This window comes from Urocitellus parryii, chromosome 2 (assembly GCF_045843805.1).
Source record: "Urocitellus parryii isolate mUroPar1 chromosome 2, mUroPar1.hap1, whole genome shotgun sequence".
NCBI lineage: Eukaryota > Metazoa > Chordata > Mammalia > Rodentia > Sciuridae > Urocitellus > Urocitellus parryii.
In genome coordinates, this window is record NC_135532.1 from 81109990 (window position 1) to 81182078 (window position 72089).

At 37.9% G+C, this 72089-nt stretch overlaps 1 protein-coding gene and 1 non-coding gene across 2 annotated transcripts; both read left to right on the plus strand.

The window, feature by feature from the left end:
* Window positions 1-22039: 22039 nt before the first annotated feature.
* Fgf9 (fibroblast growth factor 9) lies at window positions 22040-55902 on the plus strand. Its single transcript, XM_026394948.2, has 3 exons — window positions 22040-22676; window positions 31602-31705; window positions 55186-55902. Exons 1-3 carry the CDS (start codon window positions 22400-22402, stop codon window positions 55429-55431), a joined length of 627 nt encoding a protein of 208 aa, XP_026250733.1. The 5' UTR covers window positions 22040-22399; the 3' UTR covers window positions 55432-55902.
* Trnaa-ugc (transfer RNA alanine (anticodon UGC)) lies at window positions 35021-35093 on the plus strand. Its single transcript has one exon. It is a non-coding gene; the product is annotated as a tRNA-Ala (tRNA).
* Window positions 55903-72089: the final 16187 nt, after the last annotated feature.

A 72089-nucleotide genomic window follows, 5' to 3' on the forward strand; every position in this document is an offset into this window, starting at 1 on the left:
AAATAATTGTAGGTGCCAAAAGGGAAGCTACCTTTTAAGCAACTGGCCTTAGGTATGCTGGCATAAGAATGCCCAGTCAAGTTGGATCCTGTAACAAGTGCTTTCTGCTCTGGCTGGAGTCCTTTCACTGTGTAGCTTTAAAGAGGAGGAGGTGCAAAAGAAAACAGCAGCCCTCATTTGCTTTAAGAAAAGAGCTTTCTATTGACTGCATTTTACTCTTCTCTTTGCAGAACTTAAGAGATAGCAAGCAGTTCATAAAGTACCTGTTTGAAATGCGAGTTGTGGTTCTCATTAAATATTTGTTATTTTGTTAAGACACTTTGCCTAAGAGCTGGTAAAGTGCTTATAAAATAATGGTTGTTGGGGGAGTTCTAAAATTCTCTGAGAAACTACGTTTTGTTGTTCTCGAAATAGAATGGGAGTTTGCTTTAAGATGGTAGTCATTATCTGTGTTGCTTTTTAAATCATGGTAGATGTAGGGAGATGTGTGTAAATCTTTGGGTTAAAAAGCAAATTCTTCACAGGGGAACCTCAACCAAGTCCTTTGTTTTTAAAGATTATAATCCATTTTTATTTTAGCTGATACAAAAAAACATAAAAGTTAACATACTAATAGGGTACCATGTAATGTTTGATATATGTATACATTGCATAATGTTTAAATCAGGTTAAACATATTTATCTCATCATATGTCTATCAATTGTGTGTGGCAAAAACTTTCAGAATTCTTTCCTCTAGCTTTTGGAAAACTCTGGTACATAATTATTATCTATAGTTACCATACTATGCAATAGTACTCCAGAGTCTTTTGGAGAAATAGAAAAAAGCTCAAAGGGCTTGGTAAACATTCTTTTCCCACATTGACTAAATCTTTAGAACGGAACTTGATCCATAATTTAATGGTACTGATGTGAGGAGCAGTCCTTGGGCCACAGAAAACCTGCATGGGAGCAGGATGGTGACTCTTGACAGCCATCAGACTATGAGGACAACATGCCAATTACTGGGGCAAACAAACAGCCCACAGTTTCTACACACCCATCAGGAGATATGAAAAACATTTTCTAATTTAGTGCATTTTTGCTGTGCAATAAATGTATAATAATAATCATCATCACATTTTTATTAGACACTCTGCATTTATGAGCAAGCTTGGTGGTCTCTTTGGGCCTCTGCCAAGGTCTAATGGAGGCTTCATAGTTGTTCATATTCCTCTTTTAGGTTTTTCTTTCTCTCCCTCTTTTTGCATAATTTAAGGAACAGCAGCAAATCTATGAAGAATAAAGAAAGAGTAAAAGAGGTAACTTTTATTGTATCTGACAATCGACCCCAGTTTCTCCAAGCCCAGGACTTTCTTCTGGAAACCACAGTGCTCTATAACGAAAGTTGAACAGAATATAATTACTCACAAAGGAAAATAAAAACATTAGCATTAGCCTTTAGTTCAAAAATTGGTTTCTGATCCAAGTCTCAATATTCATTGACCTGTAATGCCAAATAGTACACTTACTCATCAATAATGGCACAGCTGGGACTTGGCATGAAAACACTGCATAGGTTTTTAGAAACCAGAAATGAAACATGGTTGAAGGCAGAGTTATTGCCATAACATCAAGGCTCATGAATATAAAATGCCTTAAGTGAGTAAGAAAAATTTGGAAAGTAGCCACACACATTGTTTTATAGAACCTGAAAACTTCTCCCCTTGTATTTGAGCAGATAACTTTAAGGTGTAATCAAACATTTTTATAATCTGCACAATCATCGTTATATCCTTCATCAGTACACTGTTCAGGTAATCAGACCTAGAACAGAAAGATGAGACAGGGACATTCATTCATTCATTTATCCATTCAACAAATGTTTATTGAGCACTTAATTCAGACCAGTCCCCACATCTCCTTCTTGAGACTTGAACATATCGGTGAAAAGGACAAAGAGTGGAGCTCTGCCAAAGCTTGACATGATACTTGGGTCATGTCAGGGAGCATAACCTACAGAATAAAAAGGTCTAAGGAATTTGAAATACAGTGTAAGGTTTAAAGGTGAGGAAAATGAAAACAAAAATAAGAAAATCAGTGTCTCTTTGCTTGGAAAGACATAATTGAAGTGAGATTTACTGATGGTATTCAAATGCATGAAGAATTGCTACCCTGGGGACCAACTTCACTTGAAGATAGTACAAAATGAACCACACCAAGTCCTAGGAAGGAAATCTAAACTCAAGCACGTGGAAAGACGACAACAAGAACTAGAATGCAAGGTCAATGGAAGGAAAACCAAAAATCCATTAGATGAATTATGTATAGTCTTTCCTGAAACTTGCAGAAGTCTGACTTCTCCAGAGGAACAGAAACACAGGTTGAGTGTCTCTTATCTGAAATGCTTGGGTTCAGAAGTCTTTTGGATTTCAGATTTTGGAATATCTACATATACCATAATGAGATACCTTAGGAACAGGGCAGTTTGTAGACAAAATTCATTTATTTATGTTCCATATATACTTTACACAAATAGCTTGAAGGTATTTTTAAACAATAGTATAAATAATTTTATGTATGAAATAACAAGGTATAGAATTTTCCACTTGTGCATCTTAATGGTACTCAAAAATTTTCAGATTTTGGAGCATTTTGGATTTCAGATTATCAGATTAAGGCTTCTCTCTCTCTCTCTCTCTCTCTCTCTCTCTCTCCCTCCCCCCCCTCCCTCCCTCTCTCCTTTCTCTCCCTTCGCTCCCTCCCTAGTAAAATATATATTTTACTAGAATTTTTCCCCCTATACATGTGATCAATGTATCTTCTAGGGGAGATCTTTTTGAAATGTTCTTAGAGGGATTTCATCTCTTGAAAGTTAGGCAGGTACTGAGATAGCAGCTAAATTAGTCCAGGGGCAAAATTAGAAAAGGTTTAAGCACAGGTTTGTATCAGGGCTTGATGAAGCCATTCCACCCACCTCTGTTCTGTTATTCCTTTATACTCTTGCTTTTATTACTAGATTGGCATTTGACAGATAGCTCCTTGAGGGCTGGGAGTATTTCCCATGCAACATTGGGATCCTTGGCATCTAGTACAGGGCTGAGCATGGAGTTGGCATCGATCCATATTTATTGGTCTGAACTGAATATCAGAAACAGTCATGGAAAGCCTTCTCAGGAATAAGTATAAGAACAATAGCTATGCTAAAATAGCCACTGATTCTGGCAGTTTTTTGGGCTCAACTCCAGAACCAATCTTTTGCCATCTTGGAGCCCTGCTGCCTGCAGTTGTGCAGAGGGGGTACTGACTTCCGGCGAGTGCTACACCTGGTTATAAAGGATATTCATCATGGCATTGTCCAGCAGAGTGAAAAAATATTGACCATCCAGACAGTCACAGATAGGGAAAAATTCTTCAATTGCAGTGCCTGGGTATATTCACACCTTGGAAACTGAAATGGCCATTTACTAAGAATGAAGCAAATCGGTGTGTTCTGACAGAGGTGGATATCCAGGGTATAGAACTGAGTTTTAAAAAGTGGGCTGCATATCAATTTGTATACTTTGTTCCCATTTAAAAGGAACAACCTTGTGCATGTATGTGGCACTTAGAAAAAGATTTGGAAGGATACACAGCAAGTACTAGTTCGTGCCCAATTTTGGAGGATGGGAGAGCTTGTTTATTTTTTACTTCCCACACTTCTGAATTAGTTGAATATTTTACAACAAATACCCTATGCATTATGTACATATACATATATGTTACTACAAAAAAAGGATTCCTTTCCCTCAAGAGAACTCTTCTGGTTTTAATAATCAAAAATAAATACATAACTGCACTAAGTATTCACCGACTAAATGTTTATTTAGTATCTATGAATTCATTAACTATTTGTTTACTTATTTTTGGCCAGTTAAAGCAGAGCGTTTCTCATGAAGGAGTGGGAACCTACTTTGCTGGTGGGAAAATCCCATATTCTATGACTAAACCTTCTCTCATTTCATTGGGCTTGGATCTGTTTTGGTGGGGAGTAACAGACAGTCCCCAAAGAAGCTCTCTGGGACTGCATCCAGGATGGGAGGCTTCAGTTCAGAAGGACCTCTTTCTTCTTGGTATGAAAGTCCTTCATCTTCATGACTTTATTGTCTCCCCTGGAGTAGGAGTCCTGGCTGTGGGCACCAAAACAAGTGGTTTGCTAAGGTACTCAGAGCTGGGTGATGAAATGACTAAGTGGGCTAGAGGGACACTTAGAGCCAGTTTGCAGACCACTGACTACATCCTCAAACTAGACTGTAACTTGGGGTTCTTTAAAAAAAACTGCATGGAAGTGAGTTGGCTCTGGACCAATTTCCATAGAATCTTTGAGGGTGGTGCCCAGCTCCCAGATGGCTTCAATGCTCAGCCAAGTTTGCAAAGCTCTGGATTGAGAAGGAAACCAGATAAGAGAAGGCAAATCAACCAGCAAAAGTCATAATAGGTAAAAACAAGTCAAAGGCCACACCATATGGCAGAGTCTCCCCAAATGTGTTTTCTGATGATCACTCAGAATGACTTGGGTGTACATATGAAAAATATAGGTGTTTGGGTCCCCTCTCCACAGACATGGTGATTGGAATCTCTATGAGGTTGATCTCAAGGATCAGTATTACAAAAATTCTAATTGACACATAATTATGGATATTTATGGGCTACAGTGTGATAATTCAATATATGTACACGATATTTCATGATCAGATCAAGATAATTAACATAAACATTGCCTCAAACATTCATCATTTGTTTGTGTTGGAACCTTGGAATTCCTGTCTTCAAGTTCTTTATAAAATATATAATGAAATTATTGTGAACTGTAGTTTCCTTACTGTGCTGGGGAATGTGCATTTTTTAATTTATCCTTTTTAGTTATATATAACAGTAGGATATAGTTTGACATAATCACAGAAGCATGGAACACAATTCGCTCTAATTCAGTTCCCAGCATTTTTCTCCTCCCCCTTCCTCTCTTGCTCTGCTCCCCTTTGTCTACGGATCTTTCTGCAATTTATTGTAGTTTTTTTTTAAAATAGCATCTTGTGAATATACTTGGTGTTGGGATTCACTGTGCTATATTCATATGTGTACATATGAAAGTTTGGTTGAATTCATGGGGAATATGCATTTTAAATAAGGATCCCATGAGAATTCTGGTAAAGTTCCAGAACTCCTTGTCCATGGACAGTGTGTTCATCTGCAGCATCTTTACTCAGCAGACAGTCATGGGACAGTGTTTATAGAAGGAAGGAGAGTCCTTTGATAAATTATTTTAGGTTTAAGGAGAATTAATTCAAATGCCTTCCCAATAGAGGTAATGCCTTTCAGTAACCAATTCTGCATAACCAAAGAAAACTTTTCTGATTGTGTGGATTGTTGTAGCTATAATGATACTGTAGCTTCAGTGTTTGTGTTTGTATGTAACTTTTATTTAAGGATCTCAGTGTACTTCACAGGCATTCTTCTCATAATGGTTCTGACTTCTATTGTCCTGAATTTTCAGTACAAGAGGAACAGATTCATAATCAAAGGTTACATCCTGGAAATAAGAACCAGTGTTTCTTTAGACTTTGTTGCAGTTCACACATATACAACATTGTACAAGAAGTATATTTGGTCATTAAGATTAGAGTGTTAAGCTCAAATGAGGCAGCATTTACACATTTAAGTATTATTAACAGTTTGGTTTGTAAATTTATAAATTCTGAAAGGCTGGTCCCAGACAATGATGTTAAAATCAATACTTTATATTTTTTTCTTGATGATTAATGTCAGAAATAAATTTAGAAAGTCTTTCTTTGATCCAAAACTTTATTTCACAGATAGAGAAAAGTAGCCATTTCTGAAATTATTGCTTGTCTGCCTGCCTGCCCTTCTTCTCCAGCCCCCTCCCTTTTTATTACTTAATTTATTTTGACACAGAGTCCGGCTAAATTGACCAGGCTGGTCTTGAACTTGTGATCCTCTTGCCTCAGCCTCTTGAGTAGCTGGGATTATAGGTGTGTGCCACTATGCCCAATTTAGAATTTTTAAAAATCATAATTCACATGTCTGGAACTGTTTTTTTTTTTTGAGTATCCAGGGTTTCCTTTGATGGTGAGGATACTCTTTAGAGTATCAACCAATCTCTCATATGCAATCTTGATTTTCAGCAAAAATAGCAATTGTGAAATATTATTTTGCAAACACCTTTTTTACTTTCTCCATTTTATCAATTGGCACTAAATCCTAGTTTGTAATTTAAATGCTTATTATTTAAAAAGTCTCTGAAATTAAGTCTCTATCAATAGATTAAGACAAATCTAAATCATTGTCTAATTTTTCTTTCTCTTTTTTAAAAGGTCATATTTTATTTGGGATTGTTAAATCTCTCACGAATTAGTTGAGTTGCCTCCCTCTGTTCTTCCACATATTGGAGATCAAATCCAGGGCCTCATGTATGCTTGGCAAATGCTCTGCCCCTGAGATACATCGCCAAACATGTTTTATTTTCTTTAAGTTATTTGTAGGGATTTGAGTGGAGGATCACAATTTCCTTCTAACCACATAATTCTATTTTCTGCTTCTGGGAAGGGAGGACCTGAGAGCACTAAATGGATTCATATTTCTGGGCCAGAATGAGTTATAGCTCAAGGTTTTAGAAGAATTCAAGTATATGATAGCAGAGTCCAGGTCAATGACATGTAAGGAATCTTTTCATGGCACTAACTGACCTTCTACCATACTAGAAAAACATAGTTGATAGCATATTGGTGTGTGTCTGAATTAGTTGATTTAACGGATTCCCTATTATTAAACATTAATTTCCAATTTTCCTTCTCTTTATGGTACTTTTATCCCATAGGGTTAATTTTATAATTCAACTTGAGTGCCATGGGGTGCCCAGATATTTGGTCATATGTTATTCTGGGAATTTCTAGATATTTTTGGATGAAATTAACATTTAAATCTGTAACCAAGTAAAGGAGATTGCCCTCCCTCATGTGGGTGGGCCTCACCCAAACAATTTAAGGCTTAAACAGATTCAAAAGTTTGATCTTTCCCAGAGGAAGAATTTTTCTGCCTGATGGCCTTTGGATTTGGATATGAGTTCTTCCTGGCTCTTCAGCAGCTCCTGATCTTCAGACTTTAACTGGGACATTAACCCTGTGGACTTTGGACTTGCCAGCCTCTGTGATTATGAGCCATTTCCTTATTATAAATTTCCTTGTCTCTGGTTCTGTGTGTGTGTGTGTGTGTGTGTGTGTGTGTATACACACAGATATACATAAAATCAGAGATAAGCTCTGGATAAAGTTGGAATGGATACACACACACACACACACACACACAATCTTCTGTATATTGGTTTTCTGCCTTTAAAATTGTTCTTGTCAGGTCTTTTGGTCATAGTGACAAAAAAATCTGACTAAAACATTTATCTGTTTCTTTACATATGTATCTCATTTTGATTCTGTTTCAGTGGAGAATCAGAATGAAAAAAAAAGATTTTTAATCTTTCTTTTTATTATTAGCTTCTTCACAGATTTAGTTTTTGAGGAAGTTGATTAAAATTTAATTTTAAATTTTAATCTAGATGATCTAGACTGGGGTGTCTGAACCTTGGCATTACTGACATTTTGGATTGATAACTCCCTGTCTTATGCACTGTAGGATGTTTAGAATCACCTCTGTCCTATGCTCCCTTGGTGCTCTCCCATTGTAATGACCAAACTTGCCTCTAGACACCACCTAACGGTCTCTAGGAACATACCTACCCTGCTTAAGAACTAGTGTTGTACACATATGGCATGAATAAGACCAATTATGTAAATTAGTAAGGGACTACAGCCTAAATATATTAAATAATTTTTCAATTAAAGTAAAGTTTAATAAAGGTCAGTCATAGCAAAATATTTGTGGAGTCTACAGTGTAGCAATCACAGCTGGTCTCTACTCTGTGCCTCTCTAAATTTGACATTAGTGTTAATAGGGAGCAAATTTTGCTTTTCCTTGACTTCTAATGCCTCCCTACCATGGTTTTTACCATGATTAAAGCAAAAGCCCACCCAGAATAAGAATACTGTCCTTACTTGTTAAGGCATTCTCCAGTGAGAGACTGCTTGCTTGTTTGTGTTTTTAATGATGGAGTATTGTATCAAGTTGGCCTTGGGAAGGAAGGCAGGGATAAGCAACAGTGTTTTATTTCTTGAGAGGACTGTATTTGGTGGGGTTTGGAATGAGCTGACGTACTGGTGTCTTTAAATAAACTAGGAAGTAGGATAAAATAAAGAAATATTGAGACACGTGAGTCCACCTGGCAAGATTTACAGCCCTCCGCTACGCAATCCAGTTGTCATCTAGGTAGATGGGCTTGATGGCTACAATCAGTTTAGGTAAAGGGAAATTGTCTTAGCAATCTATATGGGCTTCATCACAGGCTTCAGGCCTTACAAGCAGAACTGAGTTTGCTCTGAGGAAGAAGAAATTCCACTTGTGGACTGCAGGGCGACTGCCTGCCTCAGAACTGCCAGCCTGCAGGGCTGCCCTACAGATTTCAGATTTGCCAACCAGGCCTCACAGTGGAGTAAGCTGATTCCTTGCAATCAATCTTTCTCCCTCTTCCCTCACTCCCTCTCCCTCTTTCTGTTTCCCTGGTGGTATGGGGCTGATACAGTAACCCCTAATGCTCAAACTGATTTACAATGGGAGAACTACCATCATTGTTATTACCAAGAGACATAATGAGGACAGGACCCTATCTCATTTATTTTGTTTTCTCCTAGAAGCTGTCACATGGCTCTCAATAAATGATGAACTGAATGAAATCATTGTTAGCAGTTATTTCAAACAGCTCTGAAGGATATAAAACAATATCTTGAATGTCTTTGCTAGGAAGTAGGTAATTTATTATGAGAAACACATCATTTAGCTTTTAAAATAAAAAATATTGTTCATTACAAAAGTAATACAACCACACTACTGAAAATCTGGGAAATACAGAACAAAAACAAATCAGTGCGTGACCCTACTATAACTAATGCCAGTATTTTGGTGTATTTCAATCAGGTTTCCTTCCTGGTTTCTGTATAGAGCTATTCATAGTATATTTAAATTATTTCCCACCTGCTTTCCTTCTTGTTATTATTTAGTCTTCATAAAAACATAAACACTGAGTTTATTCTTTCTCACTGCCCCTCCTTATTGAAAATAGATTTACTGTTAAGGAAAAATTAATTTATGCTTTTTAATAAGATATACCTTTATTGAGCCTTTTTGGGGCTAACAGGCACTAACCTATGCATTTCTTTTTATGCTCAAAACAAGCATGTGACAAATATTATTCTCATCCACACCAGACAGTGAGGACATTGGTCTTGGGATTATTATTATTTTTTTTTTAAGAATTTTGCAGTGCTGGGGTCCGAACCCAAGGATATGCATATGCTATCCAACTGCTCTGTCCCTGAGCTATGTCCTCAGCTTTGGTCTGCCAGACAGGAGAACTTCTGAAGAACATCTCTATCTACTTTGCTATCCGGTCTCTGTTTTTGTTTATTTTACCTGATATTATCTTTCATGGATGAAGGATCTGTGGATCATGTAAGAGCATTCCTTTTCAACTTGTTTTGAGAAAAGAATATGCAAAAAGTGTCAACATCTGGCTCCATATTTTACCATCTCTAGTGTAAGTGTTTTTCTTAAACTCAGCACAGTGAAGCATACCTTTTTACTTTTAGATGTATTACTATTGATGTCTTACTCTTGTTTATGTTTTCAAATTTAGTTCACATTCCAGTGATTTTTACTGAGGAAAAAATCATGGAGGTTTTAGATCTGGGATTGTCTTTGTTTAGTATATCATTTAAAATCCACGTAATCAGACACATACTTGAGGTGTACAGAAAAATTGCCACATGGCTATCCAACCTAAGTGGACATATGCAGCGAAAAAGAAATAAATAAGTTTTAGTTACTGTTAAAGAAATGTTTGAGGGTTAATAATGAGCATTGTTAGTTGTATTTCTTAGCTTTTTAGGTGAGGTGACTCAAAATGCAGAATTCTCTTCATATTTGAATGTACTCAGAAGTATGAAGAATTTTTTATTGTGCTTTCATGGCGTGTCCGACACTTTGAAATAAACAGCCCATTAAATAAGTAATCCTAAATATGACCAGTTAAAACACGGGCATGATCAAAGTACAGCACGAGGAAGCACCACCATTTTTGGCATTTTAAAACACGATTTCACTTCCTTAGCCTTGAAGTAGCTCCTGTATATTGCAAATAAGAACATCATACCCACAGTGTAGTTATATAATGTGATGTGGTATGCTGGGTGTGACCATATTTTCCTTCTTTTCTTTGAGCCCGGGCTATTCAGTTATTCCTGAGTAAATGCTTATGTACAACTGTACAACTTGATATTAACTGTGTGTCTTCTGGATCTGACTAGTTCATGAATGGGAGTCCCTTGCCTTTCATCTTGTAGGTTTGAAAAAAAAAATGTGTCAAAGCTGGGGGGGAAGTTTTGGACAAATGAACTTTCTTTCAAGGGTTACCTCATTGCTGACCACAATGTGAGAGACCAGTTCAGCTAGATAGCAATTACCCTTCCAAGCAAAAAGGGCTTATTGGATTAACAAAAGCCAGTTAGAAGAAGATTCTTAAATTTGTCACACGTTCCCTTTGCTGAAAGACTAGCTTGGTAAAGCTATCTAGAATACTGAGAAGCGGGGATAGTTATCTAGAGGTTAATCTATATACCAGCGCAATTCATAGAATTAATATGAGAGTAGGTTTACTTAGGGTACAATTTTGCTGCTGTATGACTTTTGTAAAGTTTATAATGTTATTTTTAATTTTATGTTTTCTCCAATCTGCAATCTGGTAGGAAATGGTGCCTGAGGCGATTGCTTCATGAATATTGTAAACTCACCTTTATCAACATATAGAAAGATGGTTCAGTAATAACTTTGAGTCTGCATTCATTCAGTCTTATAAATAAAGACTAATAAAATAAAGACTAATAAGTGTAAGACTGTGGAGGATAATGTTGTTTGATCTGGTGAATACAATCTATTTACTTTTATGTCTTTAAATTGAAGAGAGTATAGAAAAGCTAGATCTCAGAACTCAGAAAAACCCTTCTGGCCTTTCACTTGACAGTTGTACTCAGGTGGTATGACTTCATGAATTCCCTGCTGACTTGGGTACCCTGGTTTACCTACATGGTAAAAGGTCCAGTTGAGATAAGTGAATGTGTAAAACCTTTAAAACGATAAACACTACAAAATACACGGAGGGTGACTATAGATAACAATGATGTACTGTACATTTCAAGAAGTTAGAAGAAAGGATTTTTAAGTTTTTTTTGTCTTTTTTCCAGTACTGGTGTGGAACCCAAGACTTCATGCATGCTAAGCAAGCTCTCTACTATTTAGCTATACCTCCAGGCCTAAGGATTTTGAAGTTTTACTATAAAGAAATGATGAATATTTGAAGAGATATATATTTTAACCTGATTTAAACACTACACAAGGTATTCATGTATAGTTACACCATGTTATGCCATTAATATGTACAATTTTATGTCTGCGTATCAGTTAAAAATAAATTACCTTAAAAACACTATGAAGTTAGGCACAGTAGCACACGCCTACAATCCTAGTGGCTTAGGAGACTGAGGCAGGAGGATCACAAGTTCAAAGCCTGCCTCAGTAACTTAGTGAGACCCTGTCCCAAAATAAAAACTAAAAAAGGGCTGGGATGTGGCTCAGTGGTTAAGCATACCTGGGTTCAATCCCTGGAACCAAAAACCAACCAAACAAAAAACCAAAACAAAACAATAACAATAAACACTATGAAATAAAAGGTAGACTCCTTGGTAGAATAATTATCCCATTTTCAAAAATAAAATATTAAATTACTACATTTGGACAGAATGCAGCTGGTTGAATTAGGCCAATAGACCCACTGTAGCAGCTAGGAAAGACTAGAGAAATTACAAAAATTATATTTTTAAAAGCATCAGAAAGTTGTGAAACACATAGCTACTCGATGAACTAAAATTACAAAGAAAACTGTCTTAAGGTAAGCTGATGATTGGCAGCTTCATTTTGACTGTGAGACATTTATTGATTCTGGACACAGGTTGAGGATTGGACTTGGTTCACGCAGAGGTGCATATGGAGGAAAACGATACCAGCAAAGCTTTAACCCGCATAGTGTTAGGGTGATGAATTAGAAACTTTGGGTGTTTCAAATTCAGAACTGGATTTCTCTACTAGATATTTGCTGAATCTCTGGGCTTCACAGAATACTGAGGAGTGAGTCTGAAATTTTCTAAAGGCAAATGAAACTTCCACCGTCTTCTGTTCTTAAGAATCAAAGAGCCTCCAGGGGACAAAACCTGCTTCAAGCATACATCTATTTCCCCTTTCAACACATTCGCTAGATTTTGAAGCTTTGTGGGGCAAAGAGGATATAGAGCTTGAAAACCTCTGAAGGATAGAGATTGATTTCCCATTGTCTTTTAGAATTGAGAAACCTTATGTTCACTAGGATGTGTCGGAGGGGATATATGCCCAAGGAACAGGTACGAACCAAAGGTCTGCTGAGTCTTACTAAAACAGACCTAGTCCTAACCCAATTCAGCTCTTGATTGGATTCAGGTTATTGGCCTCTCATCCAATCTATCTAAAAGAAAAAGAATACATTCTCTGATAGAATATATCATTATTTGGAGCCTCCACTTTTTAAAATTATCAATTTTCTGTATTATAAACTTCGAACAGTTAAGAAAAAAGGCAATCAGCTTTTTTTTATTATAGAGTATAAGTGTGAAATGGTATTATTGTTACAAGTGCTAATAGCATCATTCCTTGTAAACCTGTAGAAACACAGTTTTATTCCAATTCTTCTGAGACTAAACATGTATATTGCATTTAGGTTATCTAAATACTGCTAGACTACACTTGTACAAATGTAATAAATGTTAATAATTTTTCTATATAGATAATGAGGAAAACCCAGACAGGTTTTAAAAATGTATTTAGAATCTTATGTTCATTGTCTTTTATTTTTGAGCCTCTACTTCTATATATAGTATCTGGCATATAATCAGCAATATCTAGAATGCAAAGGGGCAAGGGATGAATGAAAATAAAGAGACAACAACAAAAACAACAATGTAAAATAAACAAACACCAGAAGCACACCATGATAAAACTATTGGGATCAGAACATAGGAACATTAAAGTGATGTTCAAGAAAAGAGAGATGGAAACAACTGATGGAAATATGGAAAATTCTTCCAGAGACTGTCAATCTATTAAAAAAATTGCATGGACTGTCTAGAATTAGAAAAATCAATACCAGGATCTAGTAACCACTATTCTACTCTTCACTTCTTTGAAATCTACTTCAGTTCCTGGCTTGTCACATATACCCAACTCCTTAGAAATGTACAAGGTTCCACAGGATCTGAAGTGTCTCTTACTTGTTCCAAATGATCCATCTCTTCACTTACTCTGCTCTTACCCCTGGCCTCCTTTTTATTCTTCAGTTATTTGAAGTTCATTCCAATTTCTGGTCTTTTTGCTTGCTAATCCCTCCACCTGGAATTTCCTTAGCAAGTTCAGCTCCTTTTTATCTTTTCAAGTGTTGTCATCACAGATAGCCCTAGAACCAGAGCTTCTGGTCATTTCCACAGGACTCCATTTCATTTTTCTCATGGCATTTACTCCTGTCTAGGATCATCTTGTTTCCTTGCTTATTGTCTGTTTCCCTCCATGGAATGTAAGCTCCATGACAACAAGCAGCTTGGCAGGCAGGAAAAGTTAAAATAGGTTATGTTGGAGAGATCAAAAGAAGGGTGAAGAGAGATGGAAGGAAAGAGGCAAACAAAGACACGGAGGTCACATCCGGAAGCCAGGCAGCTTTACTGGCCATGAGCATGATAAACACAGAGTGGGAGATGGGGTATTTTGAACCAGCAATGTGATACAGTATTGGGACAGTTGTAGGTGAAGAAAATTCCAGGGCTTTGTCAGTCACAATAGGCAGGAAAGTAAAGTGGACTGGGGGGGGGGGGCTGGATATGGCTAAGGAAAGATAAGAGCGTACAGTGGAATAGATCAGAAGTCACTGCATCTTAAGGGACTCCCCAAAAGCCTAAATTTCACATTGTCAGAGCTATATCAATTCATGTACCTGGAGTGCATGGGAAAAATGGTCCATAATTTCTGCAACTGCTCACAAGATCTTTGTATCAGACACTGTCCTTACATGCCTTTCACATAGGAGTATGTAATTATTAAAAATTTAAATGTTTATTTTTTTTGCAAAATAATAATACATTCAAGACAATTAGTGAAAATTTAAAAATTCCCTCCTAGCCCTTGTCACACAGCCATACAACTTTTTTTCCCCCAAAGGCAACCAATGTTAATGTATTTACATCTTGAGTGATTTCTAGAGCTATTACCTATATGTATGAATATAAAAGGTTTCTGTAAGACACAAATAATGGCATATCATATACACTGGATTTTATTTTTTTCTTAACTATATTCTTTGGAGATTAGTCCATATCAGTATTCAAAAGCAACCTTATTGTTTTCCTTTTAACAAGCTTAGTAAGATTGTATTTTATGAATTATAATAATTTGCTTAGCAGGTCATTCTCATGGATATGTGGATTATTTCCAATCTTTGGTAATACAAAGAGAGCCAAAGTGTGGAATCTTCTGCAAACCTGAGTTTGCACATGTGTGCATAGATATAAAAGATGAATTACAAGAAGAGAGATTGGTCAGCCCAAGGGCTGTGCATGTGGAATTTTAACAGATATTACCAAACTGCCCTTCATAAAGGCTGTGCCAGGATTAAAGATTAAATTATCTGTATTAGTAGTGTATGAGAGTGACTGATTTCCTGGAACTGCAACGCACAGTGTAGTTTCTATTGCTGCTGTTTGTAGTGCTGGGGCACTGGGTTCTATCCTCAGCACCACAAACAAACAAACAAACAAATAAATAAATAAATATACACACAAATAAATAAATAAAGATATTATGTCCATCTACAACTAAAAAAAGTTAAAAAAAAAAAAACAACAAAAACACATTTGTGCTGGGCATGGTGGCATACTACTGTAATCCCCGTGGCTCAGGGGGCTGAGGCAAGAGGATCATGAATTCAAAGCCAACCTCAGCAAAATCAAGGTACTAAGCAACTCAGTGAGGCCTTGACTCTAAATCAAATACAAAAAAATAGGGCTGTGGATGTGGCTCAGTGGTCAAGTGCCTCTGAGTTCAATCCCTGGTACCCCAAAGCAAAAACAAACAAGCAAAAAATTTGTATTTCCTTTTCTGGAAACTGACAATTTCATTCTATTATTGGTGTTTTTCTTTTTTCTTTCAACCCTTTAAATATCTCATTTCATATTCTTCAAGCTTGGGAAGCTTGCATGATTTTTGAAAAGAAATATGAGATTTTTTTCTTTGTTCTTTTATAGGTAAGGTGTCTTCCCAATCCTGGTTTCTTTTTAAGATTTTCTCTATCTCTATTTACCTACCTACCTACCTACCTGCCTGCCTATCTCTCCAGGAGTTTCACATACTTCCATAATTTTCTGTAAGAAGTTTGCTTATGGAAAAGTAAAAGAATAAAATTGGATTAGATTTGAATAACATTATTATAATATTTACTGTGATATATCCATACATGCATACAAATGCACTCATATTATCCTATTGGATCATCTACAGTTTGAAAATGATGTGTCTATGTGAAGATATTTTATTATTTACCTTGCTTAGTGTTTTCTGAACTTCCTAGATTGGTGGTCTGGAATTTGTCATTAATTTTGGAAAATACCCATTATAATTTTATATTTTCTTCCTTCCTTCTCCTTCTGGTGTACCTAATACATAACATGTTACGCTTTTATAATTGTCCCACTCTTCTTTTACATTCAGGTACATTTTTTCAGTCTTTTATTTTTTGGTCTTTGTATTTCAGTTTGAGAAGTTTCTGTGGCCATATATTTAAGCTCACTGATTCTTGGCTATGACCATCTAATAATAATCCCATCAAAGGTATTCTTTATTTCCTTTAAAGGGTTTTGTTTATTTGTTTATATATTTACTTAACTACTTGAGACAGGGTCTTAGCAAGTTGCCTAGGCTGGCCTTGAACTTGTGTCTCAGCCTCTGAAGTAGCTGAGGGTACAGGCATGCATCACCACACCTGGTGACTTCCAACATTTCTTTTACATTCTTTCATTTGGTGTCCCTCTCCTTACATTTCTTTACATAACTCATCTATTCTTGCATGTTGTTCACTTTTTTTTCCACAGAAACTTTAGCATATTAATCCTAGTTACTTCAATTTTTTAGTGTGGTAATGTTAAGACTTCTGCTGTAACTGATTCTCTTCTTTGTTTCATTTCTTCGGACGGTGCTCTTTTGCCTTTTAACATACCTTGTAATTTTTTTGCTGAAAGCCAGACATGATGTATTGAACTAAAGTGACTGTGGTAGAGGGTCTGAGCATAGATTTAATATTTACGTGGTTAGGAGTTCGCCTGAGTTTACTGTTTGTTGTAGCTGCAGGTGTCAGAGACAAACATTTTCTCTGGCATCTTGGTATCCTGAAGGAGAAGAGTAAGCTCTGGGAATATTTCAAAATAGTTACTCTCCCCTCCTCTTGAGAGAAGTAGGAAGGGATTTTTATCAGATCTTCACAGTGAACTTGGTGGGGCTTCTGGATACAAAACTCAGGGAAATGTGTGGGGTCTTCCAAGACTGGACCCTTGTGAACTTTTAACTCTTAAACATATCCACAAGGAGCCTTCAGCAATTAAGTGGTCCTACTTAGGCTGGCTCCAGCTGTGGGTTTCTCTCTTGTGCTCTAGTAAGCTGTGATTCTATGTATGTGCTTGGGTCTCTCCAGTTTTAAGGGTAGAAGTCTGTCCTGTGACCTCAATTCTCTGATGAATTTAAGATAAAATCTTGATTTTTAGTTTGTTTGGCTTTTCCCTTGTATAGATGGGAGTGATGATTTCCAAGCTCTTTTCATGTCAAACCAGACACCAGAGGCTGTATTTTTTCATTGATTTGTAGGAGTGCTTATCTCTGCAGAAAATTAGTCCTTTACCTTGATATGAGATGTACTTTTTTTTTCCCATCTGATCATTTATCTTTTGAATTGTTTTCCTCCCATTCAATTAAAAACATGTTTTTTGTGTGTGTGGTTGCTTTTATTGATATTCTCTTTTAGCCATTTGGATTTTGCATTTACAATTGGTAAGGCCTTAACAACTGAGATATAAAGAAATTCTTCTATTTTTAAGCACTTGTTGTAATTTTATTTTTTACACTTAAAGATTTGCTCAGTTTGGGTTTTAAAAGAATGAAGAATAAATGCTACTTATTCTTCTCCAGTTGCCTATTCAGTTCTTTCAAAACTATTTACTCAATAGTTCCTTTTCCCCCATTAGTTTGTTATCATATATTGAATTTCAATATTCATTTGGGCCTATTTTTAGAACCTCTATTCTGTATTATTGCTTTATTTGTTGTATGCTAAAATGAATAATTCATATAATACTACTTTGTTTCACTTATTGAAGCTTTAAAATATCTGAAATAAGTGTACGGCTACTTATCCACTCATTTTTCTTGTTGAAAAATTTCTTGTCAATTTTATCTTCTATATTATCTTTAGCATTGTGTCTAATTAAAAAAAAACTTGGTATGTTTGTTTTGATGAGGCTAAGTTTTTAGGTTAATTTAGAAAAAAAGGATGCATATGTCCAAAGTTGAGTTTTTCTCTCTAGGAACATTATATATACCTTCACATTAATTCAAGTCTTTATTATTATTATCACTATTATTATTATTATTTGGTATTGGGGATTGAACCCAAGCCATAACCTAAGCCCTTTTTATTTTTTATTTTGAGACAGGGTCTTGCTAAGTTGCCAGGCTGCCTCAAACTTGAGATCCTTCTGCCTCAGCCTCCTGAGTAGTTGGGATTATGGGTGTGCACCACAACCCTGCCTGGCTTCAAGTCTCATTTTAAATCTCATTCCATTAAGCACAAACATATTTAGTAGAATGTCTGAAACACAGGAAATAGTCAATAAATGCTGACTACAAAAGTTCTATATTCTTAACCACAGTCAAACCTATCCTTGGGAACATACTTTCATTTTCCCAAACTACCCCTCTCCATCCCATGTTTCTCACAGTTTCTAAACAAAAGCCCCTAAATAGTTTGAAGCCTTGTGGAGTGGCTTGGGGGAGAATGGAGGAAACAGAGATAGAATGAATGGCAGTAGCCATCTATATAAAGTAGTTATACTTTTATTGTTGAAGAGAATGAAAGGATTCTGTGCTGATTTGCATTTTGGGAGGTGGGCCAAGAAAATTAATCAAGAAAGCAGGAGAGATTAACAGAACATTTTTTTTTCCCCCAAATGCCACCTTAAATTTGTAGAGGACTTTATAGTGTCCAGTCCACCTTTACATACCTGCATCTAAACCAATCTTCACAGCAACTCACTGGGGCCCTTGAGGAGGGGAGCCACAATTGCATAGGGAGTAGGTAGAAACTTGGATGACATATTCCAGATCTGTGGACTCCTACTCTAGTACTCATTCCTTTTCATAGCAAACTTGACTTCTGGCCATTTATTCCTATCTAGGTTTAGGCACATGACAAACATGATAGAAACACAGGTAGGGAGAAAAGGGGGAAAGGATCACAACATTTTGAGAAGTCAGCATAAGAGAACTGTGGGATTAAAATTAATAGCAGTATTTTTTTTTGCTAATTACCCCCATGGACAGAAGTTTTATGGGACAGCTACATAAGAAATTGTATAAAGTTAGCAACAATGTCTTGAGTGTCTGTTGTGTGCTGCCTGTTTTATGTGTATTTTTTTTCCTTTTATTCCCAACATCAGTCTTTCAAGACAGGTGTTATCAAACCATCTATATACCACATGTCTTTAAAAAGCAAGGCCACAGTCTTTGGAGCTTAACATTTGTACACTAATTGAGGAATACTTGTAAAACACACACACAGGCCTGGATGTGGAAGTGCCACAGCTGTGGAGGAACCCGAGGATGTCAGCCATAGAAGTGGGGTGAGTGCAGGAGAAATGTGATGTGATGACTGGAGAAAGGGAAGGACTGAACATCGAGTAACAGATAAACCTGATGGGCAACGGAAAGGGACACAGGAAAACTGCGTGCAGCTGGAGTTATGGATGCAGATGAATTAAACCAACTGCAGGGGAAAAGGACGCCCCGGAGGAGCCCTGCTTCTACCTGGAAAAGTGCTCCATCAGCTACTTTGCCCTCTCTCTCTCTCTCTCAATGCTGCATCGCCTTTTAAAGTGACAGTCACGACACTGCGGGATTCAGAAGCGGAAATGGTCTTTGCTCATTGGATGACAGTCTAAATCCAGACCGAAAGAATGTGGTTGGAGACAGCTGGACAGCTGGTGGAAACGGTCCCAGGACTGACTTCAGTGGAAAATGTCCACGTGCTGCTCGTTTCCCTCTGTATCAAGCAAGCTACCTGTCTCCATCTCTCTTGCTTTTGCTTCTCTTCCATCTTTTTTTTTTTTTTCCTTTTTAAAGTAACCAACTTGGTGCATAGTACCCAAGTGGTAGAGGAACGCTCCTGCTTAACCCAGCGCTAATGGTTGCCTCGGTGATTAATGGAGCTACTCGGGAGGTTTATGAGAAGTGGCACTTCCTTTCCAGCTTCTTGTATCTGCCACCGAGCAGTTAACGTTAAAGCCCGCTCTCTACCCCGCGGATGTGAATGCTGTAAATACCATCGGGCAGAGCTCTCCGCCTTTAGAAACTCGGAAGCAGGACAAACCCAGCCAGTCCCCGGACGCCCAATGACCCCGGACTGCGGCAAAGGGTGTGGGAATGGAAAGAGGGGAGGATCACCAGGCCCCCCTTTCTCCGTTCCCTTTCCTCCGGAGCACTCTTTCCACCCCGGGAAGAAAGGCAAGGTTGCTCCAGGTCGCCAGTACCTCTAGCCCCCCCACCCAGAAATCTGCAAATTCATTGTTCAATTTCATGTTCCGGCGAAACCTTTAAGGCCGGAATAGGGCCAACCCCAGTCTTCACCTCCAGCCTTTAGCTGACTTCTAAGGCGGGTCCGACTTCTCCCCCGTAAAAAGGCTTTGCTTCGCTTCCCCACCACAGGGGTCCGGCGTCTGCTTTGGACTTTGCTTCTCACTCGCACGCCGTCTGGAGCAGCGCTCAAGTCTTAGCAACTTTCACCATCTTGACCAGAGTCGGGTCTTTTCTGAGACAATGTGAACAAAGAGGAGCAGGGGAAAGAGACCAGGGCTCGCGGGCGGGCTTCTGAGCGACGGTGTGTGTATTGGGGTGCGCCGCACTCCGCGTCTCCAGCCACTGGGGATCCGGGCGCCTGCGGGTGGGCTGGCAAACAGAGCGCCACGGGGCCGGGCTCTCAGGCCGAGCCCCTTGTGGCCCAGGGCAGAGAGTTTCTTTGTCCCTGTCTCCAGCTGGGCGCGAAGGCAGATGGGCGCGAGCAAAAGCCCGAACCTGGGACTGGAGATCCGCTTCCAAGTGCGGCGCGACAGGACTGAGTAGGAAGGAGCGCCTACTGCCCAGGGCGCCCCGCAAGCGTCTGGCGCCCTGATCTCCAGGATCCGCGGAGGGAGACACTGGAATTCGCCTCTCCCTTCCCGGTGCCAAAATGGGGTTTAGTATGGCACAGCTGGTCCTAAATAGCGTGGTTTGGAGCGCTCTTCTCTACCCTACGCCCCTAAGACGCGCGCGCTAGTCTGGGGCAAGAGTCGAACTCGAGGACAGAGGCGGTTCTCTGGCGCCCCCCCCCCCCCGCCGAAAGCACCGCGGCCGTGGGGACCCGAGCGGAGGGGCCGGGCCGGGCGGGACCTAAACAGAGCCCTAAGGCAAAGATGCCCAGCAGAACTCCCTAACAAAACCGAAAGGGTGGCCACATCGGCAAGTGTGTGTGTGTGTGTGTGTGTGTGTGTGTGTGTGTGTGTGTGTGTGTGTGTGTGTCTGGGGGATGACTTACATTCAACCGTCTTACCTGCAATCTAGTTTGCTCTTCTGTGTCTGGCTGAAGAAGGAAAGAAAAACTGCCCTGTCCATCAAAGCCCATGAAACCATCCCCTTCCCTCAACTCGACTAAGTCACATTTTAGAATGCGACGCAAAATTACAGCGTCCACGTGAAAACTAGTTTCCCAGTTTCACTCAATGTAGCGAGCTAGATTTCAGTTTACCAGCTTCTCTTAAGCAGGAGAACTTGGGGTCTCAGGAGACTCCAAGGGTTTCTTTCTCCTGCCTCGGGCTGTGCATCTTTCATTGGCTTTTCTTTATGAAGCCAGGGTTCCTCGGCCGTCTTCCCAGGAAGTTCCGCGCTCTGCATGGCTGCGCCCCGCCTGCCGCAGAGCGACGCGGGCAGAAGGACGAGCGCTAGGACCGCGGGGATCCCGGGCGGCCGGGCGCTACCTTAAACCCAGCCCAATGCCGCTGCCTGCGCCACTCTGCGCGCCGGCGGGGGCTGCGCAGGAGGAGCGCTCCGCCCGGCTACAACGCTCCGCGAGCCGGCGCGGCAACACCTGTTCGCGGCAGCCAGGGCGGCACGCGAGCTCCCGGACGCGGCTCTCCTCGCTTGCCGCTGGCCACCGGTTCTAAGCCAATGGACCTCTGCCGAGCCTCTCGAGATTTCTGGATACTAGCTTTGGACGCCTAAAGTTTTTCCTTCTTTTTGTTTTATTATTATTATTTTTTTTGGAGGGGGGACTGGGAGGGGAGATTTGTCGCCGCCACAACCGTGAGATTTTTTGACCCCCTTGAAGGATTCATGCTGATGTCTGCAGAGTCGGTTAGAGAGTAAAAACAGCGCATGCCTTCCTGGAGTCAGGATCCGTAAATTCTGACGTAGCCCGTGCATCTTAAAAATCCCTATAATAACGCCTAGGCATTTAAGTTGCTATGGTCATTCTGATCTCAAAGCAAATGGAGAAACTACGGATTTTTTTTCCTTATTACGGTCGGATGGGATGAAGACCTTCCTGCCTGCTAAGAGCTGGGGATCTATCTATAGAGATACATAGATATGCTTATCAGTATGTCAGTGTGTGAGTATAAAGTGGTGGTTTCTTAGACTATCAGTGGTTTGACCTTGAACCTGTGCCAGTGAAGCAGCAGATTACTTTTATTTATGCATTTAATGGATTGAAGAAAAGAACCTTTTTTCCCTCTCTCCCTGCAACTGCAGTAAGGGAGGGGAGTTGGATATACCTCGCCTAATATCTCCTGGGTTGACACCATCATTATTGTTTATTCTTGTGCTCCAAAAGCCGAGTCTTCTGATGGCTCCCTTAGGTGAAGTTGGGAACTATTTCGGTGTACAGGATGCGGTACCGTTTGGGAATGTACCCGTGTTGCCGGTGGACAGCCCGGTTTTGTTAAGTGACCACCTGGGTCAGTCCGAAGCAGGGGGGCTCCCCAGGGGACCCGCAGTCACGGACTTGGATCATTTAAAGGGGATTCTCAGGCGGAGGCAGCTATACTGCAGGACTGGATTTCACTTAGAAATCTTCCCCAATGGTACTATCCAGGGAACCAGGAAAGACCACAGCCGCTTTGGTAGGTATACCATTAACCCTATAGTGTCCATACGATGACATGTTGGACTGTAACTACCAAGAAGAAGGTGGTGGTTGGGCGGGGGGTGCGGGAAGGGATCTCTCTTCTCTCTCCTCTCTCTCTCTGCCTTGCCAGCTCAGGGGGGGAAAAGCCTCCGGAATTGCAGATCTGTCGCTGGCACCAATGCAAGTGTACGTTGAAAGGCCTTTTTTTTTTTTTTTTAAAGAGGGGGCATGACTATGAATATAACACAAGTCCTTAGTTCTTTTGCATCAAATACATGGGAAGATCGGATTTAGGAAGTTTCTTTTGAATGGACTGATTCTACGAGTTTAAAGCTTTAATCTTTAACTACTAAGTACTTAAAAATGCATTCAGTTTCCTTAAGGCAGTGAGTATATTATGCTCAGATTAAGATTTCCCCTTTTCCTCTAATAGTATTCTGCCTGAATTGTAAATTAATTGTATTGTTTATTCCCCCCAAGTGTGTCTGAAAAGCCCCTTAGGCGAAGATTGCTGACTGATTGTTCTGTTGGGAGGAGGGCTAAAGTCATATTTTAGACTCTGAATAGCAGGGACAGAGGCTTTGGGGAAAATGACTTGGGAAAGGACAGAATGCTCACCAGGGGTGTTTGTCCTTCTAGTTATCAAGTTATAACCTCTGTTTTTTAATTTCTACAGTGTGCAGCCCTGTGTGGGTTTCCTGAATGGTTCTCTGATGTGAGTGTGTGCATGCCCGTGTAAAAGCTGCAAGCTAATTTTAAAGGGCATTCCGAGGATTTCATTTTCCTAGGAGGGTATTTGTGACTCAGCACTGAGGGCTGCAGACTGGAGGGTGGTGACTCTGCCCGTTTTGATGCCTGCACACACGTGCCTGCTGGGGCACCTTTAGCCCTACAGCACAAAGTCAACCAACATAGTCCTGATTAGGGTGGGAGGAATCTAGCTTTTTTTTTTTTTTTCCCCCTTTACTTTTTTTTTTTTTTTTTAAATTAAACGCCAGTTTGGGCAACCAGACTGTTGGAAGGAGTTAACTTCTGAGTGAACCCACCTGACAACACTTAAACTAGGTCGTAAAAAACAAAGTCCTGTGGTGATTTTTCTTCCTCATGCTTTAATGCCAGATGTGGAGCACAATCTAAACTACATGTTTAGCTTCGTTGGACTGTAGATGATGCCAGAAGGTGAGAAGGGCTCAGGCCTGAGATGGGGATAGTTTCAGATACTCGAGGCCCAGTTTTTTCTCCTTTTGATCTTTACTGAGCCTGAGCCCAAAGCGGTAAATAGTAAATTTCTCTAGCCTTCTTCCTTCACCGCTTAAAAAAAAAAAAAAAAAAGCTCTTCGCTGTACAATTATTAAGTTAAAATGTAACTGTTCTCCCACCGCCCCAGAAGTAAACGTAGCTTCTGGTTGTTGCAAGGGAAGACGGAACTTTACGAAAAGTGCTTTTCTAGCTGGCCGCTTTAAGGGCTGCTACCGTGCTTAGCGTTCAGTACCAGAACAACAGGAGGTGGGCGGCCGTGGGTGGGAGAGCGAGTGTGTCTGAGTCCCCAGCGGCCACTAGCCTGGCAGCGCGAGCAGCCACAGTGTGGCGTGGGCGGCCAGTTAGGTGCGCCTGCAGCCCGAGTCCCAGCCCTCCCGCGCTCGCGGCCGGCAGGTGCGGGCTCGGTCGCCCCGGCCCCGCAGCGCACTAGGCGGCAGCCCGGAGAGCTCCGCGCGGTCCTAAACGCTCTCGGTTTCTGACTCCCTTTCCACCGGGATCGGGTGCGCCCCCGAAGCTGCCGGGACGACTCGTGTCTGGGGGCGGTGGGCAGGGTCTGACACACTTCTAACCGCATTTAGAGGATCTGAGTTTTCATTTTTGCCCAAGTTCAGTCCCTTCGCTTTCTCTTTGTGTGAGTGTGGGTCTGGCAGTGCTGACAGCCGCCGCCGCCCGGGGCAGCGCGGTGGTTTGCGGTGTGGGAACGGCTGGAGGCGCGCGCCGCTGCAAGAGAGTTGGTGGCGGGGACTGAGGACAGGCTGGAGGTCGGATCCCTGAGCTCCGCAGTCTCATTCCTTGTCCCTCCCCCTCTTTCTGAAGCGCGCAGCTGGGTTTTGGAGAGTCGAAGGGCTCTACGTGGTCCGGGAGGTGGGTCGGGGGTCCCCGGGCGAGGAAAAGGGTCAGAGCTGCAGGGGAAGGGGTGAGGGACAAAGGGCCGCGTAGGCGGGCGGAGGGGGCGGTGTGCTATTGTTAACAGCTTTCGAAGAGTAGGGCTCCGCGGGCTGGTTTTTCTGCGCTCCCACTTCAGTGCCCGCCTCTGGGCTGGGGGTAGCCGGCGGTGAGTGCCAGGGTATGGAGGGGGCGCACAGCTGCAGGGGCGTCGCGGCCGGCTAGGACCAGCTTCATTGTGTGAATTTTCCCGGGTGCAGCACGATGGTGCCCTGGTGTGGAGAGATTATAGGATGTTGTAGTTGGGGCTTCTCCACGTACCTCCCCCATGGCTTTTTTCTTTCTTTCTTTTTTTTTTTTAATGCAGTCACCTTTAGGGTAGGACGTTTATCACAGGAAAGCAAGTCACCAGAAATTCAGTAACTGTCACCGAGGAGAGCAAGGATGCAAGGGTGGGGACCACGCGGGTGGGGAAAGCGAGAGAGGCACGTTCTGGGGTCAGCGGAAAAGGACTACAGGTACAGCGGTCGAATAAGAGAGCATTGAACAAAAAACTAGATCTCCTCACCCTTCCTCGATCCTAGAGGTTGGAGAAAGGTGTCGCCAAGGAAGTGACATCTCTACTCCTTAGGATCTTCGGCACAGTGTGTGTGTGTGTGGGGGGGGCGGTGTTTGATTGGTGGAGAGCGGAAGTCCCGGCCCAGGTTGGGGACCCGTGGCGCCCGGGCCGCTAGCTAGTAGGTCGGCCCTGTGTCGGTGGCGGGGGAAGGGCGCTAGCGCATCGCTGTGCCACTCACCCTCGTTTGGATGGAGCTGAGTGGGTGTCTGTGCGCAGTGGGGGTGGGGAAGGAGTGTGAGGCAGGAGGGTTATTTAAGTCTTTCATCCGGTTGCAGTGAGAAACGGGCCCCCGGGGTGACAGCAGTGCCACGGTCTCCCGCTGCTGCCTCTGCGGCAGGTCCCAATATTAGCAACCTCTGCAGCGCGGTGCGTGTGCCGGGAGCCTCCTACTCCTGCCTTCCAGCCCCGCCCAGAAGGAGGCTGCGTCGGCGCTAGGACCCGGAGGCGCGATGCGGGAGGGTGGAGGGAGCTAGCGGGCAAAGGGAGGGGGCTGAGGGTCTGCGGCAGCTCTTCGCACCTGGCGTTCCTGCTAGCCGCTGCTGCCTCACCTTTTACCCTCTTCCTTCTCCCAGCAGAGGCCTCCAGCTACTCCCTCAGGCTCCTCTCTGGGGACTTCATCTTTACCTTCAGTTTCAGAGTAGCTTTGGGTGGGGGGTGGGGTGGGTTTACATCTTGATTAAAATAGAAGGTGCATTTTCTACCTGAAATGGAAGGGCAGAAGGAAACGTGCTGGAAAAAAGATTTTTGCCGCCCCCATGCAGCTGCAGGTGACTGCAGGGGCTGGCTAGCTTGGCTGTGACACAGCAGCAGCAGTGCAGGGGGTGTGGGGGTGGGGGAGTCAGTGTTGTTCCAGCAGGAGCTGCAGCAGGGACAACTTAGGTGGGACCTTAAGGGAGCCCTTTGTTTTTTTCCTTTGAGGGTAGCGGTGTAGAGGAAAGGTTGAGCAAGGAGAAGAACTGGGAATTGTATCTCTAGGTAATAGGCTGGAGGAACAAGCTTCTTTCTTTTATATATTTATGTATTTTCACTTTCAAAGCACTCCAGCCTTGCTAGATGGAGAGGAGAAAAGGATGAGCAGAAAATTGGGGCAATGGTAATGTTGAATAATAAAAGTGAATGTTGGACCAGGTTCACCTCTTGGCATGGTGCTAGACTTCATCAAGACCCCAGATGAGCTCCCTAACTGGGGTTGCCCACATTCAAAGGGAATCAGGTGTCAGGTGGAGATTGCACAAGAGCAAAGAAATATGATGGTGTGATTTTTTTTCTTTTAAATAAAGGGAAGTTTAAAAAACTTAATTCCAGGGTTCTGCACTTTAAGAAAGTCTTATTCTTTGTGTCTTGCTTTTCAGTGTCTTACTAGAGAAAAGCTGCCTTTTTTTAAGAGGCTGTTTTTAGGCTCGCTTCAGATTCTTGAAAAATTGGTGGGGTTCTCCGTCTCATTCAGTTGGTCATTTCCTAAATGAACTCTGGTTTGCTCTAGTTGCTACAGATTTGGACTTACTGGATGCCCTGGTGTGGGCTTCTCTAGGTTAACACCTTCAGGGAAGAGACTTAATCATCCATTTTGACTGCCTCATGTCATGTTTCTGTCAACAATCTGTGTATGTGTATCTCTCTCTCTCTCTTATGTGTGTATTTATGCACACACATATATGTGTGTGTATGTATGTATGTGTCCAGGGCTCAAGTGATCCTCTTGCTCAGCCTTCTTAGTATCTGGGATTATAGATAACATTTGCCTTCTGCAAATGTTTTGTTATCTCATTTGAGCATTTTAACAGAGGGCACATCTGTTAAGTGTTGAGGGCTTTTAGGTTAAAGGCTTGTTTAATGTGAGCCAGGGTAAGGCAGCTTCTGTCTGCTCTCCCACTTCTCATGGCTGGCCTTGCCTTGAAGGTGAGGACCAGTTCAGGTGGTCTGTAGGAGGCTGGGCCAGCATGGGGCTAATGGATCATTTGGACAGAGCTGGGGAAGTGCCATCAGCTCTGAGGTTGATCACTAATAGCTGTGAGACTGGGACAAGGACTAACGTATTCTGTAAACATTTTCTTGAAGTAGTCTAGGCATGGACTTGGTTTCTTATGGTCCACAGACAATCCTGAACCTCATCAGACCATATGAGGCCCAATAAGAGAATCATCATTTGGAATTGTTGGCTACAGGGAAAGAGAATAGAGAGATGACTCTAGTCACTGACCTTGGGTATCCCATGTGACTTCATCACTACCCCTTACTGTGGCCATTCTAAGGCTGAGTGTGTTGAGATTGTATCTGCTAGAACAAGACACAAGCTGCCATGATATACAGGTAAGGCCCACAATTTAAATTTTAGGCACAATCTCATTATTCTCTTTCTTCCTCTCTGGCTTCTTTTCCTTTCTTTCCCCTTGATCATTAAACATTCAAGTGTCTCTACGGAGAAACCTCCTAAGCCATTATTGATCCAGCACTGTCTGTGTGCTGTCCAGAGTGCTTGCTCATGTTTACATGAATAAACAGATAACATGGGGAGTGGGTTGTATTAGAGGGAGGACGGTTGGAAGCATTTGCCTGGCACCAACTCTGGCCCAGCAAGGGTGTAATTGGCTCAGTTGAGGTTATAGAGTTCATTGTGGACAACGTGGTACCAGGAGGGATCAGGATTCCAGTGTGGTTGGGGTGGGATTCCATTACCAGGTTGCCAGGTCTTCCTGACCTTACAACATCAGTGTTCTCTGGGTGTGGGAGAAAGGCTGTGACTCATACACCCAGGTTTTCTATTTGCCCTTGGATCTCTGAGGTGACCTCATAAAAATTTGGGCTGCTTCTTTGGCATCTCTGTTTTCAGGAAGCTGCAGAGATATGGATGGTGGTTTGAGATGATGCAATCTTTTCTACTTGGGGTCACTAGATCATTCCTTCTCGCTTGGATAGCTCCTCAGAGACTTATCTCAGGTATTTTTTTAGGAAGCTGCCTCTGACTTGCCTTCCTAAATCTGAGCCAACCACTCACCTTTGGATGCTGCCCTGAACATCTTCCTGTCTTTGCAGTCATCACATTATTACCATGGTTATCTTTTTTTTTTCTTTATATTACAGTTGTCCCCCTTATCTGCATTTAAACTTTCTACAGTTTCTGTAACCTGTGGCAAGTGTGATGTGAAAATATTAAATGGAAAATTCCAGAAATAAATAGTTTATAAGTTTTAAATAACTTTTATTATAGTATATTTTATAATCGTTTTCTTTTTTATTAGTTATTGTTGATCTCTTACTGTACCTAATTTATAAGTTAAAGTTTGTCCTAGGTATGTATGTATAGGAGAAAATGTAATATGTATAGGGTTTGGTATTATGTGTGATTTCAGTCACCAAGGAATATATCCCTCACAGATAAGAAAGGGCTTTTGTATCTGGTGAGCAATTTGATGGTATAGTTGCCAGATGTTATTAATCTTTATATACTCAATAAATGGCATGGTGTTTAGCTTATGATAGTCCCTCAATAACAGTTTGTTGAATAGATAAATGAAGTCAGATGAATTTTAGCTATCTTGTCAATACCAGAAAAAACCTAACATAGATATCTTAATAGTTTCCTTTCCAAATTATGCAGTAATAATAATTTTGGAGATTAGCAGTATGAAAGTGGTACAAAAATCACAAATACCTGAAAGAAAAGTAAAAACAAATAAAAATATACATACTAGTTAAAGAAACAGGCTTTAAAGTATGATTACTTGATGCAAGTTATTTACTCTTCTGAAATATCAGTTCCCTCTAGGCACATATTGTAATGTCTGAGGTTGTCCTGTGAACTGAAAGAGAAAAGGCTTCTCATTTGTCAGAGATTAGGTGTTTAATTATTCTAGCTATTATAATGATCACTATGGTTGTTACTGTTGTCCATCTATAGACCAGCCAGTCAAATGGTTTTGTGAAATCATGTTTTGTGTTGCACCTAGTGGAAAATGCTGTCTAATACTCATTATTAGTTCTCAGAGCTGCCTGAAGTTTAGGGAAAACAGAAAGATTATCACATACCCTCTTAGAGGACACAGGTATCTTTTAGTTTTATGATGAAACCTTTCCTCATTGACCTGGTAAATTAAATCATTTGGACCTAAATGGGGGTAAAACATTTTCTGTATTTCATGTTATAATGAAAATTGGATATGAATTAACTCCTTATGCTAATTTCAGGATAAGTATGACCTAGATTGTGGTACACTTCCAAGCAGCAGAGGAGAGAGTCATGTGTATGAGATTCCTAATAGGAATACAATGTCACATTTTGATTATTTTGAATCATATGATTTAGAAATGGTAGAGTGAAATAAAATGATTACACCAAAAGGGAGTGCATCTCATGTGAAATGAATCTCATGAAAATATTGCCTCATTTATCTTCTTGTTTGCTTTGTGAGATAGGGAAGGCTAGTCATAAATTGACCTGTTTTAGATATGTCTTCCATGACAGAGATACAGGTTATTGGATTCAAAATATAATATATAATTTCTCTTTATACTTTTTCTATATACTATTTCACATTGTATTAGAATAAATAAGTTTGCATGTAGAGATAGATATTCTGTAAATTAGGCATGAGATAATCTGTAACATTTTATATTCATAAAAGTATCAGAAATACCTTTTTAGAAGAAATAGCTCTTCTTTTTTTGCATCACCTTGGAATAGAGTTTCCTCCTGAGTTAATCCTTTGCTTTATTAGATTTATGTAGTTCTTGTCTTCATTTGATTTCAGCGCAGTCTGTTTTGTGAGAGTTGCAAAATTAATTGTTCAAAAATCCATGTAAGTGCTTTTTTATTAGTCACATGAGACTGACTATAGCACAGTGTTGCTCTGAGTTCTTTCTAAACTCTTGAACATAAGTCAATTTTTCAATATTTAGAGATATTTTAAAAATGAGAACTCAGTATCTGGTATGCATTGATCCAAAGACTACACAAAGTATAGCATTTTAATTTATAACAAAATTGGGGAATGGCTGAATACAAGGAATGTTAGCAGTGCCCTGAATATATTGTGGGATTATCATCTTAAAACAACAATACAGTTAGGGAAATTGAAGCTGCTGTTGTGTGGCAATAAAATTCTGGATTTATGTCCAACTTAGGTGTTGTTATTCTTAGTGAGGTAAGCAAAGGGAAAGAAGGAAATAAAAGAAGATAATTATTTTGATTTGGTTTGGGGATATAATATCCCATGCCTATTTTAAGTCAAGAGTATTTTTGAAACCAACATTTTCCCCTCTAGAATATTGTGCTATCTTAATTGCTTAACTGTCACTTTGAGGTTTAGATAAGCACAGCAAAAAATCAATACTTTGTTTAAGCAGAGATATTTGGGATGTATGTGTGTGCTATTTTAGTTTTTCAGATGGAGCTCAATAAAGTTATACAATCAAGAGCTGAGTAATTTCAACCCAGACTTTAGATAACACCTCATACTGTTATTTTGAGTGACATGAGACCATTCTCTGAATGGAAGTTTTATGATATGTACCTATACACAAATAACTTTTTCTCTTTTGGTTTAAATAACAGATGTTTACTTTTCACAGTTTTAGAGGCTGAGAAGTCCAAGATCAAGATGCACATACACTAGTATTTAATTTCACACTTATAAAGTGGAAGTAGGTCATTTCTTTCTTCATCTATACTTTTAGTGTCATTAGAGTATATTCATTGGCTGTGTTTCAATTCTATAATTCCTTATCATGTCTACATAGATATTATCTTTTTTGAATTTTTAAAATGTTTTCTTTATTATGTAAATTATGTTTTGTTGTTGTTGTTGTTGATGATGTTTGGGTGGCTTATTTTGAAATGTTACTCTGGATGGCCTCAGACTCCTGGACTTAAGCAGTCCTCCTGCTTCAGTCTCCCAAATGGTTGGGACTGTATGTGAGACACCATACCTGGCTCATATTGGTAACTATTTTTGTATCAATATAGTAGAATGGACCTTAGTTGCAAAATCAAATTTTTTTAGGCAATGATTTTAAAAGAGATGTTACTTCTCTAATGCATAGTTATTCAAATTGGGAACTGAACTCGGCTTTGTTTGTAAACCCCCAGGGATGCTGAGACTCTGGAGGATCAGCTCTGTACTCTAATCTGTTCTCTGTCTTCTGCTGTTTGTCTCATAGGCATTCTGGAATTTATCAGTATAGCAGTGGGCCTCGTCAGCATTCGTGGAGTGGACAGTGGACTCTACCTCGGAATGAACGAGAAGGGGGAGCTGTATGGATCAGTAAGTACTGGGAGAGACTTTGTCAGCTTCTGTGTCCCATGTTTTATTTAAGCTGCATTTTCCCTAGACTAAAAAGAGCTAGAAATGAAACTGAGCCTGTAAGCCATTCATTTTTATTAATAGATCATCAGCTCTGCATTTTCACTCTACCAAAGTTGCAAAGAAAGTGCTTTATTTATATGCCAAACCATCTTCATTATCAAGTAAATAAAAATTCACAACTGTGAAAAATCCCATCTTCTTGTATTGAATGGGAGTTATTTTTGAAATGAATTGAAATGATCTCCCAAGCTTTGCCAAGCATTGTAATTAAAACTAGAAATAGACCATGCAGTGAGTCTAAACCTTTTTTCTGAGCAACATAAAACTTCCATTATGCCAGGAGAGAAAGGAGATGGAAATTGTTGTCAGATATTCTTATATGTGAATAAGAATATAACAACATTGTAATTATTTGCAAGTATTCAGTTTCTTTTTTCCCTCCATTTTTATTTCCCACCCTTCCTAGGTTGTAAGACCCTTGGGGGAGGCAGTGATGAAGTATATATTATGCCCTGCCAGGTACCAGGCATTATACTGGGTGCTGGGGTGCAACTGTAAATGAGACAGAGTCCTTGTCTCTGCTCTGCAGGGAGGGGAATGACTTTACATCCTTGTATCTCTTCACTCCTCTAAGTACAGTACCTAAAATGTGTGCATGCTGCACAGTAGAGACTTAATTTTTGCTAAATGTGAATACAAATAAAAGCTTATTGCTATATTCTAACTTAGTGTTTCAACATTAAAATTTGCAATGAAATGATTTTTAGTGTTTTTATTAGAATTATCGATGGTCAAATGAGAATTTAATCCAAGTTATCTGAAATATGAGTCTTGAGGCTATGAAAAGTCGAAAATTGAAAGAAGCGCAGACTGGGAGAAGTTCTGGAGTCCTCAGTTGATGGAAATGAAAGGCAAATGTTTTTCTATATATACTGCTTCAACGTTATCACACACACACATATGTAGTATAAATATGTAATATTAAAGTTTTATTCAAAGATTGTAGATGACAAGAAATGATGGCCTGCATTTGAATATAACACACATTTTTTTTCTAGTACTGGGGATTGAACCTAGGGGTGCTCTACCACTGTGCTCCGTCCTCAGCCCTTTTTATTTTTTATTTTGAGACAGGGTCTCACTAAGTTGACAAGGCTGGCTTTGAAATTGTGATCCTCCTGACTCGATTACCCAAGTTTCTGAGGTTGCAGCCCTATGCCACCATGCTTGGCTAACACAACATTTTTAACCACATGGAACGTGTTAGGACTTTTCTGCCTTGGTAAAATTTTAAACTATGGGTTGATTGGTTTAGATTTTTAACTATGTTTAGTAAGTGCTTTCATAAGAGGATAATTTTTTAAAAAAATGTTAATAAAGAATTGAATTTAGATTTTTAAACATAGTTTTTGGTTTAGGCAAACATTCATTTCCTAAATGGCTTTTTGTCTGCACTTTCAAGTACAAAGAAAGATATATGAGATATAAGATGAAGGAAGCTTTTAAACTTAAAAAATATAAAATGATGCTTTCCTTTTTTCATGCCCTCAATTATTTTACTTTTAGGTATGTAATGTGGATTTAATTCAGTTGATCCCAGTTCAATTCAATAAAATATTTTTTAAGAGCAGAAATTCTATCCTTAAGTGGATGGAAGGGCTATGGGCTTATCAAAATGGTCTTCAAACTTTTCTGATCACATAACCCATCAAACTTGTTTTTTTTTGTATGCATACCCCATCAAATGATGCTATTTTGACTGTGTATCTCAACATATACATATTAATTTATTCAAAACTATATATAAAACTATAGTTCATATGTTATATTATTTTATAAAACATTCATCAAAGTAAACATTTTTAAAGGATATGATGAGTGAGAAAATCCAAGTAGGGGCTGTATTATCTGTTTCTTGCTCCAAAGATTGCCTTGCATGCCCTGTTGGAATATTTATTCTCACCAATTGAGAGTTGACCAGCCTGTCAGATGAAATCACCGGCATGATTCAGACTCCTGTGGCTTATTGGTCGACAAGAAGAGCACATCTAATTTTGTATTCAGGCAAGTTGCCTGTAGGAATGTTGACTAGGTGGAGCCTCATCTCCCTATCTGGATTACTTCAGTGGTTTTCTGCATTAGCAAAGCATTTAATACTTTTCATAAACCATATGGCTGCCCTCATATGGCTGCCCTCTTGCTTGTGTATGCTCTCATTAATGGCAGTGCTTAGAGCAGGGTGAGAAGTACATTGAATGTGGACCCAATACCAGCGACAATATTGCAGGAACTGGCACCCAGGAGGTAGAAATTTGGAGAACACCATCTTGCATGTTGTTTGGGGATACAAACTGTCTTTTTAGATTTTCTGTGAATCCTGACAGCCTTGTTTAGAGCTTTTGTGCACATAAAGTGTATGGTTAGAGGTTAGGCAGGTGCCTTGCTATGTGGCTATATCACTAGTTGACAATCCCAGCTGGACAAAGGAGGGAATCCAAGAAAAGGCAAAATGGCTCTTCTTCTATGTGTGTTTTTGAAATAACATACCTTTTCATGTGAAAGAGTAACATCAGACTTGGAAATTGCTCTTGAGGAAAGTGTGCTCTGAGAGACACTTTTCCATATTACAATTTCTTTGTGGAAACATAACATACTTTTGGCTGCTTCTCTGTATCTAATATCTGTCATCTCTAATTCATTCTCCACATTAATGGCAGAATTACCTTCAATACTCAGATATAAATGTCTCTTCTCCATGGAGAGGCCTTCCAATACTTGCCTTGGAAAGATAAGGCTCACATTGTTTAGCATAGCATTTAATACTTTTCATAAACCATTTTTCCTCCGGATCTGCATTGTTAGAATCATCTCTTGTAACCATTTCCCCACATAATTTGAGTCTATTTGATGTTCTCCAAATATGTCATACAATCAGACAAGTACACATGGTCAAGGTAATCCCTTTCTCTGGAAGGCCTTTCTAATCCCTTCTCTGCTTGATGAAGCAGCACCTTTTAAGATTCAGTGAAAATGTCACCTCTTTTGCAAAGCCTCCATCACATCCCTAACTCTAGCCCTAGTTATTCTGGTTAACATTTCTTGTGTTTTCCTCCAGGTCCCAGTAATACATTGTTTATATTTCCATGATTATATTGGAAACAGTATAATTTATAGTATTGCCAAATGAATTTTTATATCCACTAATGGATCAAAAGGGTGTGGGCCACATTTTTCTTCTTAATATTATCTAATAAATAGCAAGGGCCCGGGGCTGGGGACATAGCTCAGTTGGTAGAGTGTTTGCCTTGCATGCACAAGGCCCTGGGTTCAATCCCCAGCACCACCGAAAAAATAAAAAATAAAAAAGCAAGGGCCCTTGTCCATCGTAGGTGTTTAATAAATGCTCATGGGAGTAAAATTAATTAAAAATTGTGGTTTATTTCAATACCTCATTAGATATATAGGCATGGACCTCAGTGTATCTCTGCTTATGTGGTCAATGTGTGTTAAGAACTCCAGTTGAATGAAGAATCACTGTCTTCCACTCCTATTTTTAATTGGACTGTGTCTATGTTGTCCCTGATGTGTGTAGCCCGAGGGGGACATGGCTGAGCTGGAGAGAAGATAGGGTAGTGGCAAGAGTATGGTTGAATTCTCATTCTGTGTCTGCTACTATAGCAGGCAGTGGGCCCTTATTTTTCTCATCTGAGATGATGAGCTTGAGTTCGACATCTGGGATGTGACTTTCCATTCTGGATGGAGCTCAAGAATTCTATAGTTTGGATTTTTTAGGCTTTACTAGAGAGTCTTATGTGCCTCACCCATGATGATTTTTGTGTACCCTGAATGTCTATGCAATGAGATTCTTTTTACCGTATTCTTTTGTGTAGAGCTGGGAGGTAATCTCCCTGGGCTGCAGGTTACTTCCCTTTGGTCTCTACCTTATGCAGGTGAGGGGGAGACTGAGGAGGAGACCTTGTTCTGCTGGGGCGAGAATCTCAGGTTTTCTACTGGGTTTGCAGTTGTCACAACTGGTGTGGTAGTGGGAATAACGAGTGATAAAAATATCTCATTTTTACTTGATGAGATTGAGAGAAGAAAAGAAAAGAAAGATGTGATCATTCTATTACTATACACCAAAATTTGGATCTTAAGAAATTCTTATCTATGTGACATTCCATAAGCTCAGTACACTGAAGTGGCACTTTGTTTTAAAATGCTAAAAGAACTTTGAAAAGACTGATTTCATTATAAAAGAAAGTAAATAAGAGATTTGGGGGAATAGGGATCAGTTTTATAAAGTGAATTAATGTGTCAGTGTAGCAGAAATTCATTTAAAATGTACTTTTGCATTTTAATATTAATTTACTGTTTCATCTGTGTAGCTTTTCTTTTGGACCCCAAGTTCACTTTGAGAGTCAATCTAAAAGGACAGAGTGAACAAATGATACTTTTTAGAAAAATAGGTACGATTCTGATATCCTGTTAGAATGTGGAAATAGGAACAACTATATTGCTAATTATGTATCATAATTTGATTAGGAAAACCTAAATAATTCTAACTCTTGGGTGTAGTTTGATTATTGTATTCTTATGTCAAGTTATCCATCCATTTATTCATTCGTCTGTTATTTATTTCACAGACATTCATATCTACCTCATGTCTAGCATAGTAAGTAAAATATAAGTATGAAACAGATATCTCAAAATTTGTTGGGAGAAACATATTTACCAATAATTCAGTGCAGTGTGAAATTCATTGTAGTCCACTGTAGGGAACCCAGAGGAGTGTTTAAAGAACTGCTTGGGAAACTTGTGTGGGTAACATTTAAAGTGGGCTTTGAGAGATGAATAGGAGACTCAGTAAAGGAAGGGAAGACAAGATAGGGCCCATAACTTCAAATGTAAAGATCAGAATATCTTGCCTACTAGAAATTTATATAGGTAGTTAGATTGCACATGAATGTGTACATGCACGCACACAGATACACGTGCCCACTCAGAGAATTAGAGTATCAGACAATCAGGTTTATATATGTCCCTTTTGTTTGTATCAAAGAGACTGGAGATATGATTCAGAAAGTTACTTTTAGGTAGCTTAATCTAAATTATCACATTATCCAGATACTTTAAAACATCAAAAATAAATAGCTATAATAAATGTCTCATTAAAAAATTCCATGTTATATTGTATGCATGTACAAATATATAATAACAGTCCCATCATTATGTACAACTATATTGCACAGATAAAAAATGCAGAAAGAAAAAAAAAGAATGGTGTGAAAAAAATCTCCAAGAAGTTTGAACTTAATGAAAGGTATTTAATGTTTTCTTAAAAAAGATAGCAATCACTAAAATTGTGATGATGTAGGAACGTGGAGTATAAAATCTGCAAAAATGATTCCAGAAGAGAGCCCACAGATTGGGAAATGCTAGCATCTCTTGTTTGTATCCCTTCACAGCACTTGATTTTATTCTCCCAGGAATTTTAATTCTTGTTGGTCTCTCCCACTAGATGAAGATTTTGGAGTCAGAGTGTCTGTCTTTGTAATCTTTCTATTTCCCAGAGGCTCAGCATGCGCTTTATGTGCAGTTGGCACATGGTAAATGTTCATTGACCCAATTATTCAACCAGTCCTGAACCACGTACACACACAGTCTGCTGTATTTGAGCATCATGCAGTGAAAGCACTGTGTACTCTGTAGTTGTATGCTTGTAAAATCCAGGTATTTTTCTAAGAGTTATCTCATTCCACTACCAAACTGAAAATGAGAGAGGTCACCTAACTTGCTCAAAGGCTCAGAATAGCTGCACAGGATTCAGGCTTAGTTCTTTCAGTCTCAGAGCTATGCCTTGCAACCATTCCTACCATCATTCTGATACTTGTGCTTGCTAAACAGGTGTTACTAGTAGGTTTGTTTTACATGAATCTGTCTAATCAGTAACCAATGTTTGCCTGTGTTTCTAATGCACACAAACTTTCTTTTAATACATATATTAGTTGGGGCAGTTGTCTTTTTTGGGGTAGAGCTATATCAGCTTCAGAAGTTCTTTGCTTGTTTTTTCCATATTGTGGGGTAGGTGGGAGGAACCCTGTGGATCTGTCTGTTTCAGAATTGAAGAATATTAACTTCTTTAAAAGAAAAAACAAAACAACAATAACCAAAAAAAAAAAGTACAGTTTTTTTTTCTTTTGGTATCTGCAGGGTATTGGTTCCAGGATACACCATGAATATTACCAAAATCTGTGGATGCTATGTCCCTTAAAAAAAATAGTGTAGTATTTTTCAGAAAACCTACCCACAAACATCCTTCCTTATACTTCAAATCAATGTCTAGATGACTTATGATACCTGATGCAATGTAAAGCTGTGTAAATAGTTGTGTTGTTTAGGGAATAATAACAGGAAAAAAAGTCTGTATGTGTTCAGTATAGATGTAATTTTTCATTTTATCTGTAATTGATTTATTGGATCTGTGGATATAGAGTCCATCAATGGTGATTGATTGAATCTCAGATCCTTAGGATTCTATATTGACTTAACTTATTTTGTTATTTGAATATATGCAAAAATGAGACTAGATCTGAATTCCTTATACTCACACCTCCTTGACAATTATAATTCAAATTGTATTTATTTTAAAATTCAAGCTAAACTATAAGACTGATAAAATTTAAATTGGCATAGTTGGTTTAATGTGATGAATGTGTTACTTGAAACTAAGATGCTGTCTCACTGTCAATATGGTCCTGCCAGCTGTGGTTCAGCCTTGTTTGAGCTTAGCATGCCTGTTCTTTACAACATCTAGAGATGATTCTGTGCTCCTCCCAACTTCTTCCTATTTGAATTACTGTGAGATCAAATGATGTCATCTGGTCTTCACTTGTCCTAAACCTGTAGACTAAGTATGTCTTTTTCTTTTCCCATTCCTGCTGATGGTATAAGTATTACTATTTTAGTACTGAAAGTAATTTTAAACCCTAGCACAGTAGCCCCTCTGTATCCATGGGGGGATTGGTTCCAGGATCCCCCTTGAATATCCAAATCCTTTCATGTTTGAGTCCCTTATATAAAATGGCATTGTATTTGATTTTATTTATTTTCAATTTTTTTAGTTATACATGGACACAATATTTTTGTTTATTTATTTTTATGTGGTGCTAAGGATCGAACCTAGTGCCTCACATGTGCAAGGCAAGTACTCTGCCACTGAGCCACAACCCCAGCACCTGTATTTGATATTAAATCATCCCTAGATGACTTAATACCTAACACCATATAAATGCTATGTAAACAATTATTATACTATATTGTTGATAAAATAATAACAAAAAGCAAAATCTGTATGTTTTAGTATAGATCCATTTTTTTTCCTGAATATTTTTGTTTCTTGGTTGGTTGAATTCACAGATATGGAATTCATAAATTCAGAAGGCTGACTATACACTCTTCAGTGATAGTACGTGGGTCATGAGATGTTCATCTGTAGAATCCTGAATATTCTTGAAGCAGTTCCTTTACTTTTTCACTGCAGTGAAAGGATAAAGTGAAAACATTCTTGTTGAGAACTTGAGGCTCCATGGATCATGTCATTTGTCCTCTAGGGATCTGCAGATGCCAGTATTAGAAAACATGGTTGTAGATGTGAAGCTCTGGGCAGGAGGAAGGGTTGGGGCACGTTGGACCAAGAGCTTTACCCTGTCAGTTGCTCTGCAGGGGCAATCCTGAGCAACGTTTGATCAGCAGAACAGCCTTGTGTATTCATGGATCAGGATACCCTACCAAAATGGTGAGTCACCACTAAGTTTGGTAATTTGTAATTGTGGTGGCACAGTTCAGATTGCTTTCATGGGAGGTGTTTTGACATGTCCTATACAGACTCTCCAAGGAATGCAGTTCCTATGAAGGAAATAAGGAGGAACATTTTTTGAGTAATCAACCTGATATCAGGCATGCTCTGGAAATGCGTGGTTTTCAACAGACATTTTGGGTAATAGAGCATTGCTTTACATTTCATAAGTGCATGGTCAGATTTCAAAGGATTAGATAATAATTTTTAGATGATAAAAGAGCGCGGCAGCACCTCAGTAGAGTATCTTCTATATAATTTAGTTCATATAATGTTTTTATTTTAGAAATGAGGGAAGTGAGATTTTAATAGTTTGGTGACTTAAGGTCACACATAGATAGCAAGTGACAAATCAGGATTTGAACATAGGTAAATAAAGAATTTTTTTCTGATACATATGCATGTTAAGAGTGACCATTCATTTTTGTGAAATACACACACACACACACACACACACACACACACACACCAGAATTAACCATATAGTGGAGCAAGATTTCAATATTCCTTTCACAGATTTTGAAGGATTTTTTTATTTCTAGTGACTTAGTGGTTCATTTTTCCTTCACATCTAGACTTATGGTTTTTAGTGAGTGCAAAATTATCTTTTTTGTGAAGTTTTTATTGATTTAATTTTAGGTTTACATTGTGAATAGAGTAGCAACATTCACTGATTGAGGCACACTTAAAAAAGCCAAGTTAGTATGATCAAATCATAGAACTCAGGTCTACAAATTTCTCAAGAGTTAAGAAGGATTTAGTTTTTGTGTTTTAGTTTAGTTTTTTTTTTTTTTTTGTTTATTGTTGGGAATGGAACCCAGGGCCCCAAGTATGCTAGGCAGGTACTCTACCATTGAGCTATATCCCCAGCCTGGGAAGGATTTAGGATTGTTCATGAGAGATTTTGAAGAATGGCTTGGGGTTCCAGGGAGCATACTCAGGACTGATCTTTCTTCAGGCTCAGGAATCTGCAGCAGAATTCTTGTGACAGGTGCAGCTTTCACATATGATCCTGGCTCCGCTCTCTGACCACTCTCAGTGCCACTCAAGTTCCTTGCTCTGTTCTGCTGCATTTTCAGGAATCCTTCTGTCGCTATCCCTGCCACAGATTCCTGATGAGAGAAACTTGAGAGGAAGATGTCAGGAAGCCCCAAATCAGACGAGTATTCAAGCTGTCCATTTCCTAAAGCCTAAGCTCTGGAAAGCCAGGGCTCTAGTTGAGTTTTAGTTTCCCAAGGTACTGCCAGTACTTAAAACAGTCTTGCATACATTTGATACTTAAAAAGTATTGAATGAGCAAATGGATTGTCAGTGAGACAATTACTTCTTTCTTTTCTTTATCTTTCTTTTTAATAAAAAGAAGATAAGACTGACCCTGGATTTTTAGTACCTGATTTGTAAGTAGGTAGTTTTGAGCTGAAGAGTTAACGTATATCCTTTAGTTCCTGACCAATTTGAGTATAAGGGATCCTTTTGGATAAAAAAATGTTAGCCCCACAATTTTTTAAATGAATTTTAAAATTCTAATTTGTTATATTTGACAGTGAAATGCATTATAATTTATATTACACATATAGAGCACAATTTTTCATATCTCTGGTTGTATACACAGTATATTCACACCAATTTGTGTCTTCATACATGTACTTTGGATAATGATGTCCATCACATTCCACCATCATTTCTAACCCCATGCTCCCTCCCTTCCCCTTCCACCCCTCTGCCCTATCTAGAGTTCCTCTATCCCTCCATAATCCCTCTCCCTACCCCACTATGAATCAGCCTCCTTATATCAGAGAGAACATTTGGCATTTGTTATTTTGGGATTGGCTAGCTTCATTTAGCATTATCTTCTCTAACTTCATCCATTTACCTGCAAATGCCATGATTTGATTCTCTTTTATTGCTGAGTAATCTTCCATTATGTATATATGCCACATTTTTTTATTCATACATCTACTGAAGGGCATCTAGGTTGGTTCCACAGTTTAGCTATTGTGAATTGTGCTGCTGTAAACATTGATGTGGCTGTGTCCCTGTAGTATGCTGTTTTTAAGTCCTTTGGGTATAGACCAAGGAGAGGGATAGCTGGGTCAAATGGTGGTTCCATTTCCAATTTTCCAAGAAATCTCCATACTGCTTTCCATATTGGCTGCACCAATTTACAGTCCTACCAGCAATGTATGAATGTACCTTTTCCCCCATATCCTCGATAATACTTATTGTTGTTTGTCTTTATAATAGCTGCCATTCTGACTGGAGTGAGATGATATCTTAGAGTAGTTTTGATTCGCATTTCTCTAATTGCTAGAGATGATGACTTTTTTATATATTTGTTGATTGATTGTATATCATCTCCTGAGAAGTGTTTGTTCAGGTCCTTGGCCCATTTATTGATTGGGTTATTTGTTTTTGGTATTTAGCTTTCTGAATTCTTTATATATACTAGAGATTAGTGCTCTATCTGATGTGTGAGGGGTAAAGTTTTGCTCCTATTCTGTAGGCTCTCTATTCACCTCACTGGTTGTTTCTTTTGCGGAGAATAAACTTTTTAGTTTGAACTCATCCTACTTATTGATTCTTGATTTTAATCCTTGTGCTATAGGAGTCTTATTTTGGAATTTGGGGGCCTAATCCCACATGATGGAGATTAGGGTCTACTTTTTCTCCAATTAGACTCAGAGTTTCTGGTTTAATTCCTAGGTCCTTGATCCACTTTGAGTTGAGTTTTATGCATGGTGAGAGATAGGGGTTTAATTTCACTTTGTTGCATTTGGATTTCCAGTTTTCCTAGAACCATTTGTTGAAGAGGTTATCTTTTCTTAAATGTATGTTTTTGTTAGCCCCACATTTTAATAATTATAAATACTTTTGATTGAAAATGCACATTGTGGAAATAGCTTCTATGAAATCATGAACACTATAAGATTAATTCATTTCTGAATAGTTTGGAGTATATATTTGAAAAGAGCAGTGGGTTTATGCAATGGAAGTTTCATTTCTGTGGTTTATTGGCAGAGCTGACCCTGCTTCCCTGAGTTCTGAGCCTAAAGTGCACATGCTTAGAAGTCCAATCAGTGTGTATGGGGACTATGAGTACAACCTGGAGACAACAATGTTAAGGACAATAGAAGAACAACCCTATGGCCCCTAAACTCTTCCTACCTTCCTTTGACCCTACTTGCCTTCTTGGAAGGAACTCCTTGTCATCCACTTACCACTCAGTTCTCCAGGGTCACCCGTTTTCTCAGAATGAATTGTTAGCCACACAGAACCCTAAGCTACCCCTCAACTGGGGCCTCAGTCTCAGAATGTTCTTGGTCACTGAGCATCTTCCTTAGTTCTTGAGTTGTGGTGTTGGACAGCCTGAGTCAGAGTGAGGGTGAAGACTGGAAGCATTTTCTAGTCTGTTACGCACTGAAACACTCAATTGCACATTCACTCATACCCGTTCTTGTACACTCACCCATTTTTTTCACTCACACACACAAATTTCTATTCACATGCTTACTTGCTCATATACTCTCTCAGCTGTTCACACACTTACATTCTTCACGGTTCATTTGCATGCTTACTTGCACACTCATACACTCACTCTTTCTTGCTTGCTTTCACAAAGTTAACAACCATTATTGATCATCCATCATTAATACATGCCAGGTACCTTAGGAGGTGCTGAAAATACAGTTGATCCTCATATTTGTAGATTCTGTATCTGTGAATTTACCTAGTTGCTAAAATCTGATTATAACCCCCAAATTAATATTTGTTTCACTTCATGGTGGTTTGTGGACATGTGCAGGGAAGTGGGGAAAAAAAATGAGTCTTTCACATGCATATTCCCAGCTCAGGTCAAAGAAGGCCAAGCTCTGCCTTCTTGTCTCAGGTAAACAGGGTCCTTTTGGGGATGTATTTAGTACCATGTATTTCATATTTTGTGCCTTTTCTTGGTGATATTGCCATGTAAAACATCCCCAGCATAGAGCTGATATGCTGTGTAGTGTTAACTAAAAGCAAGAAAAGGTTAAAAATGTATCTTGTGGAGCAAATTCATGTATCTTATGCATGAGAAAGCTTTGTTCAATCATTAGTTAGGTGATGTTGGCTGTAAATTTGATGTTAATGAATTGATAACACGTGTTAAGTAAGTTATTCTTAAATAGAAACACACATGAAATAAGGTGATGTATTGATAGTTTGACAAAAATGTTATGACTAGAGGCTCACAGAAACCTAACCCTGTATTTCCTCTGGGAGCATTGGTTCAGTGTTCTGGGAGATTTTATAGAATTTAACTACAATGAGTAATGAGAATTGACTCTACCTACAAAAGCAAATATACCTCCTCTTGTGGATAATTTTAGAACTGATTCAGAAAGAATTTTCAACTTTGTTGGGAGAGTCAGACATGTAAACCAAGAATTATAATTTGGCACAATAAATATTAGAATTATGTAAAAAAGGGGCTCAGAGCTTGCAGGATAGAACTTAAACCTAGGAATAGGAGAGAATATCAGGATCACTCAGAGGAGATGGACAGAAACAAGCTGGTGTTCTTGCAGAGAAAAAAGCTCATCAGCAGAGAAGGCGACTTGACTACATGGTTTAGAAATATGGGGTTGTTGGTTGTGCCCTAGTTCATCTTGACCCTACTTCTGTTTATCTCAGCTGCTGCCAGAGGCTTCTTTGTTGACATCTGGAGGGTCTTCCCCTGTCAGCATCATCAGCTACTCAGGAGATGTTGCCACTATGTTGTTCTGTGACCTGGCCTGGGAGGGGCCCCACTAGACTCAATTGGGAGCCAGGGCCCTGGGGCATCTCCAGCAGTGACCTGGCCACATTGTCCCTCCTACTTCCTTCTGTGCCGGAGACTGACTTGAACTTGTGAAGAAACATCATTTATCGGCCTGCTGGCCTGGTGCGCCTCAGCCACATCATGACAACCAGCTGGGAAAATAAAAAAAAAAAAGCCTGCATTCCTGCAGCATAGGCTTCCCTCTGAGGATTAAGAGGCTACGGTGTTAAGTGGGAGAGACATGCTCAGAGCTGTCTTCTTTCCCACTTTCCATAAATGCTTAAAATCCTGACATAAGTTGATTTACTCTTAATTTTTTTTAAAGTTCTTCATTGAAATCTCCATTTAAGTTTGCTTTTCCTTTGTAATGAAGTGGCCCAAAACGCAAGGCAGTATTCTAAGAACAGACTTGCCAAGGTCATGCCAAAAACATCCTTCTCCTGATAGTGCTTAATGAGATTGCTTTGTTGTAGCACTGAATTATTTTTGCCTATGGGCTGCGGAGTCGTGTCGTGTGTTCTCACATAGTCTGCTGTCTGCTTGAAGCTCTAGGTTTCTGTTTTCCTGACCCCTTCTCTTTTCTCCCTCCCCTTTTCTTTATTCTTTCTTTTTTCTACACAAATGCCTTGTATTTCAGATACTTTTTTTTTTTTTTTTTACTGGTCGTATTAACTCATATTCCTTTTTGTTCTCTATCTTTCAAGTTGGTTTTTTCAGTTTTCTGTGTTTTGATGGAAGGATCTCCTCTATCTTTATATTCTGAACAGTTTGAGCTTGGAGATAAAGCGTGGAGTAGTGGAAGTAACGGGTTAGAACCTCAGCTCTATCAAGCCCACTTGCCATGCAACTTAGGGCAATTCTGAGCTGAGACTATAAAATGGCTGATGACAGGGACTTCACAGCATTGCTGTGAGGACTGGAGGAGCTGATGCCTGTAAATTGACCAGCACAGTGCTGGCTCACAGGCTACTCAGCCTGTGCTCATTCCTTTAGCGTTCTTTCTTTCTTTTTTCTTTTTTTTTTTAAGAGAGAGAGAGAGAGAGAGAGAGAGAGAGAGAGAGAGAGAGAGAGAGAGAGAGAGAATTTTTCAATATTTATTTTTTAGTTTTCACGCATGCCAGGTGAGTACGCTACCGCTTGAGCCACTTCCCCAGTCCCCTTTAGCGTTCTTCATGGGTACCTGTGGCAGTGACAGAGATGCTGCACAGATGAGACCTCTGATAGCTTTCACTGTGTGACAGATAAACTGATGTTTTGTTTCTTTTCTTTTCTTTCTTTTTTTTTTTTTTTTTTGCAAGTTTGAATTCTGAAGTTGACTCATGATGCAGTCTCTGAAAATAAAGATTTTCTTATAGATAAAAATATGGCATCTCTCAAATTATAAAATGTCAACCTAATTTATCAAGATTATTATTAAGGTTGATGTTCCGTAGTTTATTTTCATATTTAGCTCATTATTATTTATCCACTTAGCTAAAGAAGTTTCTTTTATTATGAATATCATTTATTTTGTTATAATTATTATTATTATTTAATATTTACATGTTAATGCATGAAGCTGTCACTGTACCTAGAATACTCCCTTCCAGAATTAGTTTTCTGGGTTAAGGCACTTTTTAATTTATTTTTTGGTACCAAGGATTGAACCCAGGGGGCCTTAACCACTGAGCCACATCCCCAGTCCTTTTTATTTTATTTTAAATTTTGAGACAGGGCCTCAATGAGTTGCTGAGGCTGGCCTTGAATTTGTGATACTCCTGCCTCAGTCTCCTGAGCTGCTGGCATTATAGGCATGTGCCAACATACCGGGCTAAGGGCACTTTCTAAAGAGGCCCCTGTCAGCATATACATTTGGTGTATTGGTGGAATAGAGTGAATAATGGATCATGTTAGCTCTGATTAGCACTGGAAGTAGGATGGTGTAATCTAGCAGAGAGAGGGGCTCAAAGAGAATTAGACACAGTCACATCAGTGTTGAGGAGAGGAAGGACCATTTATCACATGGTGGGGCTGGGAAGAAGGGTTTGGTTATGGAGAAATCTGTGCTGACATGAGTATATTGGGAGCTAAAAGTTGGGAACCCAAGGAGAAGGGGAGGGTGGTAGGGACAGTCTGATTTAGGAGTTCTCTATGGGTTGAGTAGAGATGGAGGTGTCAGGGGGACATAAGCAATGGCTGGAGGTGTTTAAGGAATTCAAGAGTCCTTTGGAAATATCAAATAATGCCCTAGGGAGCCTGGCATTATTTCTTTTTGGTGTTGTACATTATTTCTTTGCCTTGTGCACATATCCAACTTTCCACTCAGATTTGAGTATTCTACCCACTACTGACTTTTTGTTTTCATATAGGATTTGGATTTTTCTTCCAGTAAATTCTTTTTTAAAAAAATTTTTAGTTGTAGATGGTACAATACCTTTTAGTTATTTATTATTATGTGGTGCTGAGGATTGAACCCACTGCCTACACATGCGAGGCAAGTGCTCTGCCACTGAGCTACAACCCCATCCCTGTTCCAGTCAATTCTTTTAGGACAGTTCATTATATTGGTATAGTGTTGGTAGGATTCATTGGTCAGAGAGGCCTTTGTGGGCCATGTTCTTAAGGCCAATGTTGGGAAGAGGATGTGGCAAGCCTCCAAATGTGAGAAAGCAGTAACAGAAATTAGGAGTGCATCCTCCAAAAGTTCTCCCAGGGAGAAAGCTGGAGGGCCCTTGTGACAAAGTGGCTGCCTTCTTCCTTGTCCTTTCCTCCTTGGAATAGCAACCTCATTCTCTTGACTGCTGCTGGAAGCCTGGATTTAGTCTGCAGTTCTGACCTGCTGGCTCTCCTGCCTGCAGTGGGCAACTGATGCAGCACATTTTGTTTGGTTTCTTTCCCTGTTTTCCAGCTCTGCAGCAGTTTCTTTTTTCATTTCCTGTTCAATAGGTCCTTCCACAGTTATTGTGGATAACTTTGCTTTCCACATTTCAATGTTTCCAAGACTGACTAACTAGAGTCTTTGACTAAAAGGACCTTCCAGGGTGGGAGAGTAGCTCAGTGGTAGAGGTCATGCCTTGAATTTGGGGAGGCTGTAAGTTCAGTCTTTAGCACAAGAATGACAACAGCAATAACAGCAGAAGACCTTGGAAATTTCTTCCAATGCCCTCATTTTACAGAGAAGGAAATTAAAGCTCAGGAATATTAGCCAGCTCACACCCATGTGTGCGTGTTTCTGGAAGCTTGGCATGCCTTTACCAAGGAAATTCTGTGTATCTTGATTCTTTAAAATTTATCTTTGGATTTATACAGTCATTATACTTGTTAATCTTTTTATTTCTCTTCTTTTATTTCTGCAAACATATGCTGAATTTAACCTGCTTTGTTGATCATGGAAAGTCTTTGCTAAAATTTTTCATTTTTGATTCCACCCCTTTCAAAATAGGTGGTGCTTATCATGGAAATAGAGTGGTTGTCTTTGTCTGGTATCCTTCTTGAATCTTTAATTTTACCTCTCAGCCTTCTAGCTTTATACTTTTCCATTGTCTGTCTGACCCTTCATGGGCATTCTACTGTCAGTTTTTACTGAGTAATATTTTAATTTGAAGTTTTTATAGCGTTTGCATATTTTCAATGTACATTTTTAAGTGATCATTGAATAATATTACTACTCTTATCAGGTAATAGTCTTCAGTAAGAAATATGACATTTTATTTTTTCCAACTTGGTGTTCTAATATCCTAAAAGAAATTTGATGCAGTTTTTCTTTTTTTTTTTTTGATGCAGTTTTTCTATAGGTGTGTTTGTGGAAAAATTAAATATACATTGGCTATGTATTAACATAAGCCAAATATTCCTTAAAGTGAATATTGAATTTTTCAAATTTGAATTCTGTTATACCTAGAGCAAGATTTTCTTTCCTTGTGGAAATGCATCTCTGCAAATGTACAGAAAGTTTATGAGTGAATATGATTTGTTAAACAAAGATGCATTTTAATAGGCAGTTTCTAAGGAAGGCCTCTAAATTGTCTCACTTGTCCTATTTGGCAGGGTCTGTCCTTGGCAGCTTATTTATTGCCACATGGCTGGTAAGCCTGCTGCATGTGTGTGTGTGTGTGCGTGTGTGTGTGCGCGCGCGCCTGTGTGTGTGTGCCTAGAGTAGACAGGGCCCTGATCTTTGAGTCCCTAAGTACTGAAGTAGCCAACTTCTCGGGAGAAGGCATTTTTTGTTTTTAATTTTTTTTTAGCACACAGGAATTTTAAGATTGCAAAGAAGATAGGAATTCTTCATTTCAGATATATAGTGTTTTAAAAATTATATATTTTAAAAATTAAAAATTACACTTTATTTTAATTAATTAGTTAATTAGTTTTTGTGATGAGGTCCTAGTGTGTGTTGCCTGGGCTGGTCTTGAACTTGTGCCTCAGCCTCCAGAGTTGCTGAGACTACAGATGGGTACTGCCGTTCCTGACTTAAATTTATTTTTTAACTGATACATAAAAACCTAGAAATGGTAGTTATGGGGTCCATGAAATATTTATATTTTTTATATGTGTATGTGTATTGTAGTGTCTATTATGTGGTGCTATTTTGCTGGGAATTGAATCCAGAGCCTGGTGGATGCTAGGCAAGGACTCTACACTGAGCTGTATTCCCAGCCCTCTGTGATGTTTAAATCAGGTTAAAACATATCCATCTCCTCATTTATCACATTTTGTGATGAAAACATGAAAATCTGTCCTAGATTTTTGAAATATACAGTATGATATTGTTGTCTGTAACTACCTGGTTGTGCAATAACACACCAGAACTTCTTGGTCCCATCCAATTGTATCTTACTCCCCATTGGTTAATCTCACCCTCCACCCCAATATTCTATATATTTTGATGAGAAAAAATGGAAAAATTGCCTGCTTTTTTGCTTCGTTTTTGTTTACATCAATTCAAGTGCCATGGATTACGATGTTTCTACTGTTCCAGAAGCAATTGTAATGGCCAGGAACAGAGGTATTAAGGCAGGCCCATCTGGGGGGATTTGAGGAGGTTTTGAAAAACAGGACTTCAAGGGAGGCACGTTGAGGGCAAAGAGGTTGGATCTGGAGAGAAGCTTCTAAAAAAAAAATCATCAATAGTGTCCTCCTGCCTCTTCTTTCTATATTTGTTGCTTTCTCTCTAGATAGGGACTTATCCCTGGAGAGAAGAGTTAAAAGACCTGACTTCTTATTAATGGTCCTTTAGTCATTATATTTAATCACCTTGGTCTTCTCGACAACTCCCATTTAGGCTTCATTGTTAGATTATTAATGAGGAAGAGTACATCTGGACAAGTAATTGTGGTTAAGGGAGGTTTAAATACCATGACTCTAATAGACAATAGATACAAGAATGAAGGATTACATCAAAGTCATTAACTTATGAAAATGTTTGGGAACTCTAAAATTAAGTCAATGTCTGTATGGTTGCTGATCATGAATTTATGTGTTAGAGTAGTTTATATTGTGGTAACAAGTATTTTAAGTTGAGTTGAATAAACACAACCATTTGCATAGCATGGTTAAAGTTATGCCCTATATTTATTAATATGGAAATCATGTTTTTAAATAGCAGCATATCACAAGTCTATATGTTTGCAATGAGAATTCCTACTGAGTCTCCAAATTTGAAACAACTCTGATTTCATTTTTTAAATGGGCATTTGAATTGGGTGTAATAATGCCCTTGTGGATCACTCATTTTCAAATTGTCTAGTATTTTAAATTAGTGTCTATATAAGTCTATGTCTTATAACATTCCTAAGCATTCTCTGGGCTATACTATAATTTTCATATTATTATCTCATACTTTGGTGTTAACAGGAATGGTAACAGTTTTGAAGTTTTAATTTCAGTTTTTCCCACTGCTCTGAATTTGATGATATAAAATGAAAAGAGGTTTCCATAGTTGCTAACATTCACCAGATTTTGTTCCAAAGCATGAGCTTTAGTAGACTTTTGAATTAAATCCACATTCTCCACCCAATCCTAGTGATATAATCCAACAGTTCAAAGATAGGTATGCCATAAACAGCTATAGTTAAATAATCTAAAAAAATTTTAAAACATGGAAATACAATAAAACAAGAATTGATCACTTTATAGTGGAATACTCTATAAACTGTCTGCATTGAAAACATATGGTGAGTTTTAAAACATCTGAATTCTATAATTCTAAAGTGTATAGTTTATTTGAGGCAGACACTCCCTCCACATATATAAGAATATAGGTTAATACAATTTTTGCTGTTCCAATTTGCATTCATCTACTTATTACTAATTAATATTGTTATTATTTTTTTTGTGGTTTTTGGGATTGAACCCAAGGACTTGTGTATGCTGGGCAAGTGCTGTACCACTGAGTTACATCCCCAGTTTTATCTATTTATTTTTAATTAAAAAAATATTTTGGAATAGAAGGATAGCTTTAAACATATTCACCTCAGGTAAGGATTTCATCACTTAGTACTGAAGTGTGATTGTAAGAGATTAATTTTGTAAATCTTGCTACTCTGTCTAAAATAAAAATCACATAATGACATAGTCTCAACTAAGAGGAAGAAACTATTTAAAATCCATGCATGGTACAGGAAAGTAACACAGTCTTTAACTTTTAATGATAATTTTAATTTTCAGGGTATGCAACCTTACCAGAGTGACATACTTGGTATAATTTCAGAAGCTGAAATGTATCAGTGGTTTTACAATGTATTGTCAGCATAATCTCACTTAACAGAAGTTATACAATCCTCCTGTGAGTAAGACCATTGAACTCCTAACCATCGTGAAAAATGCTGGCTGTAGATTATATTGTTTTATAATCAAATAATTCACTTTATTTTCTGGGTTGCCTAGAAAGTTATATTATGTGTGTATAAATGATGCTAAAATAGCCTGCTAAGAAACTAGAGCTATGGTAACAGAGCAGTGAAAAGGTTAGTTCCGTTTCTTAGATTACTTGCCTTTTTTAAAAACGAGTTTTTCATATTCTTTAAAAAAAAAAAGATACAATGAGAATCTTTTTTTAAGCACTGAGAACACACTTGTGTTCCAGTTTTAGAGGTTGATACTTCTGTCACAGTAGAATTTTGCTCATGCTCCCCCCAGCCCGCCCCCGCCTGCTTCTTAGTCCTTCCTCCTGCAAAATGAATAGTATTTTTTAAAATTGCATTTTGGAGTATAGACAAAAGAAAGCACATATAAGAAGAGTTGTAGTACCCCATTCCTGAACATGGCCTGTGAACGCTAGCCCTGTGCCACCCTCCCTAATGACTGCCCCTGGGGAAACGGCATCCTGAATCTCATGAATGAGAGGGGCTATGGGAACCACAGGGCTTAGTCAGTGAGATGTGAAAAATGAAAAGGATCCAGTGCAGTGGCTGAAGTAGGGCTCCTGGAAACTACTTCATTATCATAATGACATGATACTGTGGCATAGACCAGGGCAAATCACCTCACATCTGGGCCTTCTTGCCCATGCATTTAACTGGAGAAATCACATAAGCTGTTTTCTAGGTTTGTTCCTAAGAGGTATGATGTAATGTTGTATCAACACCATTGTTCATGGAGGGCTTTCTTTATGCTCAGCACTGTTTTCTGATTGCATCTTTTCACAACCCTGTGTCAATTATGTATCCCTTATCTGAAATACTTAGAACCAGAAGTGTTTCAGATTTCATAGTTTTTTTTTTTAATGAATTTTGGGATATTTGCCAAGATTTTTACCCATTGAGTATCTTTAATCAAAAAATTCAAAATTGGATACTCTGAAATCTAAAACATTTTGAGTAATGACTTGATATCCTAAAAGTTTTGGAACTCAGCGCGTTTTGGATTTTTGGATCAGGGATGCCCAACCTGCTCTAATCCTACTTTAAATATGAGGCTACTAAGACTTGAAGAGGTGACATAAGCCATTACAAATGTCCTCCAGTGAGTGAGGGATGAAGCTGGGTTGTGAACAGGCTTCTGACTCCAAAGCCTATTTTTCCTCCACTGTGTAAACTAGCAGGAGGTTACCATGGATCTGTTTCTGACCCAGGAAAGACCATTGTGCTAGTAGAGGTGTGCTTATAAGCAAAAGCAATACAAACTAGTGCCTAACTCATGGCTCCAAAAGGAGCAAGAATTATTCTTCACTTAAAAAATAAACATTGTAATACTTATCAGGTGATAGATTTCCTGCTTAAACAAACAAACAAACAAAAAGCTTTATTTGAATTAATTTTTTTTCTTGTCCTTTGTGGAAATGAAAGCCAATGCCATACTTTGGTCCTTTTTATTAATGAAAAAAATAAATGCAACAAAATTTGTTTAGAAAATTTCCTTAAATTACAGTAAACTAAAACCAGCCCTTTTTAGCCAGGAATAATCTTGCCTGCAAGGAGACTATTTATTATGCAGATGGAAGTAAAGACTAAAATAGCCACTATGGCTTCAGCACACTTTTTTTATTTCATGGGTTTTAATAGAGATGAGGGAGAAATAATCACGCTCAGCCCAGTCTTTCTTGTGCAGGAGGTGGTTGTGTTTCCCCAGGAGGCCCTTCTGGGTTTACATGTGGCCGGGGTGGAGGGTGGGCTCTCTGCTCTGCATCCCCATGCCCCTGAAAGGGTGAGTTTCTCAGGGCCATCCCTAAGTGGAAGCAGTACATTGTGAGTGGAGCTATGGATAACTGCTCACTTTCTGTAATTCATTTTTGTCCCTGTAAGTCCTGGTTAGCTGTTTGCACATCATTTTTGGCTCTGATGCATTGATTTTCTCTTTTGCTTTCCTCTGTTTCAACTTGCATAGTAAAAGTTTGTCCAGTGAAATATTTTGTTAAAAACCTGGGGGCCAGGAGTGCAGTTCAGTGGTAGAGTGTTTGCCTAGCATGCACGAGGCCCTGGATTCAGTCTTCATTACCAACAAAACAAAACAAAATAAAACAGAAGTCCACCACCACCCCAAACCTGCTCAGTGTTTTTGGCTACTTGAAGAACACTCTTGAGGACACGTGGGCACTCGGGAGTCGTGGACTATGTTTTAAGCCTTTGGGTCAAGGAAGAAACACAGAAGCTGGCCTCACATTGGACTTGTTGATTGATTTGGTCAAATTCTTTCCCTTCTCTTAGATCTCTTGACTGACTTTACAAGCAATTGGAGGTGATGGATTCTACTCAATTTATATCTATGAATTCAGTGTATTAATGTATGTTCTCAACTATGTGGATGTGAAAAAGGCATATATTTTTTAGTGATGTGTAACATTTGCTGTCTGTCATCTGGGTCTGAATGACAGAAATGGAAGAATGCCAAATGCCCTTATCTGGGTTTGATTACAAGTTGTCCTTGGGTATCTGCAGGGGATTGGTTCCAGGATTGCCCATGCTCAAGTCTCTTTTATCAAATGGCATAGTATTTGCATAGAACCTTTGCATATCTTCCTTAAATCATTTTTAGTTAGCTTACTGTACTTAATACAATGTAAATGCTGTATTAATAGTTGTTATACCATATTGTTTAGGGAATAATGACAAGAAAAAAAAGTGTGTAAATGTTCAATACAGATATGACTTTATTTCAAGTATTTTTGTTCTGTAGTTGATTGAATGCATGGATGTGGAGCCTGCAGATGTAGGTTATTTGTTTTCTTTTTATGTAAGGTGCCAGGAGGACAAGAGCAAAGTAAACACTTTAAATTCATTTCAGTATTTTTTGAAGCATCATCTAGGAAAGTATTGATTTTAAAAGTTTCAGTTGAATGACAGTAAGAGCAAAAAGGCCAATAAATTCCATTGCCTTCTTTCTCCAGGGCCAGCTTCAATATACACATTTCTGCCTAGAGTGTGTTCGTGGCTTTGGGATGTGATATGTATATTATTTCTGGTCATTACTGCCCATGAGTGATGTGGCTGAAGGAGTCCCAGGATGTGGAGTAAAATGGGACCCTGGCTTTCATATAGCTCAGGAGGAGGGAAATGCAAGATATTTAAGAAAACAGGGAACATTTTTTTAAATTTATTTTTTTGCTTTGGAAATGTAGGAATAAGTATAGCTTTCCTTGGGGCATCTGTATGCCTGAGCGTGTTTTTTTTTTTTTAAATTTTTTTTTAAAGTTAGGAGGCTCTTCTATCTAAATTTAAGTGCAAAGGTGCAAAGGTGGTCACCATATAATTGCTATAGTAAAAATGGGAATGACCCAGAATTTTAGTTGTACTTTGTGTGTAATAATTGGCCTGAAGAAAAGTTTCACTAGAAGATATTTAGAATCTTTTCTGCTTTAGTCATTATGAATAAGAATTTAGAATGTCATTAAATTGATGGAGTTAAGCAGTTTATGCAAAGTGCATTGAAGTGGTTAAACAAGTTAGAAATCAGTATTTTTTCATCAGGGTACAGGTTGAGCATCCTTAATCTGGAAATTCAAAATATGAAGTGCTCCCAAATTTAAAATTTTTTGGGCACCAACCTAACACCACAAGTGGAAAATTCCATACCAGGAAACTTTTTTTTTCACAAAGATATTGTATAAAATTATCACTAGGCTATGTGTATCATGTATATTTGAAGCATACATGAATTTTGTATTTAGACTTGGATTCCACATGCAAGATATCTCATTAAATATATGCAAACATTCCAAAATCTAAGAAAATAAAAAATCCCAAACACTACTGGTTTCCAAGCATTTTGGATACGAGATACTCAAAACTTGCTTTGTGCAAAATGGAATATTGCTTTTAATATAGAAAGTAGCTAATCGTGCAATGTATTTATTTTCTTTTTATTTTTTAACAGGAAAAACTAACCCAAGAGTGTGTATTCAGAGAACAGTTTGAAGAAAATTGGTATAACACGTACTCATCGAATCTATATAAACATGTGGACACTGGAAGGCGATACTATGTTGCATTAAATAAAGACGGGACTCCAAGAGAAGGGACCAGGACTAAACGGCACCAGAAATTCACACATTTTTTACCTAGACCAGTGGACCCTGACAAAGTACCTGAACTATATAAGGATATTCTAAGCCAAAGTTGACAAAGACAATTTCTTCACTTGAGCCCTTAAAAAAGTAACCACTATAAATGGTTTCATGCGGTGGGTTCTTATTGATTAGCTGTGTCATCACCTCAGCTCCACTGTTGCCAAACTTTGTCGCATGCATAATGTATGATGGAAGCTTGGATGGGAACATGCTGATTTTGTTCTGCACTTAAAGGCTGATCCTCCTGGAGGGCTGCCTAGGGCCACTTGCTTGATTTATTGTGAAATAAGGGGAGAGAAACTGAATGAGAGGGGTGTGAGTGTGTGAGTGGGTGAATAGCAGGAGAAATTGGAGAGTCAGAAAGCAAAGAGGACAACGGCCTGATGCATGCTGGGAAATAGACACGCTTTTAAATTTTGATCAGTTGTACTTCATCTTATATCAGCACAGCTGCCATACTTCGACTCATCAGGATGTTTGGCTGGTGGCCTGCGCAAGGGTACGCTGCATTTTCAAAGGCATGGAGGGTGCAGTCTTACTTAAAAGACTTTTTCAGTTAATTCTCACTGGTATCATCCCAGTGAACTTAAAGCAAAGACCTCTTAGTTAAAAAAGAAAAAAAGGAAAAAAAAAAAAAAAGAAAAAAAATAAAAAAAGAGAAAAAAGAAAGAAAAAAAGGCGAAAAAAAGAAAAAAAAAAGAAAAAAAGTTAAATTTATTTATAGAAATTCCAAAGGCAACATTTTATTTATTTTATATATTTATTTATTATATAGAGTTTATTTTTAATGAAATATGTACAGGCCAGATAGGCATTTTGGAAGCTTTAGGCTCTGTAAGCATTAAATGGCAAAGTCTGCTATGAACCTGTGGTAATTCATGCAAGTAGGTATAACGGTGCATGGATATGAGAAATTCTAATGACCCTAATGTACTAAAGGCGACAATCTATTTTGTGCCCGTATTATTGTAAACTTATGCACATCGCTCATGACACTGAGTATTCACTCTTCAGACTGCTTGTTTCATAGCTTTTCCCAGAGGATTAAAGATAAACTGGGTCTCAACCTTTTATTCTGTGTCTGTAATTTTCCTCTTTCATCAGTGACTTCCATCACTGTAACTTCATGGTTGGAAAATATGAGGGTTGGTATATGTCTTACTTGTTTAAGTCTATTGCAAAATATACCAAAGCTAAACAATAACTATGCTTTTTATTTTAGCCCACCTCCAGAACAACAGGACTAATATCAAACATTGTACTGATTTAGAATTCTTAAGCAAGGAATGAAAAAAATAAACAAGCGTACATAGCTCAGACTTTTTTTTTTTTTAAGAAATAAGAGTCAGATTAACAGGATCATTCTTGTAAGTTTTTATTTGTGCACTTGGCTATCAAATATGAAATGATACACGTACCATAGGGGTCATTGTAACATCTTTTTTAGAGAATTGCTTTCGGTGTGAATGTCATAATTACATGGTAATAGCACCCCTTCAAGTAAAACTTGCAACATGAAAACAATAAATCTTTATCAATAATGACAATGAGGGGGGAAAGTATTATACTCATTGACTATTTTGTTTTTAAAAATGGTTTTCACAAGCACCCAATTTTTTTAGAGGGGAGGTTACTATATAGAATATCTTTTACAAGGCTTTTATAACATTTTATTCTGAAAAGCATAAGAATATGTATTTCTTTGGTAGCAATAATTTTGGAACTTGCCCTTGGGCAAGGAAGACTATTTCTTACTATATACTAAGGTGAAAAGAGCCAAATTCTTAAAGCAATATTTAAAAAAAAAAAGGAATTTATAACAAATTCTCATCCACACACAACACTTTCTAGCCAGTTACATTGGGAAATTGAAAGTGACAGTTAAAAAAATGTGTTAGGATTTATGTAACTAATTTTAAAATTTAATATTCTGATTTTGTTTTGCTCGGATGCACATTCTCTATGAAAAATAAAAGCATGTCTACTGGCAAGTTAAAGCTGTTATGAACGAGAAGCGCATGATTTACTGTCGTGAGCAAATACACGTAGCCTTCTATGGTCCAAGCTGGAGTATGGGGTAATGCACTCCTGCTGATGTGCATTAAGGAGAAGCTAAGTCTAATATTTGGGATTGAGAATTGTCTTGGAGGGAGGGAACAGAAGCACTGTAAAATAGTTGATTTATGATAAGGATCAGAATGTCCTCTTCATTTATTTTCTTGGGATTTTTTTCCCCCTTTTACTTTCTAAACAGAACTGCATTTAATTCTAAGAAGTACTGTTCTTATTTATTATTTAACCCTTTGCTGCTGCTAAAATGTGCACATATTCAGGCTTTAGTTTTTCCAAAAGACATTTAATTTTTTTTCTTTGCTAAAAAAAATTAAACATTTGACCACAGGGAAGAATCAAGTTTCTAGGATGCCATAGGTATAATATTTAGCACTGAAGAAATTGATTTTAGAAGACAGCCAAAAGTAATCTTAAAGTAGCACGAGACTCCAGATAATTGGTCTAAAAGAGGGAAAAAGAATTGTGAAAAAGACTCAAATCTCCATGCATTCCTAGAAAATGCTACTTTAATGTCTACTTTTGGAGTTATTTTGCTTTGGTACCTTTTTTTTTTTTTTTTAAGAAAAGCAAAATGTTATATGCTTTTGGCAATTGATAAAATAAACTGTAATGGTCTGTAAATAAATAAATATTGACTTATGCAATTTATGTAAATAGGCCTCCTGGGAGAGTAGATGGCTCAGGGTTTTGTTGTGGGCATTGTCCTATTGGGCAGTAGGGTCATCTTTAGTTTATAGGATTGCATCCGGTTCCTGTAGTAAGAGACCCAAAGCCTTTTGGATGGCAGCCCTGAGCCATAGTGGAATGGGTGGTTCCAGTTTCATAAACAGATGCTCAGATAGCCAAACCACTATTTTGTTGGTGCCAACACTTGCACCACAGTCAAAAGACTTACCCTGCATGGACTGAACCACCTTTCCATCTGTCATGCAAATGTCCTCAAACAGTGCTGAAGGACATGCCAGGTCAGTGTTGGGGAACCTGCTCTGCCAGGTCCTGTTTTGTAGATAAATGAATGGCTTCCGTTGATGGTGTTTTCATACTATTTCATCTCATTAACACTACAACATTGTGTTATTTACTTGATAATCTGTAATTGTATGTAAATACATACAGGATTATGTAATTTGTGTAAATACATAATTACAGACTTTTGAAAACTGGTATTTTTTTACTTGATGTCCATTTTGGAGCTGCTTCAGATTCTGTGCCTACATGAACCAATGGAATTTTAAAAACACTCTCCTTGCTCTTACAGCTGTGTGTATGTATTGAAGGGTTGGGGAGGTGTGGGGGCTGGAGGGGAGGAACAAACACATCCAGATGTCTTTTCTTTTCTGTAAGTATTTGATGAAGAAATAAGTAATCTGGGATGAAGATTTATGAACTTGCAGCAAGCAAAATGTGGAGTGTGTGCACATTTATGAGGATGGGTGAATGGACAAAGGCATATTGTTCGAGGTCAAATTCTGTTTGCTGCATCACTTGACCTTGAAATGTGCCAAATTTAGATCTACTGTGCGCGGTCACTTGCAGGAAAGGGTGATGAAGTGGTGGGGGCGGGGAATATGCCAGATGGATTGAAAAGATGTATTAGCCACCAAGTTCCTCTCAAGTGTGTGTCCCTGTGGTCTACACACTAATAGAATACCCACATGCATCTATAGGCATTTTGCATTTTTTAAGTTGATGTTTTATTCTTAAAAGTGGAATGGGAAGGAATTATAACAATAAATTGTCTCTACCTCCTTTAGTACACAGTCCAAAATTCAGGTTTGTAGAATGTAGGATTCAGGTTTGTAGAATGACCCTGGCCACAGAGAGTTTGGTCTAAATGTGTAAACAGTGCCTTAAGAGTGTGATTTAAATATATGTATGTATGAATGCATTTTACTCGCAGCATGCCTCTGTGGTTGCCCTTAGGTTTTTAGGAAATATTTTTTGATATCGCCTTTTCTTCCCCAGAAAAGAACATGAAGAAATAAGAAGTAGGCACTTCTATAATTTTCTTTGGGAAGAAAGTGAAAATAAGTATTCTTAATGTGTTTTTTCCTTTTTGCTGTGTCCTCCACCAGCTGTCAGGTTGCTAGACAGACATCTGGTTCTTAGGTCAGACAATTATTGGGAGGCTTCTTTGCTATTTTGCCTAAAAGTGCAAGAAAATATTCTTACTTAGAATTCTCTTTGTTCTCCAAGTATATTCCAGCCTATATTCTGGAAAACATTTAAAAAATTTTAATTTCAACTAAAAAATCAGTAGACTTACTGGATATCTGAAAAGCGGTTGGCAAGGTATACTTGGAACCGGCCCTTGTTCTCTTGCCCCTCCCCCCTTGGAAGGGCCTTTTAATTATGTTTGTGGTTTTGCTTATGATTTACATTGATATGTGCTGACAGCCAGGAAAATTTAACACCAGGAGCTAAGGAGTTAAATTGTATAATAACATCCAGAGTTGAACAACTGGTTCTGCCCTCCTTATACAGGGCAAGGGCAAAAATTATTGATAAAGCTCATGGCCCAGCTTGGAGAAACTTATTTTTAAAAACACTTAAGGCAGGCTTTTTCCTAATCATTTTGTGGGATGTTGGAAGACACTCTATGGGCTCCACCTGGCCATTACCCTGGCTTCTAGGATATGCATGTGCACATGCACAGGGTTGGTACATGACAGCAGTGTGAGATTTGTTTTTTACTACCAATCAGAAGGCTTTTCCTTCTTGTTAGCAAAGAATAGTAGAACTGTAACTGCTCTTTCAGAGGGAAGTCATCCTCAGAACATCCCTTTGCTCTGTAGTTGACTAAAGGGTTTCCCCTCCATCCTTTACTGCCTGTTTTTCTTGTCCTCATTCCCTTTCCTCCTTCCTTCACTCCATTTTGTGAAACTGGCATCAGCTGCAAAGAAGGTGGGAACAGTCGCTGAGGGCACCCACAGAGTTTAAACAGATGTCTTGGCATATTGTGATGAATCCTGGGACCAGGGGTACTGGGCTATGGAACGTGAGGTGCACAAATCCAGACTTAGGCAGGTCCAACGTCATGACGTCGAATGTGGTATATAATGGATGAGCAAGAGTTAAAGAAAAGAGAGCTGTAGATTCTCTGATGCTCTGAATATGCCAAGATAGTGTTTTGCTTTTTGAGAAGTAAGCTCATGGTATCCTTTATGTTTGTCACCCGAGTGTGGCTGAGCCGTAGGCTGTAAAAGTGCCTGCTGATTGGCCAGCTGCAGCCTTGCAGGGGGTCCTACGCCTTGTTGGATGGGCAAACGGTGCTTGCTGATTCATGGACATGATCAGAATGGCAGTCTTTTGAGTCAGAACAGCACCATTGCCCTGGACTTACCTGCATAATCCTTGTGTTCAATTTTTTTTTTAACCCTTGGTTTCTATCTGGAAAAGGTGGTCCTACTAACTTTAGTTAATATTTACTAATTTTAATTTTTCTCTTCACATTTACCTCACTCACCGACCAAATCTGCAACATAATGACAATAAAAAACAGGAAAATAAAAGGTGAAAATACAACAATCTTTAAAATAGCCACTTCATTCTTTAAATAAATATTTATTGAACAACTGCTATATGGCATGACATAGTGCTGGGGATACAGTCCTTAGAAAATGAAAGAAAGAAAGAGAGAGAAAGAGTAAATAAAGAGCCCTACAAAACAAGAGACAACATTCTGATCTTGTTACTTAAATAACAAGCTAGATTCAACCTCAAGATAATCACTGATACATGGTACCCACTTAAGATACCGTTGGACTGACATGGAGACATTATAAGGCAATTAGGACAACTTTGATAATTTTCCATGAATTCACTCTCCTTTAACTTGGTATTTAATTTACATTAAAATATAAGAACTCGGGCAGCCCATTCAAGTCCTATCATTTAAAATAAAACAGCATTTAAAGATGGTGTCCTCAAGTTTATTGATATAGATTGGTTCTAGTAGCTAGACTTCTTTTTGTTAGTAAATGAATTTGTTTAGAAATAAACAGAATGGGGGTGGCTACCCTGTACCCCACCCACTCTTCCTTGGGAAATATCTGAGGGAAAAAGCAGTGGTAGTTCCAAAAGTTTATCCCTTGTGAATTTGTGACATCCAATGATCCTATTGGACTAATGATCTATTGGACTAAAAGAACTGATGAAGCTTAGAACGTGCCTGATCTCATTGGAATATTAATGGGCATATAACCATATCTTTAACACTGGAGAGATGAAATTGAACATTTTGGTTGGAAGAAAAAAAAATCTTCATTTTTTTCTTCGCCCAAATCACAAATCTGTAGCTAATCAGTTTCTGGCTTGCTTTGATTTCCTTTTCTAGTTATAGGAGTACCATGAATTTTCACTGTCTTGGGTCTCCCCATCCCTATCCCACATTTAAAGAGTAGGCATGTTGAGGTGTTTGTTACAGAATAAGCAGTTCTGTCAGATGGATGGTCTTTACAATTTCCCCAGAAGAGTTTCATGATCTTAAGTTGGCCTAGGAAATGAGAAATAATTGAATTTGAACAGTATTCAAAGAAGGGATATTGGCAAGAAAGAAAGTCTCCCATCTTTCATGACTGACCTACTTAGGTAAAGCCTAAAGGCTAAACATTTCCATGATGAGGATGCTGTCATTCACCCAGCATCCAAAGTACCATCTAGAGATGGATGAAGGTTATGAATGACTCTTTGGCAAGTGGGTACAAAATTAGCAGTCAGGCTATTTCTTCTGGTGATGTGCTTCAAAGAAGCAATTTATAGTTTTGTAGTGAATCTAATGCACCTCTGTAAATGCTTACTGTTTCTTCCTCTAGGCATATCTCATATAGAACAAGCAGACTGAATTCTAATGATCTCTTCTAAGAGTCTACATTCTGTTTCAAATATAAAATGCTTATTCCTATTATTGAGTGGGAGAGTTGTATTTAGAATGCTTTTTGTTGAAGAACATCAATTAATCTGCCTGAAAATTCAGTCCAGTCACATCTAGTCCATATCCAGGAGCCCAAAATCAGATTTCAATATTATGGCCCCATTCTGCATTTCATATTGTCCTAAATGAGTTTCAAATACATCAGTACCTTGAAATGGCCAAATTATATCTTAAATGAGTTTATTTGTGTTTAAATAGACATTGAGTTGTATAAAATTTTTCAAACATCAAAAACTTAGCCTATAGGGAAATTAAAAATAAAATACAAATAACAAATATCATTCTTATAATTTGGATAATAACATTAAATGTTTTGCAGCCATGAATTATGTTTATACTTAAAAAAGCCAAAACCTTTAAAAATTGGCCAACACATGATTTTCTAACATGCCCAATATATGGCTTAGACTTTCCAAAATTCAAGTGAAGGGAACTGTTCATTGAAACTTATTAATTTATCCAACAAGAAATGTATATACATACATATGCAAACATATACTATGTTATAGTTTTTTTAAATTATAGTTAGACATTTATTTATTTTTATGTGGTGTTGATGATCAAACACACTGCTTCGTATGTGATAGACAAACACTCTACCACTGAGTCCCAGCCCCAGCCCCTATGTTCTAGGTTCATGAAAATGGGATCAATTATTAAAATTTGTTTGCACATATATGTATATGTATATATATGTGTGTGTATGTATATATATATATGTATCTACATATATATGTGCATATATATATATATATATATATATATACACACACACACATACACTCACACATTGACCCATTGGCTTATGCCTACCTCTGTGGAAGTACCATGAGCTTTTTTCTTGCTTTTTTTATGGAGAATATAATTTCTTCTAGAGAAAGGACTGAGGATATGTTTAAAGTAGAGTTAGCATGTCTTTAAAGTAAATACTTTAAATGATGAACTCAGGCAATTTGGAAATCTTTTGATTACCATTTAACAGAGGGATTAAAATCAATTTTTCCCAGAGAAATTCCTTTTTGGTTAGATTTTGCATTGAAAAATGTCTCATAAAAATAAAAAAATACATAAATATGAAGTTATTTACCTTTTTGGCATGCTTTAAAATGATTATATTTTTAGTTTGGAACAGCAGTTAAGTTTCAAAATTCCTGTGTGAACTATTTTTACTTTAGAAACATGTGACAGCTTGTCATGAGGCTATCTATTTGGGAACCACACCCAATGGTTATGAGCACACTCAAGGGACTATATTAAGGAGCATGTGACAAATGTATGAACAATTTATAAATACATTTTATTAGTTACTGCTCTCTAGAAAGGGGCTATATGGGTGGAAGGAAACTATCTGAGGACAGGAAAAGAACATCATCCAGAAATAGTGCCTGTTTCTTCCCTCTGGAATAGAAAACCTTAAGATTCACAGTGTATTGGATAGAGTACACAGAGGCCTCAGTTGTAGGAAATTTAGCCCTCAACAATGTTTTAGTCTCACCTAAGATATCTTATAAGCAACACCAAAAAGGATCAAACTTCAAGTTGACTCAAATTCACCCTCAAATTCAATAATATTTATAGAATTAAAAAATTATCCAACACCCAGGAACTAGACAAATATACAATGTTTGACATACAGTTAAAAAATTACCAGACATGCAAATAGTAAAATGTAACACTTAATAAGGATAGAAAAAGAAACCAATTCAATTGACCCCAAATAACAAAGATATTAGAGCAGAAAAATATATTGAACAGGTATAACTATATTTCACATTTTCAAAAAGTTGAAATTTATAAGGAAAGATTCAAATTGGAATTTCAGAGAATTCAGCAATGTGCAAGTAAAAAATGTACTAGCAGAGATTAGGGGCAATTTAGATTTTGTAAAAGAAAAGACAAATGCTCTCAAAATTATAGCAATATGAACTCTTTAAAATGACAGAGAGAAAAGGAAATGACAAAGAACAAAACAAACAAACAAAAACTCCTCATTAGTAAGTTATGGGTCAATTTCAAGTGGATATATATATATATATATATATATATATATAAATATATATATTGCCCAAAAGAAAGGAGAGAGATAAATAGACAAAAAAATTTGAATAAATGCTGGTCAAAAATTTTCTAAATTTGATAAAAATTGTTTAGATAAGATTCAAGAAGCTCAATGAACCTCAAATATAAATAAAATGAAATAAATTGTATCAAAGCACAAAATAATCAAATTGATGACAACCAGTTATAAGAGAAAAATCTTAAAAGCAGCTAGTTAAAGAACATATTACAAAGAAACAAAGCTAAGGATGACAGCAGATTTCTTATCAGGAACAATGTAAGGAAGAAAGCAGTGGAGTAACTGGAAACAAAGCTTAGATTAGAATTATATATCTAGCAAAACATATTTCAAAAATAAAGGTGAAGACTTTTGTTGACATATAAAAGCTGAATTCATCATCAGGTTACCCATACTGCAAGAAGTGCTAAAATTATAAATGGCATTTTTTAATATTAAAAATGTTAAAATCTTAAAATCCTTCAGGTAGAAGGATGAAGATATCACATGGAAATATGGATCTAAACAAAGGAATGAAGAGCACCAGAGATGTTAACCATGTGGATAAATAAATATAAATTTTTGATAATTTAATTATTTTTAATTGATAATTGACTGTTTAAACAAGAGTAATAATAATAGAATGAGGCATTTAGATTTAGATTTTGTAAAAGAAAAGACAAATGCTCTCAAAAAAGTGAACATATAAGACCATAATATCACAACCTAATAGGGAAGAAGTGGGAGCATAGAGCTGTAAGATTCTTTAACAGTATTGTAACAAGTTAAGATATGTGGTACCAACTTTAAATCCATCCCTAAAATAATAAAATGAAGAGTTATGACAAGATGATACTTAAACCTATCCATACTGTTAGTCATATTAAATATAAATGGTCTAAACTTTCCAAGGCAAAGAGTGTCAGATTGGCTTAACAAAAACAAAAACTCTTAACAGTGAGGAGTCTACAAGAAATGCCCTTTAAATATAAAGACACTCGTAGGTTAAAAATAAAAGGATAAAATGCACACATATACCACACTAACACTAATTTAAAAAAAAGCAGGAATGACTGTGTTAATATCAGATAAGCGAAGAATATCACCAGAAATAAAAATTTATCATTTTGAAATGATAAATTATATTCAAGACAATGTAACAATCCAAAATGTTTGTATAGATAATAGAGCTTCAGTATACATGAAAGTGGAATGTGATGAAAATTTCAAAGAGAAATAGAAAAATTCACAACTAAAATTTAAGATTTCAACAATCATCTTTCAATAATTTCTAGAATCAGTAGATAGTAAATCATTAAGAATATAGAATGTTGGGGCTGGGGATGTGGCTCGAGCGGTAGTGCATGCATGAGGCAGTGGGTTCAGTTCTCAGCACCACATAAAAATAAAGATATTGTGTTCACCTAAAACTAAAAAATAAATATTAAAAAAGAATATAGAATGTTTATACAACACTATAAACTAGTATGATCTAATTGATATTTATAAAACATTCCACCCAACAATAGCAGAATATACATTCATCTCAAGTGCCCAAAGAACATTTACCAAAATATTCTGAGGCACAAAACAAGTCTCAATAAGTTTAAAAGGGTTCAAGTCAGTCAAGTATATTCTTTGACAATGGAATTCAATTGTAGAAAGGTCTAGGGCTAATCCCCAAATACTGGAAATAGCATACTTTAGCTTATGATTCAAAGAAGAAATCAAAGCTGAAATTACAAAGAAGTTTGAATTAAATAAACATTAAAATACCATACATAAAAATTTTGTAACACTGTTAAATAGAGGGAAACTTAGCATATTAAATATAAATGGTCTAAACTTTCCAAGGCAGAGAGTGTCAAATTGGCTTAACAAAAACAAAAACTCTTAACAGTAAGGAGTCTATAAAGACACTTGTAGGTTAAAAATTAAAGGATAAAATACACACATATACCACACTAACACTAATTAAAAAAAAAGCAGGAATGACTGTGTTAATATCAGATAAGTGAAGAATATCATCAGAAATAAAAATTTATCATTTTAAAATGGTAAATTATATTCATGACAATATAACAATTGTGTATAAAAATAAAAATTTCAATATTAGAACACAAGAAAGTTTTTAAGTGAATAATTCTAACTTTCATCTTAAGAAATTAGAAAAAGAAGAAAAAATTAAAACTAAAATAAGCAGAATAAAGGATACATGAAGATCTGAGACGAAATAAAGGAAATAGAAAAACAAAAGTGAGAAAAATTAAAATTGGCAATTTTTTTGTAATTAAGATATCAAGAAAGAAGATACATATTACAAACATAAGAAAATAGAGGTGACATACCTACAGATCCTACAGATGTTAAAGTAAGAGAATATTGGGAATACTTAATGCTAATGTTTCATGTTAAACAAATTGAACTTGAGATAAATGGGTAAATTCCTTGAAAAACATTAATTACTAAATACCAAGGTTTACTCAAGAAGAAACAGACAACATGATTAGTCCTATTTTTATTAAAGGAATTGTATTTTTAATTAAAAACCTTCCCATAAAACCCTAAGCTTAGAAGATGTCTCTGGTAAATTCTGCCAGAATTTTAAGAAAAAAGAAATTTTAAGAAAAAAGAAATGCTATTTTAAGATAAACTCAGACAATTTAAGAGAAGGGAATACTATTAAATTCATTTTATAAATTAAACAAGAGAAAGACATTCTAAGAAGAAAAAATACAGGCCACTATCCCTCGTGAACATAGACATAAACATTTTAAACATAATTTTAGCAAATTGAATTCAACAATACTTAAATAGGATAATATATCATGTAGAAGTGGGATTTATCCCAAGAATGCAAGGTTGACGTAAATAAAAAAGTAAATCCATGTAATTCACTTTGTTACCAAACACACACCATATTATGATCTCAATAAACATAGAAAAGCATTTAACAAATCCATACCATTCCTGATAAAATTCTCAGCAAAATTGGAATAGAAAAAAAACTTCCTTGGTCTGATCAAGAGTGTCTATGCTTATACTGAACGTCATATTTAGGAGACTGAGTGTTTAGTTCAAAACTCAGGAACAAGAATAAGACAAGGATGCTCACTCCTTCCATTTCCATTCAACATTGTACTGAAGATCCTCCTATCCAGAACAAAAAGGCAAGAGAAAGCAACAAAACATCCACATAGTAAGGTAAGAAGGCAGATAATGTGATTGTTTATGTAGAAAACTTGATCACATCAACAGAGAAGTTACTATAATTATGAAGTGAGATTAGCAAGGTTGCAGGAGATAAGAGCAGTATGCAAAAATTACTTGCATTTCCACATCTGATTAATGAACAATCAGAAATTGACATAAAATACTGTTTAGTAGGATAAAAATATGAAATATTTAAGGGTAAAAATGCCAAAAGATGTTCAAAATAAATATACTGCAAATATCATGTTAATTACCAGGATGTTGATTTTCCACAAATTGATATGTAGATTTAAGACATTCCCAATCAAAATCTCACAAGCATCTTTTGTTCATTTTATTTATTTATTTTTTAGAAGTTAACAAACTGATTCTGAAATTCACAGGGAAGAGTGAAAAGAACTCTGAAAAGGAGCGAAGTTGGAGGACTGAACTGCATGAACTCAAGATTAATTATAAAGCTCTGGCAATTAAGACAATGTATTTGTATGATATGTATTTGCTAAAGACATATCCAGAACATACGAAGAACTCTCAAAACTCCAGAAAATGAATAACTCAGTTAAAAAAAAATGGGTCAAACTTTGTACAGATACTTCACCAAAAGAACATATAAATGGCAAATAAGAACATGAAGACATTCGATATCATTGCTTATTAGGGAAATGCAAAATAAAACTACAATGAGCATTACACACCTATTAAAAGGGCTAAAATTAAAAAGAAAAGTTGACCCTACTAAGTGCTGTTGAGGATTTGAAAGAACTGGCACTCTCACACACAGTTGATAGGCATGTTCCAGCTGTGTAGGAATTGTACAACTTCTTTGGAAAACGTTTTTACAGTTTCTTAAAAAGTTAAACATAGGCCTACTGTGTGATTCATCCATACATTTCTATCTATGCACTCGATAGAAATTAAAGCATATGGTCATACAAAGACATGAGATTTTATTTGTAATAGCCAAAAATTGTGAAGAACCCAATTGTACACTACAGGTGAATGAATAAACAAACTATGGTATATCTATACTGTGGTCATATTGCTCAGCAATAACAAAGAATTAATTACTGATTCATGCTACTGCATTGATGAATCTTGAAATAATTGTGTATCAAAGAAGCTAGATAAGAGTAACTATTGTTTGTTTCCATTTAACTATGATTTTAGAAAACCGAGGCTAATGTGAAGTTCTAGAAAGTTCAATCATTTTGCCTGGGGTTGAGTAGGATAGGCAGAGATGGTGGGGGCGGGGGCATGGAGGGGGCGGGGAATTCCCCAGGGGAAGTATATAAGTATGAATATAAATATAAATATGTCAAGCTTATCAAATTGAACATAAGTACAGTTTATTGGATACTAATTACATCATCATCACAAAGTAGAAAATATGATATAAAAGCATTACAAATAATATCAATCTTCCAGAGTTGTCAGGTAGATGAGAGAATGCTCTAGGGCTGGTATGATCCCGACCTACCAAGGGGTCAAAATAGAAATCATTTATTTTTTCTTACAACTACAGCCGGATGCTCTTCCACCAAGAAAGAGTTCCTCAGATTTGCTAAGTAGTAGGCAGTGGGAGAATTCAGAGGAAAGGAAGCAGCATTATGATATCTGTTTCTGATTGTCATTTCCTAAAATGCAACTCTGGGGACTGGAGTGATCTGCCAGAAAGAGGTGACTGAATGTTGGGGGCAAGGGAGAGTAGTTCCTGGCTGAAAGAGTTTTCCACCTAGATTCTGAACCAAACCACCTGTCTGGGAGACCGCACCCTTCATAGGAGAAAGCAGAAGCAAAACAAAAACCAAGAAAATCGAATCATATGTAATGTCAAATATCTCTTTGATGCGTTTTGTAATGATTACCTCTATATTTTTAGTTCAGAACAGCAGTTACGTTTCAAAATTCCTGGTTAGCTGTTTTTATCTTAGAAACACGTGATTGTCAGGAGGCTAAATAGGGAGCCACACCCAATGGTTCTGAGCACACTCATGGAACTATATTAAGGGCCATGTGACAAATGTAGGAACAAATTATAAAGCCATTCAAATTACAAAGCCATTCAATTAGTTACTGGTATCTCTTAGGGGCCAAGCATTTAAAGTGAGTGCAAGAATTCACGTATGCAGGAAGTTCATGAGACAAGAGAGGGAAGAATTAACACAACATGTGATGCAGTGACTTGATTCCTATCCTTAGGACTTCAGGACTCTATATTTAAGATATGTCACAAAGGCCAAGACTGTAGTGTTATGAATTAATGATCTAAAACCAAGTTATGTGTAAAGGAGATGAGATCAAAGTCTATTTTTTGCTTCTACAACTGGAAATGAAAGATTTTTGTTTGGAGGGTGGTAAACAAAGCAGCTATGGTTTGTCTGGATAGATATTAGACCATTTTGTGGCTTGCTGTATATAGGGTTGTTCTCTAGATGGAATCTATTGGCCTTAAAAATTCCATGTTCCACCTGTGTTGCACAGCTATTCAAAAAGGAGAACTGAGCTTATTAAAATAGTAAGCAATAGTACTGGTGCTAATGACATGTGGGCATGATAGTTTTCTTATGGGGTGCTAACTGATGAAGATCAATGAGGTAGCAGTAGTTTAAGAATAATGCAAGTTATGGTACAGTGTCATTCTTCCACATTTTGTTCAACACCCATTCTCCACCAGTGTTTAAAAACATGCACATAATGCTCACCTAGATTTGAATCTCACCTCCACTATTTCTTCTAACTTTGCACCATGGGATAAAACTACTTTCCCTCTGTGCCAGAACTTGTTCCCCTATCTCTATATCCCAGTGTTGCTAGGGGTTTCTTTCAGTATTAAGTAAGTGGAGATTTGTGACCATTTTGAATAGGGCCTGAGGTACACAGTAAGCACTCATGAGATCTCAGTTAATTTTACATACATGGGCTGGGGGTGTAACTCAGAGGTAGAGCACTTGCCTAGCAAGTGTGAGGCCCTGGGTTCAATCCCCAGCATTGCAAAAGCAAACAAACATTTGAATTCTAAAAATAACATCAGAAGGAGCAGTGTTTATCCCGGGCTCTATAGGTAACAAACTCTTGGTTTCTATGCTCAGTCTTAGCTCTTCTTTATACTGCATTATAGCATCACAGGGATGCTGCCCTCTAAGATGGTTCTTTTCAGGAAAGTTCCAACTGTCATTTTTCCTGAATTATAATGGATTTTGGTGTGGCCCTCCTGACTTCCCTGGCAGTCAAATATGGGGTCTATCGTGTCCTTTGCAAGATGTGGTACCCTCTTGCCACATGGTAGGTGAGCACCGTCTTACTTACCTTCACCATGTTCCAGCCTCCTACTGCTCTCTCTCTCTCCCTGCATTGGAAACAGATGGAAGTGAGAAAAGTGAAGTGACTCCACTTAGTTCAATTGACTCCAGGAGTGAGAAAGTTTCCTTCCAAGCCTGACAATCCAGTTTTTACTTTATCATCCCAACAACATGCTTGCTCCTTTCTGTTCAATCTTCTACATCCATTTATTCCATCCTTCCTTGCAGAGGGGGATTTGGCTAGGTAGGTGGTCCAGGAGTCCTTGGGAAGCACCAGTCTTGGCCAAACTTGCTGAGCTTGACAAGGGAAGCCCACAGGCTCTCCAGTGAGGTCCGGGTTTCTATCTGGTGGGTAGCTGGGTCGTGGAGCACAAAGGGCCTTAAGATGCAACTTTGACCATGCAGACAAGGCCAGCATCCTAGAGCTGGGGGAAGGCCCATGGAGATCAGAGATGGATGAAGTCTTAGATCCTTAAATACCCCTGTGGAATAGAGCATTCAGCTCATTTGTCCTGGGATGTTATAAGAGAAATAACCAACAACGTAACTGAGCTCACCAAGTGGAGACTGGAATGGTGATTACCAAGGGGATTGGGGAGATGTTGATCAAAGAACACAAAATTTTAGTTAGACGAGAGAAATAAATTTTAGAGATCTATTGTATTTCATGGTGGCTGTAGTTAATAACAATGGACCATATACTTAAAATTTGTGAATGTTCTCACCACAAAAATATATGTAAAGTAATATCTATGTGAATTAGCTTGATCTAGCCATTCCACAATGTATGCATATTACAAAACATCACGTTTTACACTATAAATATATACAATTTTTGTCAATTAAAAAATAGGTAAAGCTAAAAAAGTTCACAAGTACCCATGAGACTAAATTATTGGTTCTTTTAATTTCATCATAGCCTGTTTTCCTTCCCAAGACAGGGTGTTAAGTTTTCTATCTGAAGCTGTTTTATGCAGGGTCTTTCACAAGAGTTTTGCTCACTTTAAAAGAGGAATAAATTCTGAAGACAAAAACAAAAAACATAGCCCACAAACAGTGCTGTCCATCCAGGTTCACTGTGCTGGAAAAATCTGTTATACAGAAAATAACTTTGCAATCTTTGGTAAAACTGTACTT

Coding starts and splice junctions, on each gene's coding strand:
- Fgf9 (XM_026394948.2), top strand. CDS start 22,400: ATGGCTCCCTTAGGTGAAGTTGGGAACTATTTCGGTGTACAGGATGCG. Junction 22,677..31,601: donor GAAAGACCACAGCCGCTTTG/GTAGGTATACCA, acceptor TTTGTCTCATAG/GCATTCTGGAATTTATCAGT. Junction 31,706..55,185: donor AGGGGGAGCTGTATGGATCA/GTAAGTACTGGG, acceptor ATTTTTTAACAG/GAAAAACTAACCCAAGAGTG.